The 72,089-nt window shown below is 42.3% G+C and overlaps 1 protein-coding gene across 1 annotated transcript; it reads left to right on the top strand.

Annotated features, from left to right (window-relative positions):
* Window positions 1-20,741: 20,741 nt before the first annotated feature.
* Window positions 20,742-59,906, top strand: LHFPL1 (LHFPL tetraspan subfamily member 1). The gene is made up of 3 exons (XM_047844666.1): window positions 20,742-21,123; window positions 31,192-31,290; window positions 59,725-59,906. The coding sequence occupies exons 1-3, from the start codon at window positions 20,742-20,744 to the stop codon at window positions 59,904-59,906; spliced, it is 663 nt and encodes a 220-aa protein (XP_047700622.1).
* Window positions 59,907-72,089: the final 12,183 nt, after the last annotated feature.

The raw sequence follows: 72,089 nt of genomic DNA, 5'->3' as shown, positions 1-72,089 counted from the left end.
TACAATTCACTGAAAAAACTTTATGGAGTTTCCTAAAAACATTAAAAATAGAACTACACGGGGTCCCTGTGTGGCTCAGTTGGTTAAGCCTCCGACTCTTGATTTTGGATGAGGTCATGATCTCATGGTTTGTGAGTTGGAGCCCCGTATCAGGTTCTGTGCTGACATTGTGAAGCCTGCTTGGGATTCTCTCCCTCTCTCTCTGCCCCTTCCCCCACTCACTTTCTCTATATTTCTCTCTCAAAATAAATAAACTTAAACAAAATAGAACTGCACATGATTTAACAATCTCATTTTTGGGTATATATACAAAAGAATTGAAAGCAGTCTTGAAGGGAGATTTTCACACCCAAGTTCATACCACAATTCATAGCCAGGAGGTATAAGCAACCCAAATATCTATAGAAAGATAAGTGGATAAACAAATGTGGTGTATACATTGCTATAGACTGAATGTTTCTGTCCCCTCAAAATTCATATATTGAATACTAACTCCCAATGTGATGGTATTTGGAGGTAGAACTTTGGGAGGTGATTAAGTCATGAGGGTGGAACCATTATAAATGGGATTAGTGCCTTTATAAAAGAGATCTTAAAGAACTTCCTTGCTCTTTTTTCTGTGTGAGGACACAGCAAGAAGATGGCCATCTGTGAACAAGGAAGAAGGCCCTAACCAGAGACTGAATCTGTTGGCACACTGATCTTGGACATTCTAGCCTCCAGTACTGTGAGAAATAAATTTCTATTGTTTCAGCCACCCAGTCTATGCTATTTTGTTATAGCAGCCTTAACAAACTTAGACATACATGCAAGTGGAATATTATTCAGCCATAAAAAAATAAGGAAATCCTGTCACATGCTAAAACATGGATGAACCTTGAAGACATTATGTCATGTGAAATAAGCCAGTCACAAAGGAAGACAAATACTGTATGATTCCACTTACACAAGGTATTTAAACTAATCAAATTCATAGGAAAAGGAAGTAGATTGATGGTTAATAGGGGCTACGTACAAGGGTTCAAAATTTTCCACTTCCTCTCCAACACTTGATATTTTCCATGGTTACTATTATCATTGTTAATATTATAGCCATTCTACTGAATGTAAAGTGGTATTGCATTATGGTTCCGATGAGCATTTTTTTTAACTACTAATGAGTTTGAGCATCTTTTCATGTGCTTATTGGCCATTTACGTATGTTCTTTGGGGAAATACTACTCAAGTCCTTTGCCCATTTTAAAATTGGGTTGCTTGTCTTTTTGTCGTTGAGTTGTAAGCGTTCTTTGCATATTCTGGATCTTAGGTCCATATGACATATACGACTTGTGAACATTTCCGCCTATTCTGTAGGTTGTTTTTCACTCTCCTGATAGTATTGATGCACAAGTGGTTTGAGTTCTAAAACGTCCAATTTATCGACTTTCATTTTGTTGCTTGTGCTTTTGGTGTTCTATCTAAAATATCTGGCCTAATCCAAGGTCATGAAGATTTATGCTTGGATATTTTCCCATGAGTTTTATCATTTTAGCTCTTATATTTAGGCATTTGATCCATGTGGGGGTTCATTTTTCTATATGGTGTGAGATGAAGTAGCTTCTCTCTTTTGCACGTGGACACCCAGTTGCCCTCAGTCAGCTTTTAGTTTCTTAACCACTTCATGCATTTTTATGATTTGAGGGCTCTTAATTTTGTTTCTTCTGTCTGGAAGTTTCTTATCTTGGTGCTTTGTATGCCTGGCTTCTGATATTTTATATCTCTTGTCAGATATCATCTCAGAGCCTCTCCCAACTCCTGCATCTAATCTAGAGTTGCCTTTATTCCTACCCTAACTTCTTATCTTATGACCAAATTTTATTTTGCTTTCGAACTTACCACTCGATTTTATTCATTGTTCACTTGTTTTATTGGCTTTATTCCTTACTAGGATGTGAGTTGTAGGAGAGCAGGGACCTTGTCTATCCTGTTTTATCACTGTATCTCGAGTGCCTGACACATAATAGGCAGTCAATGGACATTGTAGAATAAACACAGTGGTCCCATCAGTAGTGCGACACTGACAAAATGTCCTCCAGATCATTTTTCAACTTAACGTATGATATGTCTCTGCAGGATATGAGAACGGTTTTTAATTTTCTCACATTTTCCCCTTGATAGGAAAATTAAGTTCTGGGAAGGGTAAAAGTAACTCCCCCAAGGTCAAACAGAGAATCTTTGATTTGTGGAGTGATTCCCACAGCGTTAATTCAGCTTGTGGCATCCCACAAGGGTAAAGATGAAAGACACAGGAGATGGTTCAAGGCCAAATCCAAGGTGCTCGAACTTGCTTTCCGCCTCCCTGCCATTCCGCAGAATTTCTTTGAATTCCATGAAGAAAATCAGGTGGTACTAGTGTTGATGGTACTTTGCCAAGTACTGCAAATGTCAGTTACTGAGTGGACCCTTAAAAGGCATTAAAATCAAAAGCAACTTGTTAGACAAGCTGGAAGCACAATTGCATGTTTGAGTGAGACTGGTTTCTCACAGCTCATCCTTGGTTACCTCCGGACGACAGTTGGTCGATAAAGCACTTAACACTGAAGGATTTTTAAGCACTCTGTCCCCTTCAACCTCCATTGTCCCCACATCCTTCCTGAGACAGTTCTTCCTGAGCCAGCTCTTATTCTTGAGAGGCTGTGGTGTGTGGGAAACAGGATGGTAAGAGGAGGATTGAGCAATCTTTGTCTCCTTCACAGATCCTTGTGGATATTTATCAGGATTGTTTCTGTCCTTGGTCCACATATTTGATAAGAACCTTGGTCCCATCATCTACTCTTCGGGCTTATGTCTTTTACACTTGAACTTTCAGCCAGGATTTCCCCTGAGCTCCAGACCCATAGAGCCACCTGTGTACTATATGCTAGGGATGTTCCAGAGATGCTTCTGACCTAATAGCCAAGCTGAACACAATTACCTACTGTTCTTCACTGTCCTTCACCAAAGAGAAAGAGTGTGGGGAGATCAGACCGTAATCTGCCTTTATTCTTATCTTAAAGAAGGATCTCTCTGTGCGCCCAAGGTCTCAAAGCAGAAATGTAGGAGTCACCCGTCATCTCTCCCTTTCCCTCCTACTCCTTTTGGCGCCTTTCCTCTGTGCCCACCCAGCCTGTCTTCTGTCTTCAAGTCCTTATCTGAATCCGTCACTTAGTAGACCTAAGAACTCTCTGGCTTCGCGGACGCCATGTAACTTTTCTAAGTCTCAGTTTCCTGCCCTGGAAATGGAGATAATGCCTTCTTCATAAGGCTGTCGTGAGGATCAAATTTACTATTCAAATTTAAGGGACGGTTACGTGGGAAAAAGCAGGTCCTGCTAGCACAGATGACGCTCTCTTTGCTCTGCTCACAGTTCCCAGCAAATATCCGTGATGACAGCCTCCTGGGCAAGTCTTCCAGACAGAAGGCATTTTAGAATCACGGATGGGCCTATGATGACTCCCCAGAAAGGAGAATTATATCCCGGAGAGAGATAGAACACAGTTCTTTAGCTGCCAATTGTATTTTACTCACAGCTGTCAAGAAAACACGGTGCATACTATAGGTCATTAGGCAAATGTGCCCAAAGGTGCCATTAGGTGGTCTTACCCCAGCACCCAAACGCCTAGAGAACATAGCGGAGGTTCAATTTTTTTTTTCAACGTTTATTTATTTTTGGGACAGAGAGAGACAGAGCATGAACGGGGGAGGGGCAGAGAGAGAGGGAGACACAGAATCGGAAACAGGCTCCAGGCTCTGAGCCATCAGCCCAGAGCCTGATGCGGGGCTCGAACTCACGGACCGCGAGATCGTGACCTGGCTGAAGTCGGACGCTTAACCGACTGCGCCACCCAGGCGCCCCCATAGCGGAGGTTCATAGAGCAGAGACTTTCCCACTGTGTGCTCCTTGCTCCCTGCAGCTGTTGCTTCATGGGATTCCATTAGCAAGTAGTCTGGCTCATAGTGCCGTCTCTACTGGCCAGCCATAGCCCTATCAGATTGCTCCTGTGGAATATGCTGTTGTATGTTTCCTGAGCTCTGCATCTCATTTCCTGAGCATATTTTGGTTACCCAGTAACCCTCACTTTTCCTTCAGCTTCTTAGCCAATACCAAAATGGTAGGAGAACACACTCATCCTTTCAGCTCTTTTAATGTCCTTCTGTAGGGTGGTTGCCCAGGTCTTTTGAAGCAGCTTGACCGGTTACACCATTAAGCAAAGCTAGTAAAGTGTAGTAACGCTATAATAACCAACTGGATGCCTAGAAACCAGTCTTTGTTAATGAGGTCTCCAAATTGACAAAGCTCCGTGACTTGCTTCAGGAAGCAGAGGCAAGTATAATAAGGATTTCTTGGTTCTGGAATGCTGCTTCTCTTGTTTCATGGAAACTCTTATAAGCCAGTTAGATTATCCTCTGGAAAATGAATCAGGGTAGTTTAGAAAAACAGGCCACCAGTGGTCACTCCTCCAAATTGTTTGGCTGGCTATGAAGACAGGGGTGTTAGTGCTAGAAAGGCCTCAAAAGACACCGATGGCTTTGTGGTGGAAGAGGTGAAATGGGGAAGCATGGCAGAGGAAATACTGTTAAGAGACCTGGGAGGAGACCATTTGTTCTTTCAGCTATCTGGACCATCATTTAGGACACTGCCGTAGGAATAGAATTCTAGTCAAACCTCGAATAACTGGAGTGTGAGAGAGCGGATTTTCTGTTCCTAGGCAAATCAATCTCATAATTAGTTCAGCATCAGGTACCTTGAATGCAGGGCTCAAAAGGGAAGTGAAAAGTGAAGTTTGAAAGTTGTAAATGCAAGCTCATTACCAAGAGAAGAAGAGAACCTTGAGAATGACCTAGAAATGTTAAAAATTTCTATATTTGACAAGAAGACGGTTTTCACATATGAATCAGATAATGCTTTAACCCACATGGTGGCTTCCCGTTGCTCTGACTTAGGCCAGACCAGACCTCAAGCCTGGTCAAGGGTCAAAGACTGGTGAGGATAATGACTCAGAATAGGTCATGGTAGCCTAAGAAATAAAGTAGTAAACTTCAGGCCTAAGTAGTAAACCTCGGTTTACTACTAACAAATGTGTGAACAGTAGTACCTTGGAAGCCCTCAGATAAAAACAGGAGTTGGAGGCCACTTTCCTCTGTAGCTGCTCCTGCTTTCATAGAGGTACATCGAAAATTATGTGGTATTAGAGGCCTAGAGGCCTAGAGATCAGCCACATCAACAGCCTAGGGTTTATCCCATTTTTTCACAGTTACCAACGTTTACAACCTATTTTTGCATGTGCATGCCACACTGAGTTCATGGAAGGTCTACCCATCGTCTGTTGCTCTACTTAGAAGGAAATCCTACAAATCCCTACATGATCTACCCTCTGCTTACTTCTCCAGCCTTATAGGGTACCTCTCTTTGCTTGGTTCACCAGCCCTGCTGGCCTTTCAGTTTCTTACCATGCCATGGTCTTCCCCTCCTGAAAGCCTTTGAATTTACCATCTCCCAACTTTTCCAGCTCCTCTCCTGCTTCTCATCCTTCAGGTTTCTAGCTCCACGCTGTATCAGAGAAGCCTTCCCTGTTTCTTCTATTTAAGGTAAGCCTCCCTCACTCCCCCGCCCCAGCCATTGCTTCATTAATATCACTAATTTTTAATCACTCAGTATTCATCACTGTCCATTATTATCATGTTTGCTTGCCTGTTTAATCTTTTCCATTTCCTTGAATAGAATTTGTACTTCATAAGGGTAGGGACCTTGTCTATCTTCTTAACCCTTGTGCTTCCAGTACTGAACACAGTGCCCGGTGCATGTTGGTGATAGGAAACTGTTGGTAGGTTGCCTTTCTCCAAGAGGGGCAAGAATCAGCATGGGTGATGCATTCTCTTCATCTGGTATATCAGACTTCTTAAGAGTTTCATTAAATATCTGAATGAAAACTTTCTGTATTTTTCTTTTTAAAAGTTTATTCATATTCAATATACACTCACAGAACACTCAACAAACACTTACAGAAAGATACTCATAGTTGCTAATATAATGCAATTTACCTTAACTTACACCATACAATTTGGACTGAAAACACAGTATATAATTTAAGTTAAAAATGGGGGGGGGGTATTTACAACCTGGTTTATTTTTCATCTGTTACAAATATAATAAAGAGCCTCTCTCAAAAGTTGTTAAAGCTGGCAGCAACGAATCTTTTAGGACACTGCCTTAGGAATGCAATTCTATTCCTTCTATATTCACGAACAATTTATCTTTGGTTTGCTTCTGTATAATACACACATTGTACTCTAAAAGCTTACAAATTGATACAGGAGCATATTTGTTAAATGTTTTAGTGGCAGCTGACTGTGTGCAGTGGACAGCCATCTATGTGTAACATATAAAAATTATCCTATTTTGGTTTATGTTGTATATAGTTTATAAATCAACACAAACTAAGACTGAAATAATTCCTTAGATCAGAGTTCCAGTGGTGTGCTGGAACTGGCTTGTTCCAGCTTGTGACAGTAGATTGTGTATGTATCTTCCCAACTCTACTTTTATTGACTTCAAGTTGGTAGCTTGCAATTGGCCATGGTGGGAGTACTTACACCATAGGAATAAGCAAATGCCACAAATCAGGGCTCTCTTGCTCCCCTGCCACCCAAATCTAGTTATTAAATACTTATGAGCATATCACATCATTAGTTAACACTATCGGTTCATCCTTTGAGGACCAAAAAAAAAAAAAAAATCCACAAAATAGTTGTCAGTTCTGAGTTTTATAGAAAAGTAACTATAGGTTTCAACTCCAGGTTTTCAGTCTAGAACTGACACTATGGCATAGGCAAGGTGTACCTTCTATGTTCAACCTGCATGGTTGACAGGTCATGGAGTCTATGTGGCTTTAAATTTGCAAGCACTTAGATGTGAACTCTCCAAAGTTCAAGAGCAATGGTGGTCTAGAAATGCCTCTAGAAATAAATGGCTCTTTCTTTTTTTTTAAATCTAGATATATTTTTAATTTTAATGATCAACTCAGCTGGGGATTTATTTCCATAATACACTTAAAATTCCAGAGCCAAGAATTCTTTCTTTCTTTTTTTTTTTTAATTTAAATCTAAGTAAGTTAACATATAGTGTAATAATGATTTCAGGAATAGAACTTATTGATTCGTCACTTACATACAACACCCAGAACTCATCCCAACAAATGTCCTCCTTAATGCCTGTCACCCATTTAGCCCATCCCCCCACCCAACACTCGGCCATCAACCCTCGGTTTGTTCTCTGTATTTAAGAGTCTCTTACGGTTTGTCTCCTTCTCTGTTTTTATATTATTTTTGCTTCCCTTCCCTTATGTTCATCCGTTTTGTATCTTAAATTACACATATGAGTGAAATCATATGATACTTGTCTTTCACTGACTATTTTGCTTAGCATAATACACTAGTTCCATTCACGTTGTTGCAAAGGGCAAGACTACATTCTTTTTGATCACTGAGTAATACTCCATTGTATACATATATCACATCTTCTCTATCCATTCACCAGTTGATAACATTTGGGCTCTTTCCATACTTTGGCTATTGTCAATGGTGTTGCCTTAAACATTGGGGTGCATGTACCCCTTCGAATCAGCACTACTGTATCCTTGGGATAAATATCAAATAGTGCAATTGCTGGGTCATAGGGTAGTTCTATTTTTAATTTTTTGAGGAACCTCCATACTGTTTTCCAGAGTGGCTGCACCAATTTGCATTCCCACGAGCAATACAAAAGCATTCCTCTTTCTCTGCATCCTCGTCAACTTCTGTTGTTGCCTGAATTGTTAATTTTAGCTATTTGCGCAGGTATGAGGTGGTATCTCATCCTGATTTGATTTGTATTTCCCTGTTGATGAATGATGTTGATCACTTTTTCATGTCTGTTGGCCATCTGGGTGTCTTCTTCGGCAAAGTGTCTATTCATGTCTTTTGCCCATTTCTTCACTGGATTATTTGGTTTTTGGGTGTTGTGTTTGATAAGTTCTTTATAGATTTTGGATACTAACTCTTTATCTGATGTGTCATTTGCAAATATCTTCTCCCATTCCGTCGGTTGATTTTTAGTTTTGCTGATTGTTTCCTTCACTCTGCAGAAGCTTTTTACCTTGATGAGGTCCCAATAGTTCATTTTTTGCTTTCGTTTCCCTTGCTTCTAGAGATCTGTCAAGTAAGAAGTTGCTGTGGCTGAGATCAAAGAGGTCGTTGCCTGTTTTCTCCTCTAGGATTTTGATGGTCTCCAGTCTTATGTTTAGATCTTTCATCCAGTTTGAGTTTATTTTTGTGTATGGTGTAAGTGGTAAAATGGCCTTTTCTTGTAGACTAGAAAAGAACATGCACCCATAGTAACAAAAAACTTTATTTAAAATAAAAACAAGTAGCCCCAAATTAAGAAGCAGCTCTGACAAAAGAACAAAAAATAACTTAAAGTATATGCTAATGTGTATGAGGTTTAGTCTTGGGTTAATGAAAATGTTCTACAATTAGATAGTGGCGACGGGTTGCACAGTTTGGGGAAAACACCAAAAAAAAAAAACCACCTGAATTCTGCATTTTAAAAGGGTGAATCTTATGATATGTGACTTAAATCTCACTGAAGTTGTCAGTAAAAAAAAAAAAAAGCTAAGGTATATTGACAAACAACATAAACACAGGTTCAAAGGATAGTTAACAGAGAAATACATTTTAATGAACTTACTGAATATTTGACGTATACTGATCTCTAGTGTGTTGTTAACTTCACAGATTCTAAAATCTGGTGAGGGTTGACTCACACATTAAGAAAGATGAAAGCAAGCAGCATTTCTTTTTATTTCACTCCGCTGCCCTTCCTTTTCAATCAATCCCTTTCTCCTAATAATTAACATAATGTGTCTATTGGTGTGGGTTTAAATCAGGGGTCAGCATCTTTTTGTTTGTTTGTTTGTTTCTGTAAAGCGCCAGATAGTAAATATTTTAGGCTTTGTGGACCATAAGATCTTTGTCACAACTACTCAAATCTGCAATTGTAGCATGAAAACAGCCATAGATGATACATAAATGAATAAGTTGTGGCTGCATGCCAATAAAACTACAAAAACAGGCAGCCTACTAGAGTTGGCGCATAACACAGTCTCTGGCTTGCTGACCCTTTGTCTAGACTGCAAAATGTTGTGGGAGTGTTGATTTTGCTTGGGAAATTCTATTGCATAGAGTGATGTTTTGCAAACTAGGGATGGGGGTGGGATAGATATCAGAATCATCCATCACCATATCTTGTCTTTGCAGGATCTCTTATTCCAGACTGACCAAAGACAAAATTTAGGTATTCCCTGGGTCCCTGACCAATACCCATTTTAGCATTATTAAAAATACTATATATCATCTTATCCCCTAAATAAATGCAAGAAGTGTTCCCTTCTCAATCCTGCCCATGTGATCTTATGAAAGTAGGGCTGAAGAGCATTTTATTTTATTTTGTTTTATTTTATCTTATTTTATTTTATTTATTTTTATTTAATTTATTTTTAAATTTACATCCAAGTTAGTTAGCATTTAGTGCAACAATGATTTCAGGAGTAGATTCCTATTAAAGCCTCTTACCCATTTAGCCCATTCCCCCTCCCACAACTCTTCCAGTAAACCTCTGTTTGTTCTCCATATTTAAGAGTCTCTTCTGTTATGTCCCCCTTCCTGTTTTTATATTGTTTTTGTTTCCCTTCCCTTATGTTCATCTGTTTTGTATCTTAAAGTCCTCATATGAGTCAAGTCATATGATATTGTCTTTCTCTAAGTTCGCTTAGCATAATACCCTCTAGTTCCATCCATGTAGTTGCAAATGGCAAGATTTCAATCTTTTTGATTGCTGAGTAATACTCCATTGTATACATATAGCACATTCTCTTTATCCAGTCATCCATCGATGGACATTTGGGCTCTTTCCATACTTTGGCTGTTGTTGATAGTGCTGCTATAAACATGGGTGTGCATGTGCCCCTTCGAAACAGCACTCCTGTATCCCTTGGATAAATACCTAGTAGTGCAATTGCTGGGTCATAAGGTAGTACTATTTTTAATTGTTTGAGGAACCTCCATACTGTTTTCCAGAGTGGCTGCACCAGTTTGCATTCCCACCAACAATGCAAAAGAGATCCTCTTTCTCCGCATCCTTGCCAACATCTGTTGATGCCTGAGTTGTTAATGTTAGTCATTCTGACAGGTGTGAGGTGATATCTCATTGTGGTTTTGATTTGTATTTCCCTGATGGGTGATGTTGAGCATTTTTTCATGTGTCGGTTGGCCATCTGGATGTCTTCCTTGGAGAAGTGTCTATTCATGTAGGGCTGAAGAGCATTTTCAATGAAAAATTACCTACAGCCACAAGATGCGAGCAATTTTTTTTCGTAAGACAATTATCAACTGTTAAACTAAGAACAGGAAACAAAACTTTGCCCAATAAATTAGATAATTGTTTAGTAAACGTTTCAGTTTTCATATTATTCCACTTAAAGGAACTGGAAGAATAGGGAAAGAGAGGATAAAAAGTGATAAGTAAAAACGATCTCTACGTAGAGTTGCGAATGGTCATCAGTTCTCCAAATGACAGGTGTAGCCACTAAGCAAAGGGCCATATTTATTGGTGGAATCAATTATTTTTCCTATGTCAAAATTTTCAGCCATATCTTATACATAGTTATGATGTGGATGTTAATATTGAGTTATTTTTAGTGATAAAGGGTGTAACATTTCTCTTTATGCAGCCCTATATCTGAAGCAGTGATTCTTAAAGAGACAACAACTGGGAGATGATAAAACTTATCTCAGGAGCTCACGCTGCCAAAAATCTGACATTCTACCTAAGAGGTCATCTGTCCCTCCCCCAGAAACTGCCTTAGTAAGCCATTATTACAGATGGGAATGTGGTTTGTCACCGATAAAAGACAGAATGCCCACTTGTATCCACAGCAGGCAGGAAAAACTTTTAACTTCATTAAATAATTGTGGTACAAGTGTGTTGAACTGTTGGTTAATTTACTCTCCTCTTTTGAATGATTGCCACAGAGTGCTAGAAAACAGGCCTGAAAACCTTGATAGCATTCTAGGAAGGCAAGTAGGACATTATAGAAGTAAAGATACTTTGGACTAGTCTAGTATGCTCTATTAAGTTAAACTGGTTAGCATTCCTCCTTACAACTCATTTTGTTTAACAAATTTCCCTATTCACACAGCATCCGGGAGGGGAAATGAGACACATATGCAAAAAAACTAACACAAGGTAGAAGGTGATAAGTTTCCCAAAATAATATGGAGCGCCAGGGACATTCACAGGTGGGAGAGATGACATCAGGTTGGATCAGACCATCAGGCAGAACTCCAACAATCTCCAGACCTCTCAGCTACCTTCCCAAGCACAAAAGCAATTATTTAGACCCTGACTTTTGCTGGTGCTGTTATTTTTAGGAAGCATTATTTAGCTTTTTCAATGTGTGATTTTAAGTTTCTTAAATGTAAACTCGTTACATCTTGGAGTCATAGATTGCTCTGTTGGAACATCAGACAGTGGAAATTGGTTTGGGAAAAGAAGATTATTGTGTCTTACTCCATTCAGGCGTGTGTTTTCTGGCGTTTCTAGACATTTAGGTCTACTACCTGACATATATGGTGGGGACTATTTCGGGCTTTTGAGGAAAGTTGAGGAGAACCTTTATTCCTCGGCAGACACACACACACTCACACACACACACGCGCCCACACACACAGCTGACTTGGCAGCTGTGAGGATGGAGGTGGGGGAGTCTGTGCCAGCTAAGCTACTTCAAGTGCCTGCATGTCTGAGGCTGGATCTGAAACCTCCAGCGTGTGTGGAGTTAATTCCCATTAGGTTGGACTCCGCCCCTCTCTCCCAAAGGTAAAGCAAGATTTTCAGGCATCACTGCAAAGAGCAGCTGGGATTCCCATCCCCTTCTGACAAGCTGTGAGGAGAAGTTGTTTCTCAGATTTGAGTCTGAAGAGAGGGAACAAGTCAATCAGCTTTCGTGGTCAGAAGGTAAATTTGCAACTTGGGCCAAATGCAATTGAAACAGCTGGATAAGAAACTGCCTCGCTCTCCCCCTTGCTCAGCCCCTCTTCTCCCTTTTCTTTCTCAGGCTTCCTGTACTTTCATCTCACAGCTCAGAGAAGCTGTTTTCTTCCCAAAGAGGGCCTGGTGCATTTTTACTTCCTCAGAGCCTGTTGTTTGCACAGAGGGTAAGAGGAATCTGGGGCTGGATTCCTATTTCATATTGACATGGTTTGAGGACCTAAGGGTTAACTGCTAGCTGGATTCCCCAGGAGAGTTGGTAACTTGAGGAGAGGAAGTGCATGTCTCTGGGAGTGGAGGGAGGGATTTTGTTCTGACCTGTCTATAGAAGGGAGAGTGGATCCGCTTTGCTCGTGTGCTGGGTTGATCTCCTAGACTTGCCTAAATTGGGATTACAGGCCTGAAATGGGGTGATGGGGTTAAACTGAAGTGCAGATGTTGAAGTCAGTCAGGCTGCAAACAAAAGATTGCATTCACTCAGTAAATATTTATGAGTTCCTACTATGTGCCAAGCATGATGATTTACAGGAAAACCTGCAATAGTTTAAACTATAAATCCATTCTTGAAAAGAACACTGGGCCCAGTGGTTCCATTTTGTGATGGGAAACTGAATGCAGAAAGAAGCCGAGGGGTAAGAAGTCACTGGGAGAGGGGCTGGAGGAGAAAGAGTGGGGAAAGGAGGGATGTTCTACTTCTTGGGAGACTTCAAGTCTTCTCTCTTACTTATAGGGGAATGGAATCTCTTCCAGTAGAAGAGAGAATAATTGAGACCTGTCCTGTTGGGTATACCACAAATGTTATTTCTCTTGAACTATGTTTAATCACCTCCATTTTATATATTTTTAAGTTTATTTATTTATTATTGAAAGAGAGTGAGAGAGAGAGAGAGAGAGAGCGCACAAGCTGGGGAGAGGCAGAGAGAGGGAGACACAGAATTCGAAGCAGGCTCCAGGTTCTGAGCTGTCAGCACAGAGCCTGATGCGGGGGGCTCGACCCCATAGACTGTGAGATCATGACCTGAGCCAAAGTGAGACACTCAACTGACTGAGCCACCCAGGTGCCCCTAATCGTCTCCATTTTATAGATAAAACTGAAACTGTGAGGTCTTAAGTGATCCTCTGAAGTTCATATAACCTGTAAGGGGAAGACCTTGGGGCCCTATCTCAGATCTGATGCCAAAATCCAGACCCCTTTCCACTAAAATGGTATTTCTCAATCATTAGCTCCCATCAGAATCAATTCAGAATTTTTAAAAAATGCAAATCTCATAAGTTGTAATTCAGTGACTCTGAGAAGGAGTGTCACAGTCTGCATTGAAAAACAAGCATGGAGGGTGATTCTAATGCAGAGGCGTTGGGGCCCCCATTTTGAGAAACTCTTAATATGCCACACTGCCTCTTGTGTCTGCTGAAGTGATTGGAGAAGTATCCATCCCACCTTCTTCCTATACTGGCTAGTTTCACAGAGTAGAGGTGATCAGCTGTGGTGGCATTCTATTTCCCATTGAGGCCACAGGTAGAGGGTCTACTGGGCAACAGCAGCAAGGCTGGGACCTTGAACCTATTTGGGGGGAGGCAGTACCAGTTAGTCCACTTTGATAGAGCTTAACAGTGTCTTTCCAGAGCAGGCTGGTAGGAATCATTTCTAACTGGTGGAAGGTGTGAGATAGGACTCATAGCTAGCTGACCAACTGATCACTGAAGGTGGTGGCATCTGTCCAGCTGGAATAAGAACTGAGATGAAGAGCTCTAATTGATACCTCACTTTCCAAAGCAGAAGACAAATGGGGAGCTCAGTGAGCAGAATTTTTTTTAGGGAAGGGAGAAGTTCATATGAAATTTAGGGAAATCATTCCAATTCTTACCTTTCCAACCTCAAACTCTGGAGAAAGGGAATAGCCCAGGACCTTCCGTGGGGAGTCTTTGTAAGGGCTCTCTCTGTCTCTGCATGGCCAACTTGATTATTTAGAATTGGTCTTCCAGGCTGTCAGTGACTCAGTTGGTCTTCTGTCTCCACTTACCCTCTGACTTCCTGCCTTGAACTGCCTTACCTGCTTGTGAGCATCTCAGATGCAAATGAATGAATAAACAAAGCCAACACAGCTAGTTTTTGCTAATCTTTCTACTCCAGAATAAAAGAGGAGGGAAGGAGGGACAAGGCTTAGAAAGAGGGTCAGCAAACATCAGCTCAGGAATTTGAAAGATACAGCTTAGGTCAAAAGTGAGATATTAAGCAGAGACAAGAATGGTGGTGCTAGGGGCTGGAGGGGAGGGGGAAATGGCGACTTGTTACTCAATGGCTATACGGTTTCAGTCGTGCTAGATGAGTAAATTCTAGAGATCTTCCATACAATTTTGTGCCTATAGATAATGGGACAGTGCCATGCACTTTAAAATACATTAAGAGGATAGATCTTACATTGTATTCTTAACATACACATACACACACACACACAAAACCAATACAAGGAACTTTTTGAAGGTTACAAATATGTCCTAGTACCTTGATGGTGGTGATGGTAAAACAGATATAAGGAGATGTCAAAACTCACTGAGATGTGTACACATAAAGCTTAAAAATGTGAGGTCGTCTTTGAGTCACCTAGACACAAATGGGAAGCAAAGCCCTTGGAATAGCTACATCATGAGATGATTTCAGGCACAGAACTAGGAGTAACTCCCATTGTGGCGATATACAGAAGAGGAATAACGTCTGAAGGACTAAGGTGGTAGAAAATGAGAGAAATGTTTGGGAAGGGGTAGTAGATCCTTTTTGAGGCTGTGTCCAAAGCAGAAAGATCTAGAATGTTCAGGTTCAGGCCGCTTATATACCTAACTTGATCCAAGGCATCCCATTGGGCAAAGATATTTCTGGAGCATGGCTCTATTCACCACTGGAAACCTATGCCTGTGTCACTTTCTACAGAAGTCTCAGCACTGGGCATGATATATTTGTAACAGGGTTGGCAGGTAGGCGATGCACACCATCTGGGGGGCATGAGGAGAAAGGCCTGTTCATATTCCTTTGCCAACACCAGTGCCAACAAAGCTGCTCCTCACAGACCAGTAGTCTTACGGCCATGTTTTCCTTCGCAGCTGCAAATCAGGGACTCTCTGACCACTTTGCATTCTGGTCATTAACTCAATGGCTGCTTTTCCTGGACCCTGTTACATTTGTAATGCAGTGCTTTCCTTAACTCAGAAGATGTATGGCAAGCTTAACCGGGAACAAAAGTATTTGAGTCTTTTTCTGTGGGGACTGGAGAGAAAGTGAAGTAAAGGAAGGATTTGGTTTCTTTTCTTCCACCCGAAAGAAATAAGAGTGGTTTTTCCAGTTCCATTGATACCAAGTGCCCACATATGAGTAGAACACATGAGAATGAAAAGGTGAGAATGAATGATTAGAGACTTGGCAATAAGACACCAAAAGAGAGAGGTAGAACGCTCACTTGGGGTGGGGGAGGGCTAAAAGTAAGCCACCAGCAATCTGAGTTGATTAAGGACTGTCATCTGGAAGACCAGCCAAGCTCTTCTCCATTCCCTCTGAGGACACGCGACCAAAGGAATTGCCCTTATGTTGCAGCAGAAAAGGTTTAAAATGAGACATAATGAATGATTTATTGACAGGGAGAGTTGTTAAACTACTGAGAAAGTTGTGGATTCTCCTTCTATAGAGTTCTTTAAAAGCACTGTACATGACCATTGGACATGTACGGCTTAGGTGGGTTTCCTGCCTCAAAAGGTTGAAGTGATTCCTACCCACGAGTCTGCATTAGAATGACCACCATGTCTCTAGAGATTAGTGAACATCAGCCTTCCGTAAAGAACGGTAAATGCAGAAGACACTTCACGCTTCCACTCTGGTTGTTATAACTTTCTGGCTACACTCACTGCATCTTATATGACCACGACCACTCTCAGAAACAGGCATGTGACCCATTTAGGAGATGAAGAAACTAAGGGATGAGGGACCATAAGACACCTAAAGAGAGAGGGTCATTAACAATCCTATCAATGCCTGGTTACCGGGCCAGTTATCAGGAGCACCAGGGTGAGTTCTTGGTTTCTGAAATCCAGTGTAGCTATGTGGCTAGAATTCTAGGGCAGGGAAACAAAGCCATTGTGTACATGACATATACAAGAAGAATAAAGATAGAATGAAGTATAGCACTGTGTGTGTGACTTTTATTTATGTCATTGCAAAGAGACTTAGCTAGTTCCTGGGAATGAACTTGGATTCCTTTGGAGGAGTGTCACGAAGGGAAGCTACTCCACTGCAGGCAATACAGGGACTGAGAGCACTTGCTTGAATGCGCTTCCCCGCCTGGCGCATGTGACCATGTAGCAGTGTGCCTGCCTAGAGTCCACATGGCCCATGACCTCTCTGTCCAGCCACAGGAGAAATCGTTCTAATTCCTGAGCTGGGTTGGGGCTTATTCTATGCTCAGAAAATATGGGGCAATTGGATCTGTGAGACCTCTTCCTTGACTGCATGAGGTCTCATCTATGATCCAGAAAGGCTTACATTCAAAACACATAGGCTTCATCTCTCCCCTGTGTAATTTCATGGTCACTTCTGACTTTGTATTGTTCTCTCTGGAGAGAGAACATTAGAGAGTTATCTGTGGCAGTGATTCTGAACTTGCTGTCCACAGACGGTGCTGGCCCACCACACCTCTAGTACTAAATAGAATGACTAACTCTCCTAGTCTTATCACTGAGAGTCCCCGGAAATGCCTCAGTCCCAGGAGAACCAGCATAATTTGTCATCCCAGTCCTGAATGAAGTAAGGACAACGAGTCTTTTCTGAAGTTAGAAGTATTTAATTTAAGTTCTGAAAGCTGATGAGTTTCCCTAAAGCTAACCATGTGTAATTTAAACTGACTTTTGTGATTCTGCCATCTTACATCTCAGGTTCAAAATTCCACTTAAAAAATAAAATTGTGGTGACAGTGGTTGGTAGTATTGTAGTTTTTTTTTTTTTTTAATTTTTTTTTTCAACGTTTATTTATTTTTGGGACAGAGAGAGACAGAACATGAACGGGGGAGGGGCAGAGAGAGAGGGAGACACAGAATCGGAAACAGGCTCCAGGCTCCGAGCCATCAGCCCAGAGCCCGACGCGGGGCTCGAACTCACGGACCGCGAGATCGTGACCTGGCTGAAGTCGGACGCTTAACCGACTGCGCCACCCAGGCGCCCCCAGCTTCCTTTAGATAGTTGATATGTGATACCAATAGGGCAGGAATTGTGTTGAAGTAGAGAAGCTCTGTCTTCAGTTTAACCTATATTTGTCGTTCAGCTCCCAAAATGTGTTGCCATATAGAAAAATGGGCTCTGTACTATCATTTCTTCTAATTATTGAAGAGAAACTAGAAATCTAGACTTTATTTTATTTTATTTTTTTTTTCCAACGTTTATTTATTTTTGGGACAGAGAGAGACAGAGCATGAACGGGGGAGGGGCAGAGAGAGAGGGAGACACAGAATCGGAAACAGGCTCCAGGCTCCGAGCCATCAGCCCAGAGCCTGACTCGGGGCTCGAACTCACGGACCGCGAGATCGTGACCTGGCTGAAGTCGGACGCCTAACCGACTGCGCCACCCAGGCGCCCCATTGTAGTTTTTTAAACTGCTGGATTTGTCACAGATGATGATACTCTTATGTCAGAGCCCCACCTCTTATTTCGAGTATAGTCTAGGTACCACTCACTGATATAGTTTCTTTCTCTGCCTTCGATTCTCTGCCCTTCTACTGGTTGTCATACTGGAACCTTGGATCTCCAGGTGATCATGTTTTGGGGCAACCTATGGGGTTGGTTCTGACTACAATTGCTGAGCTTGGAAGAGCTAATGCTTTTGTTCTGCTGGTTTACACGCCGCTTAGAGGAAGTGGCCTTTCTCCCACCTTCCCAGTCTGCGCCTCTAATTCTTTCCCCATTCTTAAACATTTTGTTGAAATCCTGGGTGGGAAACCATGGAGGCTTTTTTTTTTTTTTAATTTTTTTTTTCAATGTTTATTTATTTTTGGGACAGAGAGAGACAGAGCATGAATGGGGGAGGGGCAGAGAGAGAGGGAGACACAGAATTGGAAACAGGCTCCAGGCTCCGAGCCATCAGCCCAGAGCCAGACGCGGGGCTCGAACTCCCGGACCGAGAGATCGTGACCTGGCTGAAGTCGGACGCTTAACCGACTGCGCCACCCAGGCGCCCCCCATGGAGGCTTTTAAGTGTAATACTACTGGGGCGATAAAGGAGAACAATGGGGGAAGGTTGTGGGTGAATGAGCAGTGGGAAATGATGGCTGTGCATTACATCACTGTGTCACCTTGGGCAAGCCACTTAGCTTTCTGATACTCAGTGGGCTAATTTGTAAATCGGGAGTGACGCCTTTCTTACGGAACACAGATCGTTGGGCAGAGGACGTGAAGTGAAGGCTTTGGAAGGGAATACGATGAAGCAGTCGGCAGTCTGCGTTGGTCAGTTTGTTTCCTTTCATCCTCCCGCCTGGGCTTCTTCACCAGGAAGTGAGCCCATAACAGAGCTCTGCTTGTACTTCTCATAGTCTTACAAACGCTAATATAACAAGCAGAGGCATTACCTCATTGCGGCCAAGCATACCTGTTTTCTAACAGCAATTACTTAAAACTAGTTCCACTTCTCCTGTTGGCTTTCAATCCCTCATCACATCTTCTTCTCACTGCCCACCCCCCCGCCCCCCAATCAGGCACAAAGCCTCCTTCCCAGGGGCTCAGCTCAGGGCACTTTCTTCCCAAGCCCTAACATTCCAACGTAAGCACCTACAATTTATGATCTCCTCTCCCTTCCTGCACAAAACACATAGCACACAATACATATGTTTCAGGAGGGGAATTGCGGTGGACTGAAAACAGAGCATTATGCTAAGAATCAAATAATTGGGCTCTGGTCTGGCCAGTGTACCTCACTAGCCCTTTTCCCTTGGGTAAATCACTTCCTCTCCGGATTCCCATCCGTAAAGTGATGGTGGGGGGAAGGGATGTTAGGACTGTGTGGTAGAAAAGTAATGGCCCAGGAATAGGCAGATCGGGTTTCTTATTTTCTTATTCTGGTGTTGCTGCTTGCTAATTTACTCTATGACTTAAGGGAAATCATTTCTCCCCTTACTGGGCCGTGCCCCCCCCCCCCATACATAAAACAAGAAGGTCGAATTAGGAGATTCATTAAGGTCCCTGCCAGCCTGGAAATTGGCTGCTTCTGTGAAATGGGTTTCATGAAACAAACATGAGTTGGAGCGCCTACTCTGTGCCGGGCACTCTGTAATGGTGCTTGTGAAAGGGCCCATGGCTGGGCACGGTCCCTGAGACCCTGAAAACAGCTGCTGCTAGCTCCTGACAATGTCTCCAATTAGCAGTATGGTAGCCCATACAGCCAGTGCCTGCGCAGTCCCCCTTACCTTGGGTCCCCACCCCTGAAACCCTCTCCCACCACCTGTAGCCTTAAGCAATGGTGATGAATCATGGAGACGTTTCTGAAACATCCTCCACCATCTGCCTGCTGGAGACATTCACAGTGCTGTCATCAAGCTGCAGTGTGGTCTCTGGCTGCCCTAATTGCGGCCAGAAAGCAATGGCAGATTAATGGAGTTGGGAGGGAAGTGGTCGATTTTCAACAGAGGGGTCTGTGAAAGCCATTTGTGAGCTGGGCCGAGGAGATGAGATCTGAAAAGGCTCTCGGGGTCTTGAATCTGAGATTGCTTGTTCCGGAAGCACCTTGAAAGGTCCTTACAGCTATATATATGTTCCTGCTGCCAGGCAGGGGGCACCTGATCCATGTCAGAGAGAAGAGAAGCTTTGGAGCAAAGGATGAGGCAGGTTTTCTTAATAGCCGGTCTAGAGTCAAACAACGCTTACTGGTTGGAAAGTTGCCTCGTATTGCTTTTGGAGAAAAAGTGACTGATCAGTGCTCACTCAGTGATAAGAATGGGGTGTGAGGGAGGAACCCCATATTTTATTCTGCACATTTTTCAACCCTGTGAACGGCTCATATTGATGCCCTATTAGACATCCTACATAGGTCGTAGGGGCACATCCTGTGACCCCCCCCCCCCAGTGAGCTCTCTTTCCTTCTTCTCCCTTGTAGGAGGGGCAGCCCCCTGAGTTGTCTTCCTTCTCCCTCACTCTCTGAAAACAACTTGCTTCCTGACCCTCTTGAGATACCATCTCCTTCCAGGCCTCTAGGCCAGTAAAGCCATTCCACCGGAAGCTGAGGATTCTCTGGGCAGCCTTGGTTTCATTCAGCCTTCCCTCCTGCCACTTGCTTCATGCTAGACGTCAAGAGTTGAAAGCTGTCTGATCAGGCTGCATTCGAGCTGCTGGAGCAGCCACCAGTTCATTTCTATGGCTCTTCCATTGCAGCCTAGAGACCATAGAAATCTGAATCAGGTGGAGGGAAGGGAAGATGGGGAAAATTCTGGAAAGCAGAATCCCAGAAGGACCTAAACGGTCCTGAGGAGAATAATGTTATCCAGAAGCAAAGGCCAAGTGGTACGTAAACGAGCCCTAGGACTGGCCAACCAGATGAAACTGGCCTACTTGCTAACTTTCTGCATTTGGTGCTATGACCCAACTCATCTCCCCATCCCTGCAGAGAAACCTGGGACCATGAGGAGCAGCCTGACCCTGGTGGGGACCCTCTGGGCCTTCCTGTCCCTTGGTACTGCTGTGGCCAGTTCTACCAGTTACTTCCTGCCTTACTGGCTCTTTGGATCCCAGCTGGGGAAGCCAGTGTCATTCAGCACATTCCGGAGGTGCAACTACCCCGTGCGGGGAGAGGGGCACAGTCTGATCATGGTGGAAGAGTGTGGGCGCTATGCCAGCTTCAGTGCCATCCCAAGCCTGGCCTGGCAGATGTGCACAGTGGTGACAGGTGCCGGCTGTGCTCTGCTGCTCCTCGTGGCACTGGCTGCTGTCCTGGGCTGCTGCATGGAGGGGCTCATCTCCAGAATGATGGGACGTTGCATGGGAGCAGCACAGTTCGTGGGAGGTAAGACTGTGTCACCGGGGCTGGGCAGGTTGTGGAGCTTGGCGGTGGGGGTGGGGGTGGGACGTGTTGCCTTACAGGGAAATCCACTCTCAGCCCCTCCTGTTTGTCCAACCCGAACGCTATGAACGTGGACTCCTTTGAAACACCCAGCCCAGGACTCCCCAGAGTGCAATCTATAGCAGGGTTTTACTCACAGCAAAACGGGCTAGTAGCAAAGTTGGTATCTGGGTTTTTTGTTTTTTGTTTTTTGTTTTTAGCCTCCATTTTCATCACCTTCTTCCGCCTGAGTAGTGCCCATTGAAGACTTTTATCCAGGTCCACTTTCCAGGGGCAGCAACATATACTCTAAATACACTTGATCTCCGAGAGCCTTGATCTCTGGTAGTGATCTCAAAGGGCAATGATCTGATAAACATGTACACACAAGTGCTAATTACTGACAAGTTTAATGTACAGCCTTCACCAAAAGAATATATCTCTAAAAGTGAAATGCTAAGTACCAGACAGACTGTAGGTCCCTGCTTATTTGCCCTATATCTAAGGCTAGCCCTATTTGGTAGCTGTTAACAGTCTATCCCAATTTCCTAAGGCCCTGACCCACCCTACTCATTTTTCCCCTCATTCAGTCTCCCTCTAAATTTAGTGCAGAAGACCTGGGGTGCTGGTAACGTGCAGATGGGCCAGGAAAGAGCAAAATGCAAATATGGCAGACTGCGGGAAGGCAATGGGGGCAGTTTAATTTGAACTATGCGAGAAGAAAAGGCAAGTGTAGACAGGCAAATGCATGTGTTATATTTTATACCTAAATGGGGCACTGGGAAAAAGTGCTGGTAGAACATCTTGCTGAAGTTTGTGGTTGTTGTTCATGAAGTTTTAGAATCATTATTCAAGTCATCATCATTATCACCTCCATTAGCAGCACAATGTGTGTGAATGGAGCCAAGAAACTTGGTTCCCACTTCTGGCTCTTACGCTAAGTTGCCCAGTGGCTGAGCAAGTGACAGTGACCTCTAGTATGCTCACCTCCCTTCCTTCCTTGAATTTGTTCGTTGGCAAGATGGCGCAGATGCTAAATTTCTTTATTCTCTCTAATGACTGTATTGAGATGGCCTTGGAGTAAGAGAATAGTGGTGAACAATGACACTGTTTCTCAACAGGAGCTATTCCCTCCTTGCCCTGGACGTTTGGTAATCTCTTTGAGACGCTTTTGATTATCACAACTTGGGGAGTGTGCTATTGACATCCAGTGGATAAAGATGTGGGATGATGTTAAATATCCCACAAGGCACAAAAACGCGACAGCTTCCAATTTCCAACAACAAAGAAGTATCCGGCACAAAATGACAATCATGCCAAGGTCGAGAAACCCTGAACTAACGCATCATGGTTTCCTGACCTGCTTATGAAAATTGCCAGTTTCTTTGTGTTGTTCCAGTTAAGGTGATATTTTCTGGTTCCCTCTTTCTTCAGACTCACTGTAAAAGTTTTAAATGTGAATTCACATTCTAGTCTCCCTTATTCCTGAAATTTTCCATTCTTTAGCTACTAATGGTTTTCTGGCCACATTGAAAGTCATTAGACTAGCTCCTTTCTTCCCCCTTGAAAACCATGGTACAGAACCAGTTACTAAGGCTGGTCTAAGCCAATGACTTTGTCTCCCTTTGGGGGCTCTATGGGTATCACAAGTAAACCTTAAATAGGCTCACTTTTCACCTGAATTCTTGGGCATGCTATAGATAGCTCAGCACTTTTATGGACACATTATTTCAGAAAATAACACTTAGCTGGCGGGAGAAAGGGACGGTCTTTACAACTTATATTTACATTCTCAGGGCCCAGTTCGGTGCCTGGCACAGACCAGGTCTTCAGTAACTGTAGAAGAATGAATACACAGCTATGGCAGTGTCTAGCATATCTTAGGATAAGTTGAACATGTGAGAGCTGGGTTCCTTCACATGCTATGCTTTTTGTTTCCCCCAGGGGACCTTAGCACCCTGAGTCCTTTTCTATTCTGATTTGAGAGTGACAGCTTAGCCTCACTTGAATTTCTAAGAGTTGCCAGCAGAGGGTGAGAGGGGCTAGTTGGTAGGAATCAGAAGGCAAGTAACAACAGCTTCCACCAGAGTCCAAGCATTATTAACAGTGGCTCCTACTCCCAGCTTACTTGGGCTTGACTGAGACTTTTACAAAAACCCTTATGTTTCTCCATATGATACATTTTAGTTGATCCCACTTCCGAGGTTTAGAAACTCAGAGGAAATTCTTGAGGAGGTATGTGGGTAGGTCATGGAATTTTATAACACACTCATGGACTGAGTGGGGAAGAACTTTGGCTGAGTGGCAGGTGTCATACATAAGAAGCAAAACATTAGTACTATTTTCCTCTTATGTGGTTCCTCATATAGAATGATTCCCCATTGACCCTTGCTCACAGGCATATGGTCACAGTATTTATACCTGGGTGAGGGTCTTTAAAGTTCAAAAATAAAATGCCATTTGACAGTAGTCATAGGAGTCAAGACCCAAGGCATGGTGGTTCAAGGTTTATCCTTGGTAAGTGAATGATACTGGACAGATGGCTAAATTTCCACAGCTCTCCCATCTGTAACACCAGCCAAATAAGGGTCATTTGTACCTCCTTTTTAAAATCCGGCACCTGTCAAGGTTACATCAGATGTGAGGGAATGGTGAAGACTGCTTGGATGCATCATATTTCCTAGGAGCCCCTTGGCACATGACCATCACCCAAGGGTCTCCAGAGATCTTGTATCTGACCCCTCGGAGATATGCTCTGTCAGTGTCAGGAAGCCAAGCCTGAACAGCATGTTTAGCACCACAGATAAAAGACACAAGAGAAAGAACTGTGGGGGTTAAGTTTAAGCTTGCTGTTCAGCTGAGGGGAATTGATTCTGTTGTTCCAGGCCTGCCTGCTTCTCGGCAGCTAGTGCATTAACCGAAATACAGCAGGGGGGTGGAGCCAATTTGTTTTAGGTCTGGTTGATCTCTGCCAGACCCCAAACCACTGAAGAGATGGAGTATCCATTAAGAACTACTCCCTCCCCCTGCCTGACTCTTGTTCCCCAGTTTGGCAGCTGCCCATGGAGATGAACAGTGGGAAGTGGGAGAGACAGGAAGAAATAAAGAGCTGCTGGCCTGAGTCAGACTTAGCAAGGTGACCTGATGGGGCCCTTGGGTCCCATTTGCTCCACCTGCAGCTGATCCAGCTGGACAAGCCTAGGGTCCAGGGAGCCTTCCACTGGGACCTCCATGCCCTGCTCCAACCGGTGAAGGAAACATCTGGCCAGGAGATTATTTCAACCCTGGGGATGCTGGGCTTTCCAAACAGCTGGCCCCCAGTCCCTGAGAACAAGGTCATTATTCACATTCCCCTGTGTATACATAGGCAAGATGCTTGTGAATTGTTCTCTATCTTCAGTGCGAGCTAAACAAAGAAGAAATAGTTGAGAAGTAAATATAAGGAACTTCTTGGCAGGGAAAAGTATAAGATCTTGGATCGGGTTACATGAGGGAGGCCAAGAATCTTTCTAGAGCAGGGAATGTATCAAGATCACCTGGAGGGCTTAAAAATATGTGGACTCCCCAACTCTCTCAACCTTCTTCCCATTCTGATTTACATAGCAACAGGTGGACGTCTGCGTGTTTTGAAAAATCTCCCCAGTGACTCTGATGTGTATGCTGTGTTCCTTTTTCCCAACGCAAGTGAGAACCACCACTCTGGACATTTTTTTTTTTTTTTTGGTTAAGGAGATATAATTCAACGTACCCAGATAGGCACCAGTGTTTCTTTCCACGTAAGGTCCTAATGTTACATGCTTCAAGCTCAGTGAAAACCGCCACTAGAGACAGATCACTGAGAACTTGAATCAAGGAAAGGGGGCTATTTTTCTAAAAATAAAACAAAACAAAAACAAAGTCAAAAACAAAACAAAAACAAAAACAAAACCCCATTATCTTCCCTGTAAACCATGCAATGCCTGGAAAAATCCCTCAAGTTTTACCAGGCATCATTTAATTTATCCTTACCATGATGAACGAGGATAAAAGTGGCTTTCTGCTTGGGAAAATAGTATTTAAAGAAGTTAACCTACTAGCAAATACTTAGGTACCCAATTGGAGCAGAGCAGAGAATATGGGTCAGGGCTCCTGACTCTCAGCCCTGGGCCTTATGCACTGGTGCTACTGATTTCTCCTTTTCCTCTTGAAGATGAAATGCTATCACAGTGTTTTTTTAGAGTGGCCCATGAACCGTTTGTTTAAGAATTACCTGGGGTGCTTGTTAGTGCCATTCTAAGCCTACTGAATCAGAACTGATGCCTTATACTCTGTGTTTTACACAGTCTCCTTAGGCTGATCTATTCTTGACAATATAGTATAAAATAGTTGAGATGTATGCACCGGTCAGCTTAAGAAATATGTTACCGATACAATTATAGTCTCCTTCATATCCGGATCATATTCCCTTGTTCCTACAGCAGAGGTAGCTATGATCTTTCATTTGTACACACCAAAATTTGAGAACCTCTGCTCAGGGTTGTTCATAATGTTTCTTTTTCCTAGAACTCCCTTTTCTTCCATCTCTGCCTGTAAACATCTGCCTCTTTCTCCAAGTTCAGGTCAGATGTAGCCTCTATGTGAAATCTCCCTTGATCTACCTTAAATATTTCTTGCAGAAGTAAACTTTCTTATAACTCCAAGAGAGAATATGGGGTCAAATGAATTAGAGAGTTGAGTGAGGAGCTCCCTGGGAAGGGAAAGCTAAGATTATAGCTAGAGGGCAGATTTATACATTTTCTAGTACGTTTGAGTTAAAGTTGCTACGAGAGCAATAAATTGAGCAAATTAATAACAAATTAACTCACACTGGACTTCTGCTCAGGTGGTAAATTCAAACTACCTAATAACCATATTTGGGTAGATATTTGGAGATGGGTGGAGAGTGCAACCAAATGGTTGCATCCTCAATATTTGCACTTGTGGATGGCGGAAGGGGTAGCAAAGGGGATTGGTAACACCCAGGGATGGGACTTTCTCTGCCCAGAGACGAAGGTTAGGCATCTGCCTAATGGAGAATGTGCAGTTAGAAGGAGGTTATATGACTATTGGGGTATGGGAAAGTAGTCATTCTGTCATCAAGGGAAGGTTGAGTGTAGCTGGGATGTAGCTGCAAGAAGGGTTCCACGTTCTGTCCGAGAAGGTGAGTGAGTCTGAGGGTTTGTATTGGTGTTGAGGTTGCCTGCCACAAGGGCTGAATAAAGTGTTCAACTCCAGGCCTCTGCTTGGTCAGAGAAGGGAATTCAGACTATAGCAACAAAGTTAGGAGAGGATATTTGGTATATTTTGGGATAGGGGATTCTTGTGGAAAGAACAGTCAAAGAAGGGAAACAAGATGGCAGCCCACTGGTCACTGTATAGTAGGGAAGTAAGGACGAGAACATACTCTCACATTCCCCTGTGTGTACATATGCAAGATGCCTGTGAATTGTTCTCTATTTTCAGTGAGAGCTAAACAAAGAAGAAATAGTTGAGAAGGAAATATAAGGAACTTCCTTCTTGGCAGGAAAAAGTATAAGATCCTTTCTAGAGACAGGTGAGAATAAGAAAGTACCCAGCTGAACAGAAGCAGTTGGGGCAGACTTTTCCAAGGGACGTATTTGGTTAGATAAAACCAGGAGTTAGCAATAACACATACAGAAGTGGGAGCCGGGGCTAGATCTCACACAGGGCTGGAGTTGGGATTTAAACTAGTTTTTTCTGGGGAGCCTGGGTGGCTCAGTCGGTTAAGCATCTGACTTCAGCCCAGGTCATGATCTCACAGTTTGTGAGTTCGAGCCCCGTGTTGGGCTGTGTGTTGACAGCTTAGAGCCTGGAGCCTGCTCTGGATTCTGTGTCTCCCTCCCTCTCTGACTCTACCCCACTCTCTCTCTCTCTCAAAGATAATTAAACATTAAACTAGTTTTTTCTGCCATCAGAGCAGCCCAGGAATATGCTGAATATGCTTTGTTCATCATTTAAAAGGCAGGAGGGAGGACAGAGGATAGGAAGAGTAGGAAGGCTGGTTGGGCAGAGTATGGGGCCACATGCACTGGGGCAGAACATATGTCTGGCCGAGATTTCTAGTCTCTGGCTTGGTGCCTGCAAAAAATTGCAGGATAACAACTCCAACCAGGCAGCTTTTGAATCGAGCCCTATTCAGTTTTTGACTTTTCAACTGGTTTTTCTTATGAGGACAAAGAGGTGAGAAAGAAATTAGCACAGAGAATATTATATGTGAGAAGTTGAGAGAGGAGTCATAGGGGGAGGCTGCTGTTTAATAATAATATTTTTTATTGAGCACTTTCTATATGCTAGATACTTTATGAGTATTACTTTTTGAAGCAGCCCTATAGGATAGAGTACTATTCTCATTTTAAAGATGAGATAACTGCACAGAGAGATTAAGTAACTTGCCGAAAGTCACACAGCCTCTAGGTGGCAGAGCTGAAATTTGAACGTAGATCTAGACTATAGAATCCATTCTCTCTCTCTCTCTTTTTTTTCCAGCTTCTTAAAATATAACGGACATAGGACACTGTAAGTTTGAGGTGTAAAATGTGATTTCATACACATACATATTGTGAAATGATTACCACAATAAGGTTAGATAACAATCTATCACCTCATTTCATTCCTTGTGTGTGTGTGTGTGGTGGAAACATCTAAGATCTAGTCTCTTAATAACTTTCAAGTATATATAATCCAGTATTGTTCTCTGAAGCCATTGTGTTGTACCATCTCTCTGGATCTAATGCCTATAAGATTCCTAGTGCTTGCTAGAGATATTGTTGTCAAAAGGCAGTCATTTCTGCATAGAAGGACAGAGCTTCTAAGGGTTGATGATCTCTCTGATTAGTGAGAAAAAGTGTTTCCAGTAACTGGCTATGTGACTATAGGTAAATCACTGTCCCTCTCTGAGTCTCAATATCCACATCTGTAATGGGGACGGATTGGAGTAGGTAATCTCCAGAGGCCTTTCCCTCTCTAGGATTCTATAGCTGTACCAGGTGTCTAGGATGATCTCCCATCCATGCTAAGAAGATCCCTTCAGAAGGCTTCCCCCTTGGGTAGTGTGGGCAAAGTAAGCTGTCTGTTAGGTACCCCGAGCATACTCTGAAACAGATGCATTTATTGGGCACTTATTATGTACCAGGTACCAAGGGTACATAGTCGAAGATAAATAAGGCCCCTCCCTTCAAGGAACACACACTTTTTTTTTTCTCAAAACATTTTATTAAGAATACATTCATTGGGAGTAGATTCCCATGGTTCATCACTTACACACAACACCCAGTGCTCATCCCAACAAGTGCCCTCCTCAATGCCCATCACCCATTTTCGCCTTCCCCTGCACCCCCAGCAACCCCCAGTTTGTTTTCTGTATTTAAGAGTCTCTTATGGTCTGACTCCCTCTCAGTTTGTAACTATTTTTCCTTTCCTTCCCTTCCCTCATGGTCTCCTGTTAAGTTTCTCAAATTCCACCTATGAGCAAGAACATATGATGCCTGTCTTTCTCTGACTGACTTATTTCACTTAGCATCATACCCTCCAGAAGGAACACACACTTTAGTGAGGGAAGCAGACCACAATCAGTTGTAAAAGATATGTATCACAGGATATTTCAGTCACGGGAGTAAGCACAAGGTGCTGTGGGAACAGAGGGGAGGAAAATGTTAACTTAGGCTGGGGGCGGGGCACCTGGGGGATTGTGAGAAAGGCTTCCTGGAGGAGATAGTTCCTGACCCAAGCTTCTCACCACGGTAAGGTCTGAGGAACAAGAGAGGGCTGAAGAAGTTCCACCCTCTTCAGCCATGGCAAGACAGACACTCGGCCAGCACTTGTTCTTGCTTGAGCACTCAGAGCTCATGCCAGTCCCAGGGCTTTGAAGGTGGAGGTTAGAAAGCTGAACTGCTGTTCTTTCATAAACGTGTGTTCTTTTCTTCCTAGTTTATGTGGAAAAGCTCACTTTTTAGTAACTCTTCTCTCAAAGGATAAGTACCAGGGGCAGGAAAAGGCTTAGGATCCGTTTCCCATTTTGTCTTTAACCCATTGTGCACACTCTGAGCTCCATATTCTGGCTGATACCTCTTCATATCACAGGGTTTCAGTTCATCTGTGGTAAAAACAAATGAACACGATGAAGGAATCCCTAAACAAATAGGAGTGTTGTTCCATTGCTACTGGATAAATTCCAGAGCTTAGGAAGACCTTTGAGTGACCAGTTTCGTTTCCTTTAAGACTACGAGACAGATAAGAATGCCTTCTAATTTTAAGCATTCCACTGAAGAGAATTTCTAACCTTAATTGGTCATTCTTTTAGTTTCTAAACCCTCTCTTACTGTTAGAAAGTTATCTCAGTTTTCCTATTTAAACTCTTCTTGCTACCTCATCTTTTTCTCTGGATTCATCTTAAGGCAGAGTGGACTTATTAGCTTCTCAGCGTGTACGTGGAATCTTCCTCAGCGGGGAAAGGGAGGTGCAGGGGAGGCCAGCAGTCCCTGGAGTAGCCTGCCTTTCACTGTCCAGCCGAGCCCTAGAGCTCTGGAACCTATAAATATGCCATTCATTCATCATTGATCAAAGCCCTGCTCCGTGGAGGTTCTGTGTTATTAGTTTCTGCATTTATATTTCTGGCACATGACCTTCCCATAACCTTTGGTATGGCACCCAGGTATAGTGTTCTTGTAATTAGGCTCTCTTGGTCGCAAGTAGAAGAGCCTCACTTGAGCTCTCTCACTAAAAAGGGAGTTGATTATAACACAAGGAAAGTGGAACTGGAAAGCCATTGGGAAGGACTGGATTTTTCTCTAGCTCTTTCAGGGGAAGTGTGGAGTTCTTCGCCATGGCGTGTCTGCTTCACGCTGCTGTATTCTCTCTCTCTCTAGGAATCAGTTTGCTCAGCCTACCCAGAGTTGATGTCTATTCATAACTCTGGATTAAACTTGGCTTCAGCTTGACACACACTTGGTTCTACGTCTTAGGGTGTTTCTTCCCTAACCTTTGCCCCATCTGCTAACTCCCTCAGCATCTCTGTTTCTGGATTAAAATGTCCAGAAGGAAGAATCAGGCCCAGCTTATGTCTTCATGCCAGAATATGAGGTCACCCGTCATTGAGCAGCCAATGAATTTGGTTGTTTTTGTGTTAGCCTTCATGTGTAGTCCACCGCAACGTCACCAAAGACATGAGGGAGGAAGAGGTCATAGGTTATAAAATGTAAACCTGGGCAGTAAGGAAGAGCTGAGGATCATGTAGTTTCCTTAGAAGGAAGTATCAGCAAGCAGACCCAGATTTGTATCTCTGGTCAGAAGAGTAAGGTTATTGCTAAGATCCCATAGTTTCTCTGTAGTGACCAAATAACCTAAACAAAATGGATGCGAAGATGGGGGGCACAGCGGAAGGTATCGGAAGCCAAATAAAGGAGAGATGCTTAGCATAAAGCTGGAACCATTTCTCAGAATGAGACAGTATTTCTGGAAGAAGGAGTGTGGTGCCCTCCTCACCAGGAGAAGCCTACCCAATGTGTATGCTTTCTGTAGATATCGGTCTGGCAGCTGAGTCTAAGTGATAGAAACCATGACCTACCTTTAACCATCAAGGACCCATCTGACTCTTAGAAAAGGCTGAGTTTTAGGAAAGAGTAACATTCTCTACATTGTTGTCTTTTGAAAATCAGACCAAGATAGAAGAAGAGTCCGACTGGAGAGGCCAAGTTAGCTTTGTGGGTCATCGTCAAAAACATTTTGCCTGTAAAAAGTACACCGGCCTGTCTTAATTCCTAATACTGCCTTTTCTTTAGAAGTTGTTCCCTCTACTATCTACTGCAGCTCACTACTTGTGGCATGGCCAAGAAATCCTGTTGAGTTGGTAGTGTCACAGACATTTAAGGTTAAAGGGGAAAGATAAACTCTGGGAACAAGAGGCAGAGTTGGAGCTGAGCTAATCCAGAGAGAAATTTGGGGTGAGAGAAGACTTGTTACATTTTTTTCTACCTATGTGTATGCTTTTCTTTCCAGGGTTGCTGATAAGCTCAGGCTGTGCATTATACCCCTTAGGATGGAATAGCCCGGAGATAATGCAAACATGTGGGAATGTCTCCAATCAATTTCAGTTAGGTAAGGTGGTCTGGGCAGGATGGCAGTGATGGTTCTTTTGGGAACCTGGTTTTCCAAGCGCTTTACTTCTTGGAGGGGAGTCTTCTTGCTAATGGTGCTTGCCTGAGTCTCTGTCATCATGTTAGCTTGTGGGGAGTGGTGGCTTGGCTAGATTCATTTGGCCTTGATAACTCACAAAGGTGGGACATAAATTTCTCTTTTTCGGTTATGTCTCTCTACATCCTTTATGCGCTTTTACCCAGAGTCCTGTGACCAGTTTGGGGAAGCCCTATCTACAGGGGGATTTCAAATGTTTAGAAACTGATGATCTGTCATTCTCTGAAAAAAATCCCAGTTTCTATTACTCTTTCCTTTCCAGGCACTGATTTCCAAATATAAATCAACACTATCTCTTCTCACTCTCTATGAAGGATATAACAAGAGGTAATCTGGTTTACATCAAGCATTAGGAGCCTAGATTAAATATTGGGAATTGTTACTCACATTGTTACATTGTTAGTGGTACGTTAATGGCAAGAGCTGTCAAATATTAGAATGGGTGGCAGAGTAATTCTGGACTCTTCTATGGCTGCCAATTCTCACTGAGAATGACAAGTTCACTAATGTGAATTGGGACTAGATTAGACTCTAATTGAAAGACGTCAAAGTATTTTCCCAATATACTATCGTGGAAGAGAGTAGAAGGGGAAATGTCTAGGGTTCTTTGAGTATTCTCAATTGTTTTTTGAGTCTCCTCTGATTCATTTTTGGAGAAAGGAGTTGTTCACTATAGAAGTATAGCATGAGGGAAGGGCTATATAGAAGATGTGACAAATGTGGGCCCTGGAATGTCTAGTGTTACTGGCTCAGGGATGAGCTGACTGGCAAATATAATAATTTTGCCATAGGTGAAGGAATGAGTACATATTTGGGGGTGGGTTCGGAAGAAAAACGAAGCAAGCCACTATTCCAGCTAGCTGGGATAGAGACAGTTAAAGATTTAGTACATTTCTCCCATTTGGTTGTTGGATATATAATTCTACTTTTTAAAATAATGGCTTTATTGATATACAACCCACATGCCATAAAGTCTGCCATTTTAAAGCGTACGATTAGTGGTTTTAAGTACATTCACAAATTTGTGCAATCATCACCACTATCTAATTCCAGAATATTTTCATAACCCCCCAAAGAAACCCCTTACCCATAAGTAGTCACTCCCCATTCCTCCCTGCATCGAGCGCCCCCCCCCCCCCCGCAACCACTTTCAATACAGATTTGCCTATTCTGGAAATTTCATATAAACGGAATCATATAATATGTGGTTTTTACGTCTAGCTTCTTTTACTTAGCATGTTCGTCCATGTTGTAACATGTATCAGTACTTCTGTTTTTCAATATGAAAGAGTTCCAATTTCCCAGCATCTTCACCAATACTTGTTTACTTGTTTTCCATTAATTGTTTAATGTTTATTTATTTTTGAGACAGAGACAGAGAGAGACAGAGCATGAGCAGGGGAGGGGCAGAGAGAGAGGGAGACACAGAATCTGAAGCAGGCTCCAGGCTCTGAGCCATCAGCACAGAGATCGACACAGGGCTAAAACTCATGAACTGCAAGATCATGACCTGAGACAAAGTCCAACGATTCACCAACTGAGACAACCAGGTGCCCCTGTTTTCCATTTTTAAAAGTCATAGCTATCCCAGGGGGTGTGAAGTGGTATCTCAATGTGATTTGAATTTGCATTTCCCTGATAACTGATGATGATGAGCTTCTTTTCACTTACTGATTGGACATATCCTTCCTATATCTTCCTTGGCGAAATGTCTATTCAAATTATTTGCCTATTTTTGACCGGGTCATTTGCCTTTTTTGTTATTGTTGTTGAGTTGTGAGAGTTCTTTATGTATTCTGGACACCAGACCCTTTTCAGGTATATGATTTGCAAGTTTCCCATTCTGTGCGTTATATTTTACTTTACTGATGATGTCCTTTGAAGTACAAAGTTATTTAATTTTGATGAAACCCACATTTATCTATTTTTCTTTTGTTTCTTGTGCTTTTGGTGTCATATCTAAGAATATATTGCCAAACCCAAGGTCATGAAGACTGTTTGGGCTATTCTGGATCTCTTGCATTTCTATGTAAATTTTAGATTCAGCTTGTCAGTTTCTGCACAACAGCCAGCTGGGATTTTGATAGAGATTGTGTTGAATCTGTACATCAGTTTGGAGAGTATTGCTACTTCCACAATGTTAAGTTTTCCAATCCAAGAACACACAAGATGATGTTCCACTGAGTTAGATCATCTTTAATTTTTTTCAGTGAAATTTTGTAGTTTTCAATATACAAGTCTCACTTCTTTTATTAAATATGTTCTGAAGTATTTTGTTGTTTTTGATAATATTATACATAGAATTGTCTTCTTAATTTTATATTTGGATTGTTCATTGTTAAAGTGTATAGAAATACAGATGGTTTTTCTATATTGACCTTGTATCCATCAAGCTTTCTGAACTCTTTTATTAACTCTAATGATTTTTTTTTGGTAGAGTTCTTAGGATTTTCTACATATACGATCCTGTCATCTGAGAATAGAGAGAGTTTTACTTCTTCTTTTCCAATCTGGGTGTCTTTTATTTCTTTTCATTATCTAATTGTCTTGCCTAGAACCTCCACAACAATGTTGAATAGAACTGGTGAGAGCAAACATTATTGGCTTACCCCTCACCTTAGGGGTAAAGGGTCCAGTTTTCCACCACTAAATATTGATGTTAACTATTGGTTTTTTTCATACGGCTTTTATTAGGTTGAGAAAGTTCTCTTTTATCTATTCCCAGTATGTTAAGTGGATTAATCATGCAAGTGTGATGGATTTTGTCAAATACTTTTTCTTCACTTACTGACATGATCACTTTTTTACTGATTGATTTTCATATGTTAAGCCAACCTCGCATTTCAGGGATAAATCACAGTTGGTCATGGTGTATATAATCCGTATTATATGTTGTTGGGTTTGTTTGTTAGTATTTTATTAAGGATTTTTGCCTCTATGTTCATTAGGAATATTGGTCTATTGGATTTCTTTCCTGTGATGTGTTTGTTGGATTTGGGTATGGAGGTAACATTGGCTCCATAGAATGAGTTGCTACTTTGATTAATGTAAAATGCCAAAGTAAAAGATTGCAGACATGATTTGCATATAGTCATCTGGAAGTTTTCTGCACTAATCACCACCCCAAGGGGCTAGTTCACAAATGGGCAATTTTGTGTGTGGCTGCCTTTGTTTCAAGTTGACGGCCATCAATTGTGTTTACCACAGGATCATTATTTTTCTCTTCATTTTTACTCAATATCTTATTATTGTTTCTCTCTCCATTACATTCTCCTCCTTTATTACCCTTCTCTCCTGCACCATATGTCTCCCCAGGGACTCTAGCTCCCCTGTCCACAGTGCACAGGATAGTGTAGTTCTGTAAATGCTTAGGGATAAAGGGATTGCTGAATCCTGCTTGAGTCAAGCCCTCCCAGTTCCTTTTTCAAATCACCCTTTCTAATTCTTCCAATCACCGAAGTGTCTCTCATCCATGAGCCACATTTCCTGCCCATATTCTTCAATTACAGGCCTCCATATTAGCACTTTTCTGGTTGAAAAATAAACCTGGTTAATGCTGAAAAGGAGAGACCATCTGTGCCACTCTTGACCCTTTTCTGGTCAGCTGCCAAAACATACATGACGGTGCCAGCTGTATTATCAGCTGTTCCCTTGTAATACAGAGGGTGCCAGGAGCAGCAGCAAAAGATGTAGTAGAATTTAAAAACATATATTTTATGATATGTTGGGAATACTGAGCTTGTGGATACCAAGGTTTGGAAAAGCCAATGCTAGAAGTACAGCTTTTCCCCTTAGACTTTTGTTTAAGACTCTGGAGATTCTGGGGTGTCTTGGTGGCTCAGTCGGTTGAGCATCCGACTTCGGCTCAGGTCATGATCTCCCGGCTCATGGGTTCGAGCCCCGCGTCGGGCTCTGTGCTGACAGCTCAGAGCCTGGAGCCTGCTTCAGCTTCTGTGTCTCCCTCTCTCTCTCTGCCCCTCCCCCTCTCACACCCTGTCTCTGTCTCTCTCTCAAAAAGGAAATAAACATTTAAAAAATAAAAGTGCTAATAATGCTCTGGACATTCTGGTAGTGGGGAAGCCCCTTCGGCATACCTTAAATACTGTGTGGCTAGATGAATGAAATACAAGAAAAGTACACTCAGTATCCAGTATACAGGCTTTCGTTTCTTTTTCCTTGAAAGGCAGCCTGGTATACTGAAAGATCATAAGCTTTGGAGTCAAAGATCTCAGTTGCTATCCAGGCTCTGCCCCCTATGTATTTGTATGGGGGTACAGTCACTTAAGTGTCTGTGTCTCACTTTCCTTCTCTGTAAAATGGGGGATAAAAATAATACCTATTCCAACGTTGTCACAATGACATAATAAAATATATATTGAAGTACCTAGCACAACATTTGACTTGAAGTAGATAGGGGCCTTCTTTAAAAGATAGCAGAGCAGAATGTGCTGGAGGGGAGACTATCGATTGGTGGCATTAGTTTGATTCTGCTGTAGGCTCTATTTTACGCACTCTGTATTTCGGAAAGGAAGCTTCACAGAGTCAAGAAAGACATGAGCCCTACCCGAGGAACAAAGCTTCTTACCTTGACTTGCTTGAGAGAGATGAAGGGAATGAGGAGGACAGTGGAAGCAGGCATTGTTAGTCTCCCAAGGCGATTGTGAGAATGAGTAAAATAGAATTCTACTCTGAGACTCTGGATAGCCTCCTTCATCTTCCAGTATGAAGAGGTCACACTTGTGTTTTTAGCTCCTCTTTCCCTGGGTTTCCATTCCAGTTATCCTGAACCATTCACTGTTACAATTTTTAGTCCTAACCTGAATTATCAAAGATATAACTTGTATTAAGGCAGCACTCTTGGGGTATGTATTGGATTAAAGATGAGCACAAATTCTTTGATGCCCTTCCCATAGAGAGGCTAGGTCTGTCCCTACTGCTTATGTTATAAATCTGGGCTGGCCTATAACTGCTTTAACCAATAGAGTATGGCAGAAGTGACATAAAGCTTATTCTAGGCCTAGCCTCTAAAGAACGTTCAGTTTCCATGTTGGTTTCTGGGATCTCTAAGCCATCATATAAAAACTTTGACTACTCTGTGGGAGTGACCAAATGGAAAGTCCCACAGATACTTGGAAACAGAGAGAGGCCCAGCTGAGTCCAAACTTCCAGCCATTCCTGCAAAGCACCAGACATGTGTGCAAAGCAGTCCTAGGCCCTCCATTCAAGCCATCTGAATACCACTGAATGACTCTAGTTAAAGCCAATTGCAGTAGAAAAATTGCTCAGGTGAGCTCTGACCAAATTATTACCTATAGATTCATGAGATATAATAAAATGGATTTTTTAGTTTATTTATTTATTTTTGAGGGGGGGCAGCGCGGGGGGGGTGGGGAGAGAAAGAATCCCAAGCAGGCTGCACGCTGAGACCTGATGCAAGGCTTGATCTCATGAACCGTGAGATCATGACCTGAGCCAAAACCAGGAGTTGGATGCTTAAACGACTGAGCCACCCAGGGACCCCAAAATGGATGTTGTTTTAATCTACTATATTCTAGAGGTAGTTTTTTATTTTTATTTTTTTAATGTTTATTTATTTTTGAGAGAGACAGAGTGCAAGCGGGGGAGGGACAGAAAGAGAAAGAGACACTCTCAGAGAATCCGAAGCAGTCTCCAGGCTCTGAGCTGTCAGCACGGAGCCCAACCAGGGGCTTGACCTGATGGACTGTGAGATCATGACCTGAGCCGAAGTTGGATGCTTAACTGACTGAGTCATCCAGGCGACTCTCTGGGGACAGTTTGTTATACAGCAATGGATAATAAGAAAAATTCCAAATCATATACATATAAATTTAGGATTCTGATTTTTAATCAAAAGCAATTTATGCATGTGATTAAACAGTACATAAACATATAAAATGCAAAGCCAAAGTCTTTTTCCTAACCCTGACTCCATTCCCCAAAGGGACCACTAAATTTTTTATATCTCTCCAGAATTGTAATAAATATAAAAATATGAATATAAAATATAAACATATATAATATATTATATATATTATATATATTTTATATATAATATATATAAATATATATTTAAATATAAATAAATAAATATATAAAATATATATATAAAATATAAAAATATAAAAAAAAATCTTTATTTTGTTCATCCAAGGTCATATTAGGTATCTAGTAGCTAACTGTACCATTCTGCACCTTGCATTTTTTTACTTACCAAAATCTTTTAGAGAGCTATCAATGTTCATAGATCTCCTTTCTACATTTCCAGCATGCCATATTTTTCCATTGTAGGGGTAGCATAAACTCTGTGAAGGCAGGGATTTTTTCTATGAGATTAAGTAACTTGCTCAGGGTCACTCAGCTGATAAACTGGTAGAGCTGGGATTCGAATTCTAGAGGTCTGGTTCTAGCTAGCACCATCCAAAGGAAGTTCCTGCAATGGTGGAAATGTTCTGTGTCTTTCTGTCCAATGTGTTTAGCCTTTAGCCGTATGTTATTGTTGAGCAATTGAAAGAGTAGGTTGGTGGGACTCAATTTTTAATTTAACCTAATAAATATTTAATCTTATTATTTTATTTAATTTTATTAACTTTATTTCTTTAATTTTATTAATTTAAATGCAATAGCCACAGTGTGACTAGTGGCTACCATATTGGAAAGCAGGGCTTGAGAGTCTGTGTTTTTAACCTCTATGCTCCTCTGTAGAGAAGGAAGAGCCTACTAAGGAGGCCCAGAAAGAATAGCCAGAGAGACATATAAAGAAAAATAGGGGGGCGCCTGGCTGGCTCAGTTGGTAGAGCATGTGACTCTTGATCTTGGGGTTGTAAGTTCAAGTCCCATGTTGGGTGTTTGAGAGTACTTAAAAATAAAATCTATTTTATTTTATTTTATTTTATTTTATTTTATTTTTTTATTGTTTTAATAGAGAAAGAGAGTGCATGTGTGCAAGTGGGGGAGGAGCAGAGGGAGAAGGAAAGAGAATCTCAAGCTGGCTCCACACCAAGTGCAGAGCCCAACTTGGGGTGTGATCTCATGACCGTGAGATCATGACCTGAACTGAAATCAAGAGTCGGATGCTTAACCAACTGAGCCACCCAGGTGCCCCTAAAAATAAAATCTTAAAAACAAAAAAAGAATGCAGGGTCACAAAAGCCAAGAGAAAGAGTATCCATCAAAGAAGGGGGTGTAGTCAATTGTGTGTAATACTGATTCAAGTTGCTAGATGAGGACAGAGAAGTGACCATTGGCATCAGCCAGCCAAAGTTGACCTAGAGAAGTTTTGCAATTACAGATATTGGAGTAGTTGTGAGATGAGGACAATGAAAGCAGCATGTGTAAACAATTCTTTCAAAAAGTTTTGCTATGAGGGAAAGCAGAGAAACTGAGCAGTAGCTGGAGGAGGGGAGGATGTAGGATTAAGAGAGGCTTTTTCTAAGATGGCCAAATACTTGAGTAATGATGATAATCATCCTGTAGTGGAGACAGATTGATGCAGAAAAGCAAGGTCCTTGAGAATGCGAAGGTACAAGAAGACCCTTGAACAGAGACTTCATTTCAGCGGGTTTCACATATTTCAGCTTCACTGTGGTTTTCAAAATCCTCTTAGATCCACAAAACTACTAGGGAGTTCCTTCATACCCGATGGCCTATACAGACAGTGGACACCCAACTGAGCCCCACTGAGAATTTTGAGAAGCTGAATACTTCTAATGGGACAGAGCAGTTTTCAAGCTAGCTTATAAAACCACTGTGTTACCAACAGCACTTAAATGCAAGGTAAGGTCTATCAATAGATCACATTTGCAAAATGTTCTCATGAATATTATCTAATCTGATTTTCAAAAGTGCATGGATAACGGATGGTAATATGCCCATTTTATAATGAGGAAAGCCTGAGGTAGGAATAGGTAAAGTGATTTGTGTAAGGTCATACAGCAAGTTAAAGGCACAACTGTGAATGGAGCTTATCTCCAGACTCACCTTCCCATGTGCGCGCAATGACTTTTCCCCTCTCCACTGGTGAGGGTGTGTCTTGAGTCATTTGAGAATTTTTCCTTAAGATCTGCTTTAGCTCTATTGTTTCCAGAAACAAATGTCTGAAACATCATGGAAAGTACCTAGTTTTACATCTTGTCTTTCTCACTTCCACCCTCAGTCTGAGTCCCCTGTCGATCTTTTAGTGTAGTCAGGGTACAAATACATCAGGCAGCAGCGGCACCTGACGGGATTCTGGAAGAGGTCGTAAGTGGAATGGATATGTGTGGGAGATTTTAAAGTGCCTCTAGATTTGACTTGCATTAATACAGACACCTAAGTTGTCTTGCTAAACTTGACCATAGAAGAAAGATATACAAAACTTTTTGTTTCATATGTTCTAAGATCACATACAGTCTATCTAGGGCCTCTCTCTAGTCTTCTAGCATATCTACTCTTTAGGTACTACCCATCTTGGTCTCTCTTCTTTTTTTTTAAATTTTTTTAATGTTTATTTATTTTTGAGACAGAGAGAGACAGAGCATGAATGGGGGAGGGGCAGAGAGAGAGGGAGACACAGAATCAGAAACGGGTTCCGGGCTCTGAGCTGTCAGCACAGAGCCCGACGAGGGGCTCGAACTCACGGACCGCGAGATCATGGCCTGAGCCGAAGTCGGCTGCTCAACCGACTGAGCCACCCAGGCGCCCCTTGGTCTCTCTTCTTGAAAGGAAGAGATTGAGTAGAGCAGGGAAGGGAAAATAAAACATCAGAGGGTCTGGAGAAGACACAGCTCCTAAGACAAAAACACGGTTGTATAAGGAATTCCCAAACTCTTTCACCCCAAAAGTTTGGTTATCACCAGTTAGACCCCCAAGACCTGACCTTTACTGTCCTCCAGCTTGTGCTCACCGACCCTTGTCCCACATTTTTTAAGCTCTTTTTTTCCAGCTTATCTATGAACTTAGGCAAAGGGAAAGTGAAACTGCCCCTGGAGCAAGTGACTGCCCTGACAAGACCTCCAGCCAGCCCAGACCATCCAGACTAATTTTAACTTAACCCCTGACCCGCACCTGCACAGATGGACCTTGGAGTGACCTCTAGAATGACTCATGACTACCTTTATTATAATACTAAAATCTCCACCCAAGGTGGACCCTCAGCCTCATTACATAACACACAATGTATGTATGGGCATGTTTCCTTAAGGTGCATGTGTGAACTTATGCCTGCCTCTACATACAATGACAAGGCTTCCCTATCTAAATATTTATCCTAAACCTAAATAAAAGGGGGAGTCATGGCTTTGGAAGCTATTCCTTCGTGATCTCCTTATTTGCTGCAAATAAAGTTTACTTTGTGAGACAACTCAACCTGGTCCAGTTTCTGACTCACCGAGGAGCTAACTCACATCGATTCCATTACGTGACCACCTCCCTTCCATTGCCTCCCTTATTTCTAGGATCTTCTCTCATGTCTCCAAACCTATCTTCCAGGTCCCCTGCTGTCCCAATCCTCCCTCAGTGCCTGCTCTAACCCCCTGGAACATACCTTATCTGGCTGTCACCCACCAGGGTCATCAATTGAGCAGTTTAAGTAATTGACTCCTTTTCTTCTTTTTCTCCCTTCAAAGAGGAAATTAACTTGTATGAAAGTGTTGTAGGATTTTTTTTACCTCAATACCCAGGGTTCATTGTCTTGCCACTTCCAAGAATGAAGATGTGGACACAAAATGAGCAGCAGGCAGAATTTTATTAGCATATAAGATCAGAAAGGAAGAATAGTAGGAAACCTCTCCTTACAGAGAGGGGACATTTGAAAGTGAATGCCCAAGGACTATAGGCGAGGGTCCTTATTTTATAAGGTTCCGGTCACCACCCCTCTTCCCTTCCCCCTCGTTCCTTCTCATGTTCTACCCTTATTGGCTGGATAACTCTGGGTGCTGGGTTGAACATTCCTGATTGGCTCGACTCCATTGCATGAGGGGTGGACTATGGCCATACCATTCCTTGTGGGTCATGTGTTTTATGCTCTACTACTTATTTTTAATTAGGTCTTTTGTCAAATTCCTGAAGGGAACCTGAGGGGGAGTAGGTGGTGTCTGTTATATTCTTAAGAGGAACCTTACGCCTGAGGGGCTTTGCTGTGTTCAGACACTCCCAGCATTGTTCCAAAATATGTGTTTTTCCCCACCCAGGGACCTCAGGTCCTAACCTTTCACTCTCTGCTTACTGAATCCTATCTTTTCTTATCATAAAATCACAAGAGACCCCCCCCCCCCAAATAGCCAAGAGAGTCTTGAGAAAGGAGAACAAAGTTGGAGGGATCATATTCCCTGATTTCAAACTATATTACAAATCTATACTAGTCAAAACAGTATGGTATTGACATAAGAACAGATGTATAGATTAACGGAACAGACTAGAGAGCTCAGAAATAAACCCACACAAATTAATTTGCAACAAAGGAACCAAGAGTATACAATGAGAAAAGGGAAGTGTCTTTAACAAATGGTATTCAGAAAACTGAACCACTATATGCAAAAGAATGAAGCTGGACCACTATCTTATACTGTACACAAAAATTAACTCAAAATGGATTAAAGACTTAAACATAAGACCTGAAACCAAAAAGCTCCTAGAAGAAAACATAGGAAGTAAGCTCCTTGACATGGGTCTTGCCGATTTTTTTTTTTTTTGGATTTGACACAAAAAGCAAAGGCAACAAAAGCAAAAATAAACAAGTGGGTCTATATTAAACTAAGAAGCTTCTGCACAGCAAAGGAAACCATCAGCAAAATGCAAAGGCAACCTATCAAATGGGAGAAAGTATATGCAAATCATGTATCTGATGATAAGGGGTTAATGTCCAAAATATATAAAGAACACATACAACTCAATAGCAGAAAAACCTCAAACAATCCAATTTAAAAAATGGGCAGAGGATCTGAATAGACATTTTTTTTTCAAAGAAGGCATACAGATGGCCAACAGGTACATGAAAAATTTCTCAACACCCCTAATTATCATGAAATGCAGATCCAAATCACAATGAGATATCACCTCACACTTGTTACAGTGGCTATTATCAAAAAGACAAAAAATGGCAAGTGTTGGTGAGGATGTGGAAAAAAGGGAACCCTCGTGCATTGTTGGTGGGCATGTAAATTGGTGCAGCGACTGTGGAAAACTGGAAATTCCTCAAAAAATTAAAAAAATAGAACTACCATATGATCCAGGAGTTTCATTTCTTGATATTTATCTGAAGGAAATGAAAACACTATCTCAAAAAGATATAGGCACTCCCCTGTTCATTGCAGCATTATTTACAATAACCAAAATATGGAAGCAAACTACATATCCATTGATGGATGAATGGATAAAGAAAATATGGGATATGTATACAGTGGAATATTATTCAAGCATAAAAAAGAAGGAAATCTTGACATTTGCAACAACATAGATTAAACTCGAGGGCATTATGCTTTGTGAAATAAGACAGTGAAAGGTAAATACTGTATGATCTATAAAACCAACCAATCCAACAACTAACCAACAAACCAAACTCATGGATACAGTGAAATGATTGGTTATTGCCAGAGGCAGACGGTAGGAGGTAGGTGAAATAGGTGAAGGGGGTCAAAAGGTTCAAATTCCCAATTATAAAATAAATAAGTCTTGGGGCCGTAATGTACAGCATGGTGACTATAGTTAGTAATACTTATCGTATATTTGAAAGTTGCTAAGAGAGTAGATTTTAAAAGTTATCACAAGAAAAATATTGTAATCATGTATAGTGATGGATGTTAAGTAGACTTACGTGATGTTAATTTCATAACATTTACAAATATTGAATCGTTTGTACATCTGAAATGAATATAATGTCATACATCAATTATAGCTCAATAAAAATAAATGAGAAGTTAGCAATCAAATATTTAATACAGGAAAACAAAACAAACGCTGATCAGGAGCTTGCACTGAAACCTACAGTGGGAGGGACCTTACAGATCAATCAGCGGGTTTATTTATATCTAGTGAGACCCAATGGGGGCAGGTGGCTTTCTCAAAGCCCCACAACTAGAGACCTGGGACTAGCTTCCTGACTCTCAGGCGTACTACCCGTGCTGCCCAATAGCAATCCAATCAATACCTGTTTGTTGAATGAATCACTCATTCAGTACGAAGGGGAAAGTCAGACAAAGGCTCCCAGCAACAGCCTGTTAAGGGCAAACTTTCCCACACTTTAATTTGATTAACTAAATGAGAGATTTAAGCTGAGAAAGGTGTTTGGATGGTTCTTAATTAAACTCCGGCCATCAAATAGAGATTTCAACAATTTGATCCCACACAAGTGAATCCTCAGTCCAACGTCAAGTTGATGCATTTAACTCTACCACCTATTTGTCCTTCACCGAGTCTCTAATTGGCATCAACAGCGTGAGTCAGGGAAGAACCCAAGGGAAGATTGACTAGTGGTAAGAGTGGGCTTTAGCACAGCTACATCCTGAGCTCTGTGACCTGGGGCCAGTTTTTCAGCATTTGGGAGCTTATTGCTACCTCGTGGGGTTGGCGTGAGGATTAAATGAGCTCACACAGGCAAAACACACAGTGCAGTCGTCGAGCGCCGGGGTGGTTCAGTCGGTTGAGCGTCCGACTTCAGCTCAGTGAGAACCTATGATCTCATGGCTCATGGGTTCGATCCCCACATCGGGCTCTGTGCTGACAGCTCAGAGCCTGGAGCCTGCTTCGGCTTCTGTGTCTCCCTCTCTCTACTCCTCCCCTGCTCATGCGCGCTCTCTCTCAAAAATAAAGATTAAAAAGAAATTTTTTTTTTAAAACACAACAGGTTAATAGTAGAAAGAACTGCATTCAAATTTGAGTCTTGCCACTTCCTAGTTGTGAATCTGGGGGCATGCTGGTTAACCTCACTGTGTCTCCATTAATGGGGATCGATAAAAATATTTTTCTCCAAAAGGATATTGAGAAGATTAAGTGAAGTGATACACACATACAAAGCATTTCACACAACAGGCTGCACTAAATGTAACTTGTGTTTGTAGGTAGTCGGCACAGTTCTCCAGAGCCTCTTTAGGGAGGACACCCCAGGCTTGACTTCCGGGAGGGAGGGAGAGACCCATTCAACTTGACAAAGGCCTGCAACAGAGGCTACCCAAAGGCCTCATGTGTGCTCCCTGTGTTTCCTCTCTCTGAGGCCCATTTCCTTTGTTCTCTCATAATTTCCTCTCATTCTTGCCAGTTCAAAGCCTTTTACGGCGACTTGGGGTTTAGACTTTATGGGTTCAGTTTCCAGGCATTTCCTGTTACCTTTCCTCTTTATCAGTTTCCTTCTTTATGGACAGTCTGTTTTCTTGTGCTCACCGCAGCACAATGAGGCAGCTTAATACATTCTCACGTCCACAGAGGGGCAGCAGAGTGTGGTAGAAACAGTCCTGGCCTGGGTATCAGGACAGCTGTGTTTTGATTTTCCTAAATTTGCTCGAGCACGTTACGCCCCCACCCCGAGCCTCAGTTTCTCTGTTTTTATAGAGAGAGCATTGAATTAGACTGAGGAGCAACCAGAGGCCCCAGACACCTACCTAGACCTCTGCTGTGACCCACCTACGTTTGTGGTGAAGCCTTTGATCCAATTTCATGTTTATCTATTGTGTTCTTAAAAAACCAGAAGGATAAACCAGTCTACTTAAGGCAGCCTTCCTAGAGGAGAGGAGCCTTTAATTATCACTCCCCCAGGGGAGTGAGGGCCAGGGATTGGCCCAGGGGATTGAGAAAAGCAACTCATCTATGGGGCAGCATCGGCTAGAATGCCCTGGGCAGCCTGTCCTTCTGGAAAACTCCCGGCTCAGGTGTTGCTTAAGCTTTTCCAGTTGCCCTCCTAACTCACATAAAGAGGAGTCTCCATCCAGAAGAGCTGGGCTAAGCTGGAACAGACAGGAGGAAACGGGTGAGTCAGGGAGCAACTTCATTCAGCCGTATATCCCTGGTGCCTGGAACATGCTTGGCACTCTCTAAATGTTGCACTGAGTGGAATGAACCGATTGTAAGGTGGCTCTGTTGTCATCTTACTATGGGACCATAGCTGAGTCATCTCAGCTCCTTATTTTTTGCGTTTTTTTTTATTGAAATATATTTGACCTATAACATTGTATAAATTTAAGGTGTACAACAGGTTAATATGATACATTTAATAAACTGTAAAATGACTGCCATTGTAGTGATAATTAGCACCCCTATCATATTACATAATTATTTCTTTTTAGTGGCTGGAATAATTAAGGTCTAGTCTCTTAGCAAGTTTGATGATTATAATACATTATTATTGTTTATATTCACTATACTGTGCATTAGACCCCTAGGGTTTATTTACTCCTTGTTGCAAATTTGTACCCTTAAACGACATCTGTCCTATCTCCCCACCCCCAGCCCCTGGTAACCACCATTTTACTCTCTGTTTTGGATGACTTTGGCTTTTTTAGATTCCTCATATACATTTCACTTCTTTCTTTGTCATCATTTTAAAAAATTGTTTTAATGTTTATTTGCTTTTGAGAGACACACAGACAGAGATAGAGAGAGCCAGGGCGGGGGGGGGGGGGCGGGCAGAGAGAGAGGGAGACACAGAATCCGAGGCAGGCTCCAGGCTCTAAGCTGTCAGCACAGAGCCAGACACAGGGCTCAAACCCACCAACCGAGAGATCATGACCTGAGCCGAAGCTGGATGCTTAACTGACTGAGCCACCCAGGCGCCCCTGTATTTCACTTCTTTAACCCTAGCTCCCCATGACTAAAGTGAGGATGACTTTTTTTATCTACTTTCAGGGATTGTTTTGGCCATGAAATGACAAAGTGCACATAAATGTACTTTATGAAAACGATGCCCTACAGGCGTCGGGCGTCGAAGATGAGAAAGCTTATCTACTGTTAGATTCCTCCCCCCAGAATGTATCATTTTAGTGACTAAACTCCAGTGCCAGGTTTCTCACTGACCGTCATCTCTTAAAAATAGTGAAGAACTTTAATGAGATTCTATACATCCCATGGGATGCTAAGCTATTTTCATTTTGAATAGGAAAAAAAAAAAAATGACGGTGCTTATAAACATTTCTGCCTTTCCTGAAATAGCCAGCATGAGAAAGGTGTGCTTACCCCTGGAAGAATCGATCCCTAAGGTGACTTCCAGCTTGACGACTCCAGAGGGAGACAAGACTCTAAAAAGACCCCAGAGGGCAGGTTCTCAATTTACTTGGCCTTATTTCCCCACTTAGCGCTTCGCAGAGGGTCTAGCGGGCTCATTGACTGAAACAGTGAAGGCAGACTTGTGAACTGCTTGTCTGTACATCAGACCACCACGAGATGGCAGTAAAGTCAGGCGAATTCATTCTGTTCTCTGCTTCTTCGTTCAGCCTCTGGTCCTCAGGTCAAAGAATACGATTCACGTTTAATTTCCTTGCTTCCGTTTCCTCCATTCAACTATCCTTCTACAAACCTCAATATCATAGTTTTTTGTCCCCCTCAGTTTTAGTCTGTGTCTTTCCCTGGCTACGGGGGAATGAAACAGTATTGTAAGCCTTTGTTTAGAAACAGAAACCGTTTGTAAATAGGGGTGTTAGTACCGTAACGCCCATTTTCACAGGGCTCTCGCAGAGATGAAATGAACTGATGTACCTAAAATTTCGTATAGGGCCCGAACTCAATAAATGTGAACAATGACTGCCATTATTCTTATGGGTTAGACTGACCCAGGTTATTTGATAAGTGAAACAGATTTCAAAGGTAGGAACCAGAAGGAAAACGGGGAACAATTCTTGCACACACATCCCAGGGGCAGTTCTCTGGCAAGGTTAGAGTTACAGGGGTGGAAATATATGTCTTTCTGCTGTGTTGTATGACTTTTTCAAACCGTCTTCACCAAGCCCCCCCCCCCACCCGGGTGAATTTTGGGAGAAATTGCACGCAAATACATCTTTCAAGAGAAAGCCCCTAGCATTGCATCGAGCGCTGTAGGTTCTCAGTGAAAGTCGGACTTTTCATCTGAAAGCTAGACCAGTTTGAGCTAATGATATGGTCTCATTCAGGTGGTTCCCCACTGGACTGTGTGTTGCAATCATCTGGGCCCTCTTCCCAGAGATAATAATTCTATGTATCTGGAGCCGGGCCTAGAAATCTGTATTTTAAAGCTCTCTCCAGACATTTGTGGGAAGGAATAGACTAGTTGAAAAGTGTTTAGCAGGAAGAAAAAGGAGCCAAGATGCGTTGATCATTCTAGGTGTTGTGCTGAGTGCTTTATATGTGTCATATCATTTGACCTTCACAGCGGCTCTGTGAGGTGGGTGGCGTTACTTCCATTTTACTCACAGGAGGGCTGACACTCCAAAGTGTTAAATCACTTGCCTACTGGTTCAGTTTGTAAATGACATGTCATGGCTGCAGACACCGTTCTCTGTAATTCTCATCCAGGATCTTGTTCGTGCACCACTTGACTTCCGAGCACATATGGTCCTGGCCCAGTCTCTACTCTCTGGCTAAGTGTCACTTTTGGTCAAATGCTTACCTGTCTACTCAATGGCTTTCTCTATAACAACATTCCTGCCTCTAGCTGGGGCTTGATGAATGAATACAACAAATAAAAGAGGATTAAATGAAATAATGGATAGAAAAAGCGCCTCGTAAATTGTAAAGTTCTATACACATATTGGGTGGTATTGCCACACATTATTTAACATATTTGTGGCATTGGTTGTTACCTAGAGGTTCCAGGCCCGATGAGAGCCTTCAGGGTCTATATCTATTGGCCAATGGAGCATGGATGGAAATAGCTGAATGCTCAAAGCTGGCCTCACAGGTATGGGGCTAAATCAATGGCTGGAATGAAGGTGCACTTGCTCCTGAGTCGTGAGGTGTGTCAGCTTGCCAGAAGAGCAGTGACATGGCACATAGCAGGTGGTGAGCACGTGTGCACCCTTGCTCCTTCCTCTTTCTTGACTCTATCTTTGCAGTAGAGGCTGCGGTGGCCGTGGTTCAGTCTCACGGGAGGGGATCACTCAATAAGGCCAAGTCTTCCTCTTGGCAGGCAATCACCTAGAGGATGAGGCCATTCCTGGCCAGTGTGGAGTTGAGGCTCTGATCACCCTGGAAGCAGCTGGCCCCATGCTTGGAAGAAAAGTCCGTGGTTCCCTGGCCTGTGCTGGGAACATAAGAGGGCGGACTCCCAAGGTGGCCAAACAGGATAAATGGAAGAAGAAAGGCCAAGTCATATGGTTGTACTGGTTGCAGTACAACCAGCCATTTGTCAATGCTGTGCCCACCTTTGGCAGGAAGAAGGGACCCAGTTGCAACTCTTAAGTCTGTTGTGATCCTGGATTTCCCCAATAAAGCCATTTAGTCCAATGAGAAAAAAAAAAGTATGTAACAGTCACTCAATAAGCATATTATGGACACTTACTGTACATAAAATACTGAATGAGACACTGTACATAATTTTAAGAATTCAAGAATATAGTATTCAAGAAGCTTTGAGGAGATGTTATATATATAATATACGATATATGATATATATATATCTATATATATCATCCATATAGCCATTATATATATATATTATATAAACATGCATCTATTATGTCTATATATATACATATATAGACATCTAACAAATTCAACCATAATAATATCAATTACAAACCATAATGACATGAATCATCAAAAAGGATAAACTGCTAAGGCTCATGAGAACTTTAGAATCTATCTTCTTTTAGTGTAAGTTGCCATCTATATTACAGAAAACAACTCTTGACTCTCTCTTCATATTTCTCACACTACTCCCTTGATCAGTCTCACCTCCTGTGGCCAAAGTGATTTTGAAAAATGCAAATCTGATGTCATTCCCATTCTTTAGCAATGGTCCCCATTGTCTACAGGATAAAGACTCCTTAAGAATGGCCTATATGGACCTTGGCCGTCACGTCCATTAACACTCAAGATCTTCCTCTTGCCCGGCCACCCTCAAAATACCATGTTCTTTCAAACCTTTGCAACCTTGCATGTGCTGTGTCCATTGTTAGGAACACCCTTCTCCCCCTTCCTCAGCTAGTTAACTTCCTACTTTTTCTTGAAAACTCCTTGCCCTCTTTGAGCTGGATTTGATGCCCTACATCTATATCTTTGTTTCATCTATATAATAGCACTCGTCACACTAATATTCTCTTCACTTGTTCCACTTCTCTCTCTGGCTCCCTTTCCCTCAATCTAGTTTGTTGATCTTACCTATGTGAGAACAACATATTTAAAGTGCTCACCACAGTGACTATGAGCTGAAAAAGTTCAAGTGGATACAATCAGAAATCTATTGAGCAGATGCTAGATGAGAGAGGCCAATTTCTTAGAGAGCTCATGTTGAATCGAACAGGTACAAACACTTGGTTGGCTGGTTTTTGACCAGTCTCTTTGGGGGGGAAAGTACCTGTCTTAGTCCATTTGGACTGCTGTGAGAGATGCCAAAAACTAGGTGGCTTATAAACAACAGAAATGCTTTTCTCACAGTTCTGGAGGCTAAGAAGTCCAAGATCAAGGTGCCAGCAGATTTAGTGTCTGGTGAATTCTTTCTTTCTGCTTCACATGTGGCAATCTTCTCGCTGTGTCCTCACATGGCAGGAGGGGGCATGGGAGCTCATTGGGGGGTCTCTTTCATAAGGGCACTAATCCCATTTATTAAAGCTCCACCCTCATGACCTAGTCAATTCCCAAAGGCTCCACCTCCAAATACCATCACGTTGGGCATTAAGATTTAACATATAAATTTGGGGGTTCACAAACATACAGTCTACGGCAATTCCCAAAGCTCTTCTGAAAAGCTGCTTCAAGTGTCGTTTGATGGTCTATATAAAGAATAACAGAGTGACACGAAGGTTTCTTCAGGGGCTGGTGGGGGTCAATCTTAAGAAAGATCCAGAAGCACAATTTAAGTTGGCCTAAGACATGATTCCTCTCATTTATCCCCTAATGAGGAAAAAGATGAGCAGATTAGCTAAAACTTGGGATAGCTATGCAGGAAATAATATAAATAGGAAAGACTGGTTGGCAACATATGTGGATGGGTCAGAAGCAGATGTTTAAGGGTGCTGTGGAAGATTTCAATGGAAGGGCTCTTTTTTTTTTTTTTGGCAGAACTATAAGGGAAAGAAAATCAACCATATCAGGGCATCTCTGTCACCATGAGGATTTGAGTCTTTACTGAGTGCTACACTGACTTTCTGGAAGTGGTTAGAAATAGTGACTACTAACAAAAACATGTTTTCCTGAACTACTGAAGTTTTTTCAAAGGATTTTTTTTTTTTTGCCTTTGTCTCTGGCAAGAGAGCCTGACAGACTTCTGGAATCTTTAGTAGGTTCTTGGCCTCCAATCTAGAGTCTGGTTGATAGTTATGCCCAACCTGGAGAGTAAGAAGAAAGCTGTCCTCATGGCTTTGGCTATCTTTTTACTGGGGGCTGTGGTAGGGTGTTGGGGGGTAGGGTGTTTGGCAATTGCCCTTGAATTCATTGGTTTTGCTTTATATTTTACAATTATTCATCTATGCTGAACCTAGCAGAGAAAGTTCTCTCCTCATTTAGCTTGGCTGCATTGAAAATATTTTTATGCTGCTACCTATGGAGACCCTATAGTTAGCAGTGTCTCTCCGAACAGATGGGACCACCAACTTCTTCCAAACCCTTGCTGCCTGCTTAACACGAAATGCAAGTTCCTATGGCAAAAAATATGTTGAATAAGCAAATAGCAACCCTAGCCCTCCCCACCCCCAACCATGAACCCAACCAGGTGGGTTGCAGCCCTCGTTTCATAAGTTGAGATGGTGAGTGAAGGGAGGAGCAGCTGATTTTCCTGAGCTGGGTATGCTTTGGGGAAAACTCCACTTTTATTAGGAAGAGGTCTGTTGAAGAGCTCAACCTCTCCACTCGGTCCCTATGTTCTCTAGTGTTCTAATTTTATACTAATGTTTTCTAAACTCCCCCCATCCTTCTTTTCTTCCTCTTCTACCTATCTATCCCATTGACTCTCCTTTAGACTCTTTCCTTTCTTTAATCTCTCTCTAATTCTTTCCGTTTCCCTCCACAGACTTCCAAAGGAATCTCTTTTTTTAATTTTTTTAACATTTGTGCATATTTTGAGAGACAGAGACAGAGCACGACTGGGGAAGGGGCAGAGACAGAGGGAGACACAGAATCCGAAGCAGGCTCTAGGCTCTGAGCTATCAGCACAGGGCCCGATGCGGGGCTCTGAACTCATGAACCGTGAGATCATGACCTGAACTGAAGTCAGACGTGTAACCGACTGAGCCACCCAGGCGCCCCAGAATGCCAACGGAATCTTAAATATCTCTCTGTCGCTGAGGTGATTGTTCTCAGGGCCAGTGCAGGCAGCCTGGTTTGCTATGAAGGCTGCGATGGCCCCACAGGTGGCTCCTAGACAGACATGCTGCATATCTGTTCTGTCTTTCTGCTCTGGATGGTGAGGTTGAGGGCAATATGCTTGTTCCCATTGCAGGTCCCCCTCTACCTTGGGGTCACTTCTTCCATCATTTTGCCTATAAGGCTCAAGCAGTGTCTCTCAAGTTCCCTGGTTATGGGAGTAGATTTGATGATAAAAAAAGATGTCAATATTGTTCTCATTGCATTCTACCTGAACCCCCTCCCTGAATCCTGACTTCATGAGTTCCTAGAATTTGGATGTCATCTTTGTATAGGACTATAGTCCCCCGTCCATACCCCTAAGCTGCTTACATTGGTAAACAGCTCTATACCTTCTTGCCCTACCCCAAAGCTCCAAGCTACTTCATAGATCTTCTCCCTTCCATTAGTCCCTTCCTCACCACATATCTGGGGCGCCTTACCTCTGATCCTGGGTCATAAGCATGCCTTTTTCTGGAGTGTTAGCTCCCAGAACTAGGCTTTTGGCAACACTTGCATCAAATCAAAACTTCATATATCTGAAAGTTCCGTTTCATTTCGTCTAGCCCTTCATCAGTGTTGGAAGTGTCAGTGGTCATTAGGTACTTGCTATATTCTTGCTTCCCTGTCTTTTCCTCCAAACTTTCAGGGGCCAAGACTTCCATCAGATGATTTTGTAAAAGAGAAGGCTTGAGAAACCCAAAAGACAGACTTAGCTCACTCTTTTTAAATGAAGACTTCGATAATGCAGTTTAAGATTCACAGCAAAATTGAAGGGAATGTGCAAAGATTTTCCTATATTCCCCCATGCATGCATAGCCTCTACCATTATCAACATCCCCCCCCCCCCCGGAGTGGTATACTTATTACAACTGATAAGCCTACATTGACACACCATAGTCACCTGAAGTCCATAGTTTACATTACGGTTCACTCTTGGTGGTATACATTCTATGCATTTGCACAAATGTATATTGATGTGTATCCACCATTATACTATCAAACCGAGTGTTTTCACTGCTCTACCAACACTCCATGACCTGCCTATTCATCCCTCCCCAAGCCTACCAACTCATGGCAACCTTTGACCATTTTACCATCTCCATAGTTGGAATACTAGAGTAAGTAGCCTTTTCAGATTGACCTTCCACTTAGTAATATATATTTAAGTTTACTCCATGTTTTTCATAGCTTGGTAGCTCACTTCTTTTTAGTGTTGAATCATATTCCATTGTCTGGATGGACCCCAGTTACTCTATCCATTCACCTACTGAAGGACTTCTTGCTTCCAAGAATGGGCAATTATGAATAAAGTTGCTATAAAAATCCTTGTGCAGGTTTTTGTGTGGACATAAGTTTTAAACTTCTTTGGGTAAATACAAAGGAGCATGATTTCTTAATCATATGGTATAAGTATCTTTAGTTTTTTTTTTTTTTTTTTTTTTTTTTAAATTTTTTTTTTAAACTTTTATTTATTTTTGGGACAGAGAGAGAGAGAGAGAGAGACCATGAACGGGGGAGGGGCAGAGAGAGAGGGAGACACAGAATCGGAAGCAGCCTCCAGGCTCCGAGCCATCAGCCCAGAGCCTGACGCGGGGCTCGAACTCACGGAGCGCGAGATCGTGACCTGGCTGAAGTCGGACGCTTAACCGACTGCGCCACCCAGGCGCCCCTAAGTATCTTTAGTTTTATAAGAAATTGTCAAACTGTCTTCCGAGGTGGGTTCACTCTCTTTTATGCCTTTTCCCTCTTTCTCCAAGCAGGACTCTTTTCTTCGGATTAGTTCTCTAGCATCCTTGGCTTCTAAGCTGGCATTCTGAGCATGTTAGCTGCAGAGAGAGCCTCCCTGTTACTCTTTCCTACTCTGATTCCCAATCCTGACGCCCACACCAATGCTGGCCCTACCAAAAGCATCAGCGTGTGGCTAACACCTCCCAGTAGTTCATAATGACCCATTTGTAGTTGGCCAGACACCATGTCCCTTAAGTACATAGGACTGGGGTTCTATGGAGGGCAGTCAGTTTAAGTAGCAGCCAGTGACAGTTTGTTCTCTAAACAGCAGAGATGTAATAATATAACTTAATGCTGAATCAAAGAAAATAGCGTCAAACTCCAAACCAATTTGATTTGCAACTTGGAATAAAAGCAACGTGTCTTGATTTAAATGTCAGGCCCACTGCTGAGTGATGATTTAATAACTTTTATGAGGGATCTTGTCATAGCAAATTCAACATTGGAATAGAATGACTCACAGATAGAGTGTTAGAAATTGTACAGAAGAGCACAAAAAGGAACAGACTTATCTCAGGGCCCCTCTAGAAACTTTGCATGCAGCGAATTTGCAGTTAGGACCTCTTTTCTCCCTCTCTCCTGCCACCTAATCTTTCTTTTCACAGATACATATGCATGTGTGTAGAGACAATCCCCCAGTGTGATCCCAGATTACTGCATTATTTTCTGAGCACACAGGTCCCTGAACAATTGTAGCATGGAGGCTCAGAATTGGTGCAATCTGAGAGGTGAGGCAGCAGCGATCCTGGCTACTTCTGAAAAAGACCTCACGAACTCATCTGGTCTTTTTTGCTCTGTCTTTAGACGGGTACTTAATTGCTTTCTCCCATTTTAGGAGTGAGATAGCTGAATTCCAGTGGAGTTAAGAGGTTCCTTCAAAGACTCCAGTCTCCTGACTCCCAGGGTATTCCTCCTGAATACCTTGTGAGATCTCTCTCCTTGGCCTTCCCCAGCTTCCCTGAGCTAGCATACTAGAATACTCAAAGCTGACCATGCTGCAGTTCCAGCCAGCTCCCCAGGTCAATAGGGAACCATGCACAGATGTTCTTAAGGGACAAGCTTCCATTCTGTTGGGCTAATTGTTCGATCATCAAGATTCATTTTGGAGGTCATTCAAAGTGTAAATATCTGGTGTTTTGCCTAGATGAGGGTTGCTTAACATCAAAAATATTGACATTTTTGGCCAGATAATTTTTTGTTGTGGGAGGCTGCTTTATGTATTGTTGGATGTGTACCAGCATCCCTGTCCTCTGGTTAACCGGTCTCTTCCTACAGTGTACAACTGCCTCCAGTCTCTTTTATACAGAGATTTTAGGTTAATCTTCCCAAACTATACCTCTAACTCAGTCGTTCTTAACGGAAAGCAATCCACCACGCCCCCACTCCCAAGGATGCTTGACAATGTTTGTGGATATTTTTGGTTTCCACCACTCAGGGGGGAGGGATAAGTTGCAGACATCTAGTCGGTAGAGGCCAGGGTGCAATAATACACAAGACAACCCTCCCCACCCCACCCCACTTCACCCCCGTACAACAAAGATTTGTTTGGCCCAAAATATCAATAGTGCCAAGGCTGAGACACTGTTTTCTATCCTGCCATCCTCTGGTCAGAAAATTTCCATTGCTCCCCATTGCTTGTGGGAAAGATGCCACATTCCATGGTTCCTCCTGGTCTCGATTCAGCTTATTATTTGCCAACTACATCTTCTTTCCCGAAGCAATTCTGAATAGAGTACTGTTTCTGGAGCGTGTGGTCAACCTTCTCGCTTACGTACTTTGCTCACACCAACCATTCCCACTTCCTAGAATGCCCACTTCCCGCTACTGAAGTCAAGTTGCAATGCTATGTTCTTTATAAAGCATTACCTGAGCACTTGTTGCGAGGAGCACTGGGTGTCATTTGTAAGTGATGAATCACTGAATTTTGAATTCTACTCCTGAAACCAATCTTGCACTGTATATTAACTAACTAAAATTTAAGTAAACACACACACACACACACACACACACACACACACACACACCATACACACACAAACATTTCCTGAGCCTGAATTCTCCCAGATAGAAATAATTCTTTTTTTTCCCTAGATTTTCCTGTAGAATTTCCTGCATGTCTCTTAAAACATTGATCACATTCAGAGTAGAATGGACATTCTGAGTTGGAAGGGGATTTTTAAAATCTCTCCAGCAAAAATTCCCTTCACTTAAAAAAAAAAAAAGGAAATTGAGATCCAGAAAGTTGAAGTGATTAGTTGAAGGCATTATACTTTGGATTATAGTACCTTGTATCCTTGGCTCCGTTCTTCTGGCATGGAAATAGATGACCATGGATGTTCCGTGCTGGCACTCACGTCTGAACACTTGTAAGTTGGTAAAGTAATTTATCTTTCTGAGACTCCATTTTCTCAGCTGTTAAGGAAAAGAATCATGGCTGTTGTGAGAGTCAAATGAGATGGTATATTCAAAATGTATGGCACATAGTAGGAACTTAATATGTATTTGTCAGATGAATAGAAGAATCAACAGTGCTTCAAGGAGTAGGATTTAGGGATTGGTGATGGTTCATGGGACTTCACTAAAAGGCGATTGGAGGAAAAAGGCAGTAGCTCATCGTCACTGCTCCCTATTTTGCACCCTTTCATAGAAAGCACAAGTTCCTCTCTAGGGCATCAGACCAGTGTCCAAGGTTTCTGTGGAGTAGGTGAATATTGACGTCAGCTCTCAACCTGAAGCTGTGCTCCTTTAAAGGTTTGCTTCCCCTGCCTCCCCTTTGCAATGCTAGTGATGTCACCTCTTTATTTCCTCAAGCAGATAACAGGGAGATTTGTGGGGAGAGGTTTGGATAGAAGGTGTATTTCCTCTATTTCTCCTTGGCTCCCTGTGTGGCAGCAGCCTGTAGCTTAGGTGCTGTTCAGTTACCTAATAGGAGTGTCTGTGCCTCAGTGACGCTGTGACTCCATGACTCTATGACTCTGTGAATGGAAACTCTGAGTGCATTTGGTGTGGCAATGGGAGCGCTTTGGTGCTGAATCCTCGCCCGGTGGTACCGGTTCTGACTGACTTCAGTAAGGTTTATTGAAGTCCTTCTAGCCAGGTCTTCACTCCGGAGTTGCCCACTCTGTCAACTTTCTTCCTGCCTAGAGCTTAGAGGTAATGGCATGCTATGTATCTATTCCTTTCATTTACAGAAACAAGTCTTTCCCTGGTCCCTGGGTGCATATACCTAATAAAAATGTCCCTGCTACTCTAATGGGAGGATGAGCTGACAAGCAACTGAAGAAACAGAATGAGACTTCGGATGCCTTGTCTGGACTAGATTGGGAGCATTCCAGAGAGGAGGAAGTTGCCTGACAGTTAGTCCACCTCAGAGCTGGCGCCTGTCTACCCTACCATGTGAGCACAGGAGATTTCGGTTAGAGGGGTCACAGGGGAAGCTCAGGTGGATCTATTACAAATTAAGTTAGGAGCCCCTCTTTAGGGCTTATAGGTCAAGGGTCCTATAAGAGGAAAATGGCTTTTGAGAAGATGAAAAAAAAAAAAAAACAGTAGAAGACAGAGTACCAGATTGAAAGTAGAGAGACTTGGTCTGGATCCTTGCCTCTACCTCTCTGTTTCAGAGAGAGTTCCTAAGGCTATCAACTGAGCCTCACGATTCCTGTCTGTGAACTGGGTACAATAAAACCTGCAGCCTTCTTCCTAGGGATGGCAGAAGTTGAAGGTTTGCCCGTCTCTACAGTTTTCACCTTGTGAAACCCAAAGCATTATATAAAACCTCCTACTTTTAGTAAGAGAGGGAGTATGTATGTATGTCTAAGGGGAGGCGTGACAAGGTGGTTAAGGAACAAATTTATTGTTTGCTTGCCTCAATGTGGTATTCTTCAGTTTACTCTTCCCAGAGTCCTACCCATCATTGTTCATGTTGAGGCCAGTTAGATTATTTTCCCTAAGAATGGTTCTCTTTCAAATTCACTCCATCTATCTAAGGATTGCATTGTTTCCATTATCTACTGTAGTCTGGCTTTCGCTATAATTCTCAGTGGGGCCATGTGACTTCAGGGAGTTATATGACTGCCTCCGTCTATGGTAAAGCAGTATCTCTGCTGAAGAACTGAAGTTTGACATTTGCCATGGGAAGGGATAAGGGATCCATTCATTCATTCAAGTATAGAAGGCAATATACACAGTACTCATGAGGGCCTCTGATGAAGGAATTTGACTTAGGGAGGTCAGGGAGGGCTTCACTAAGGAATTAATGATTGGGTTGAGCTTTGAAGAATGATTGAAAATTCACTAGGCAAAAAGAGTGGTGGGAAGTATATGTGCACATGCCTACATGTAGTAAGCATTTTAGGGAGTAGAATATGCATAGGCCTTATGGTGACAAGGATCGTAGCACATTCCAGAAACAAACAGAACAATACTGTGGCCGGTTTTGTAACTTTAATAAAAAAATTAAGTCATAAGTTTGGCTGTTGAGGGTTAAAAAAAGTAAGTGTACCCACCTTTGGAGTATTGTCAGGCTAAATCATGCACACTGAGCACCCACTGTTGACACAATGTGGGAGCTATTATCAAGAAAGAAGCTAATGCATCTGCACTGTTGAGCCAATCTAGAAGGGGGTAAAGGGTAGATGAAAACTATTTGATATGCAAATTTTCCTCCCAAAATTTTGACCAACAGGTACACCCATGTAAGGGATGTATGGACAAACTCCTGGTAGGATACTTGTTGAGGTGACTTGAGCCGATAGGGGTTAATCTAGGAAAGTTTCTTGGAAGTCCTGGATAGAGTTCCAAGGTAGATATGAGTTGGTGAATAAGAGGAAAGAAGCTGTTTCTGGCAGGAGAGACAGCATGAGTGATAATTTGGTGGTAGAAGGAACACTATTTCTGAGGTGAGAATTTCGGGATATATAAGGCTGTCCCGAATAGAGGAGCAAAGCAGCCTAACTTGGGACCATCTTAGACTCTTTATATGACATGCCAACTAGTCAATTAGAAGAAGTAAAATTAACATTCCCTGGGCACCATGTGAACAGAAGAAATTGGTTATTAAAAAGTAAATTGTCATGAAGATCAGTCTTGACATCTCCAACTGACTGTAGTTAGACCTAGCTTTCTGCAAGACTGTGAGGTAGGTGAAGGTCACTACCTATGTCTTTTCTCAGGATCCCTCTGCAGTTTCTTATCACTGGCATCCATTCCAATTGCTGGAGTCTTGTTTGCTTAGGCACTTGATTTTTAGTAATTAGTTGTTAGTCTGTTCCCTTATAAATTAATAGCTCTCTTTTCTTTGGGCACTGACATTTTCTGAGGGAAAATTCTCAGAGAAAGCACAAATACTTCAAAGGACAGTATTTACTTCTGATAGGATGGCAGGTGGTAGAGTGGATGTTTTTGAACAGGTGACCTCTCCTATTACCCTTCAAACTTAAACTGCTGCCTCACAAGCTTGGCCTTCATTCCAACGCATGTTTCTTCCCTCGATGATGCAAGGGTAGGTTAAGACAAAGACATGTCGTAAACAGCAAGGGATTTTTATTGATGTTTTGCCTGTCAAATCTCCTGATGATGCAGAATATGATTCTTTGGAAATAGTCTATGCACATCAGTGTGGTGAAAAACGTAGAGCTTTAGAGTCAAGATTAGCCAGTGTTTATACCCTGACTCTATCGCTGTTCATCTGTGTGATTTTTCACAATTAACTGAACCTGTGCCTCAGTTACCTCATCTAATATAAAACGGGGACAATAAGAGCGTCTATCTCATATAGTTACTGTAATGGTCAATGAGATATATGTCCAAGGAGTTTAGCATAGTTCTTGACACGTGATTAAGTGGCTCTTGTCATCATTCTCATTAGCATCACCACCACCATTACCACCCACACCACCCCCAGGTTCCTACTGTAACAGAATAAAATTCTGTAACTTCTTTCTAAAGCAAATACCAGCCATAAGCCCAAGAGGAAAAGGAGGAAACAGGAAGCCAAGTTGTATTTGCTGTTTCATATTATCACAATAACCCTAACACCCCAAAGAGAATGTATGAGAAGACAACCCAACCTTTATATCTCTGTCTCTATTTCTACAGGTACCTGTCGGCTTGGCTGGGCCTATTACTGTGCTGGAGGTGCAGCAGCTGCAGCCATGTTGATCTGCACCTGGCTCTCTTGTTTTGCTGGAAGAAACCCCAAGCCTGTCATGTTGGCGGAGAGCATCATGAGGAACACCAATTCTTATGCCATGGAGCTTGACCACTGCCTCAAACCTTGAGTTTTGGCAGAAGATTGGAAAGGGTGGGAAAGAGAAGGGAAGGGAGCCTTGAAAAGAGACACTAAGGGGCGCCTGGGTGGCTCAGTCGGTGAGGCGTCCGACTTCGGCTCAGGTCATGATCCCGCAGATAATGAGTTCGAGCCCCGCGTCAAGCTCTGTGCTGACATCTCAGAGCCTGGAGCCTGCTTTGGATTCTGTGTCTCCCTCTCTCTCTCTGTCCTGTCCCCACTCATACTGTTTCTCAAAAAAGGAATAAGTGATAAACGTCCAAAAACTTAAAAAAAAAAAAGAGAGAGACACTAAGACAAGGCCACTTGCTACCCACCTGCTAGGAGTATAGCCTAGTGTTTGCATGCTTTTTAACTTACCAGTCATTCGTTTTCTCTTTTGTTTAAGCCAGCGGGTCAGCGGCTATTTACAGAATTCGTCAAGAACTATGATTCTCTCAAATGTTTACCTAGCTGGTGAGTACCCACTAGCCCTCAAGTCCCAAAGTGCTCCTTTATGCAAAATAAGGAGAAGATCCTCACCTGAAAAGTAACTTCACAATCAAGCAGCTCTTCAGAGTCCTACAGCTCCTCTCTATCACTTAAAGGCTAAGAACCTGTGTGCAGGGAAGGACTAGGAGACAGACAGGGTTGGTTCCCACCACTCCACGCATACGGCCCTCCCCCTGGGACTTATTGCTATCTCCGAACATCTATGGAGTGCCACTGCTCAAATTTTTGTCCCCTTCTCAGGACTATACCTTGACTCTTCCTATTTTCTCCTGCCTCTCTTCCTTTCCAGTCGCGGGGAAGCTTACGGGCGGGTGACTCCCAGTGGGGAAAACACGAATCAAGTATGTTTGCATATAGTCTAAGACCCCTTCCTTATTATGCTTTACAATATTCATAACATTTCATTTTGTGTTTTGCCTGGGTGACTGGCATCAAAATAGTGGCACGAATTCTCTAGTCCCTTATAAGTTCAGAAATTGTGGTCCATCCAATGTTCTGAGCAGAGACTATAGGATTTGTTGTACCCTCAATAAACATGGATTCACAATGATGATGACAAGGATGTTTCTGCTGGCTCCTTATTGAAACTTCTATTAGAGTTCATTTTTATCAACCAGGAAATCCACGGTGGCCTTTTGCCCCTATAGTCATTCGGAACATGATATAAGTTTCTCTGCCTGTTTCAAAGACTGCTCATCAAATGCTTCCTCTCCATCTGGGATGAATTAGACATGAAAGAACATAGCTCTGCTGTCACCTACGGCTGATGTATTTTTAGGGTTGGCCTCCATCCCATCTGTGCTCAAGGTTGACGGATGGTGTAGAAGAACTTGGTGTCTCCCAAGGACAGAATTTGTCTACCGCTCCCCCCACCCCCACCAACGGCCATTAATTCAGGCCAGCTCTATTGTTCCCTAACTGTAGCTTTAGGGATTAGGGAGAGCCCGTGACCTAAAAGGCCAGCTCATCTGTTTCTATTGTTAATCACTCCGGAGTGGTTTGGGTACGGCCTTACCTGGAAGGAGAGAAATGGCAAAGATTGGCTGATTAGTTATATGCCATTTCAAGAAGGTTAGGTCCTGATATTGATCTTACGGGGGTGAGTGAATTCAAGCATATTCTTCCCTCATGGGCTCATTCACTCATTTATTCACTCATTCAGGACACATCTCTTGAGCATCCTACTACATGCCACATTCTGTGCTAAGTGCTGAGGATAAGAGGAAGAAGAAACAGTTTCACATCTTAAGAGTTAGTTGTGGGCTCTGACAGACATGAAGATAAATAATTGGCAGTGTGTTGAGTGCTAGTAAGTGAACAAGAGGGGGCTAAAGGATCATGCAGAGAAGCTATTAAAACAACTTGGGGTAAAGAGGTTCATGAGAAATCTTCGTAGGAAAGATGATGCCTATGATAAATCTGAGAGATGAGTAGGAAGAGTTAGTCAGCAAAGGCAAGAGTGAATGAGACAAAAGAGCGGGGAACCAAGAGGCATGGAGACATGAAAAGAATATGGCACCATCATGAAAGCAATGAATAGGTCTGTAAAAATGGAAGTGGCAACAACAAGAAAAATGAAGCTGACAAGGGAAATACTACCCAGAATCCATGGGGCTTTCTACACCAAGATAAGTAGTTTGGATTTTATCCTAAAGGAGCACCATTAAAAGGGAAGTGACATAAACCTGTTTGTGTTTTTTTCAAAGGTCAGTTTGACAAAAGTGAGGACAATCGGGAGAAACTAGAAATATTTCCATAATCTAGGTGTAAAAGGATCCAGTCCTGACTAAGATAGTTAACTGTGGGGCTTGAGCAGATGGGTGAATCTGAAAGAAGATATTTAGGAATTAGATCCCACAGCACTTAGCCTAATGGATAATGTATAGGTGAGGGCAAGTGAGAATTTGGGGATGACCACTTTGAGATATGAGTGGTCTCTATCACCGAGATGGGGATACTGGAGGAATCACATAGTGAGGAACTGGTGATTGAATCCGTGTCAAGAACTATCTTCCTCATGGAGCTGGATTAAGTGTTTAAGGTAAGGCAAGCTGAAAATAGCTCAATGGGAGGGAAGCAGTGTAAGTGAGTTTGCAATTACAGGAACGATGACTAATAAGAGGCAAAACAAAATGGAACCAGCTCAAACCTCCGTTTTATTATATAGACAAAATAATGCAACTTTAATTTAGGAAACTCCAAGATATGAAGAGTATGTGAGGCATTTGAGAAAAGGCAGGCCACTCCCCTTAAAAAAGATCAGGGGATCTCTCTTCTCAGGATAGGGAACATTCATGAATTCTGTAGCATGGAATTTACGGAAGGGGCAGAAGTCTTTAAGTCAAGGTCTTGGCAGGAAACAGATGGCATACTCAGTAAGGTATACTTAGCTGAGATGAGCTTAATGCAGGGACCATTTATGGTGGTATGGGTAGGATTAAAGGGACCTACAATACTGGTGAGGCATACAGACACTATGAACAGTGGGGAGCCGTCAACACCCCTACGACTGAAAGGGCAAAGGGAAGAAACTGTGTTATTGGAACCCATCGAGAGCTACACCAGTGCACGCTGGGGGCTGCTGTGTAACAGCTGTGGCTTTAGGTTGCACAATGTGGGCTCTGCTTAAATGCCGCACAGCTGGGAGGGATACAGGGGCATAAAATCTATATATCTCACTCTCTTACCACTCTGATCTCCTGCCAGTGCCCACCATTAGCCAGACCCAGCCAGATGCCAGCTGGCAAGGAAGCCTATTGCTACAGTCCATTGAGGTCAGCTTTGGCACAGAACGTGGCAGAGAAGGGCAGAGAGTGGACCTTGGGGGAGCAAGGGGCAAATGGAAAATCACAGCTCAGTGGTGAGTATACTTAGACCTGACACTGTCATCTTCTTACACATGGCTCTCCAGGAAGCCTACGCTTTGCTGCCCTACATGGCCCAGACACCCAAAGACACTGGGAAGCAGTCACACCCTAAACAGGAGACTGAGCAGGAAGGAGTTAATTTGAAAGAACTGTTTTACATGACTGTTGCCTTGTATAAGGTACTAGTTAGTTGGAATGTTTCCTCTCCTTTTCCAGGGAAAGGGGATAGGATTTAAAAGGGATTTTTTTTTTGTTCTTTAAGGAAATCAGGCCTTCAGGGAGCTTATACTGAATAAAGGATCCAGCCCCTTGTTCAATTTGAATTTAAATTCCTTTCTGCCTGTGTCTGGTTTCTTTGCTGCCAAGCCTTGTTTTTGCAGAGATGTCTGAGTAGCCTGGGTTTTTTTTTTTTCCCTGTGGTCTGGAGCAGGCTCTTGAAAGCTAAGCCTGCCTTCTCTGGCTGCTGTTGAGCAGAGAGGAAGGAGAGCCATTCTGTCAGGAGGAGGACCAAATGAGTCAGGTGAGGACCTTAGAGACTATGGTTTGTTCCGTGCCTGGCTGGCTGTCATGCTCCCCACCTGTGTACACAGATGGAGTGGCAAACCATGGGTCCTTTACGAATCCTGGAAACAGATCTTCTGGGGGGGGGGTGACAGGTGGGAGGGTATTCACCTGGACAAGCTCGCAATCCACTGACTGTTTCATAAGAGCCCATTTAGCAGGACATTCTTTCAGGAGAGAATGCCAGATTGGGAGTAACTGCCCCATGAACATGCCTTCATGTCTGTAGGGTTATAGTTTCTACACCTGGAGTGGTCTTTGGTTTCCTGCAAGTGTTTAGTCACCCAGGTGTGTCTTAGGCAATGTCCTGTCCCGAATGTTGTTCCTCGTTATCCCTGTTCCCAGAGGAATAGCTGCCTCTGTTCGCTTCCAGACACTGGGATCCTGCCTTGCCAAGATGGAAAGGAAACGAAGATGGAAAGGCTCTGGCCTCTGGGAAAGGGGTTTCTGGCTTCTGCAAGAATAGGTGGCAATGAAAGGTTTTTGCTGGATGAGGGGAAACCCTGGGAAGATGTGGGGATGAGGAAGCTACTGAGACGCACATGCTTTATAAACTGTTAAACAACTTGCACTAAGAGGGAGGGCCTGGCCCCTTCAAAATGTGATAAGAGACGCTCTCCAGTCTGGCAGTCACTCTTGGTAGAAGTACTAATGTGGAGAAACTTCAGGATTGTATCTGGTCCCAAGGCAGCCTGTTGGTGGTGGTGGTGGGGGGGGGGGGGTTGGGGGTAAAAAAGGAAGTTTCAAGAAAACTAATAGTGAACGCATTTTGTAAAATATGGAAGGCATCCCACTTGGTGGCTTGAGGGGAAAGGTATGCTATTTCTAGAACTGACAACGATCTCTCACCAGGCCCAGGAAAACTTTCCTAGCAGACAGGAGGCGGGACCCTTTCAAGGAGTCATCTCCCCTCCATGTCCTTGGTCGAAAAGCATTTCCTGAGCTGGAGAGAGTGCTGAAGTTGAAAGATATTTTTACTGGCCTCCCTTTCAGATATAGAGATAATGTATTTTCAGCTTGAATTTTCATTTTGTCTACTTATGAGATTAGGCTTTCCCAGTGTTGATCTCTTCTCTAAATGCATCGAACCCCCACTGAGTCCTCAAAGCTAACAGCAAAATAAACAGTTGCTATGTATGCACACAAATGATTTAGATTTTCATTATACAGAGCTGCTGACATGTCAGGAGGCAGAAGTAGGGGGAGACAAAATGCTTGGTTTTGGCTGCAGCGCTGCATCCTATTTCTTCCTCTCTGTGTAGAAAGGAGGCCCTAGAGAACAGTACTTGGGGAAAGGGGGCATTGAGGCCAGCTGGCATCCATGAGGGCAGCCCACAAAGCTGGCTCCCTTTCCCTCTACCTCCTGGGAAGATGGTTGCAAATCCAGAAAGGAAACAAAGCTGGTAGAAAGGTCAAGCAGGATAAAAAGGGGTAAAGACATAAATACTTGAATCATTCCAGAGACACGTTGTCTCTTCCCACTGTGGCCTATTAGAATCTCATTTGTGGAATTTTGGACTGCTTTCCAAGACATCTCTTTGTATCTTGTGAGCTAAAATATTGACCCCCTAGACAACATGGTAAAGTGAAGGCCTCTAGGCTGTGGAATCAGGCTGATCAAGTTTTGAATCCAAGCCCAAACATTTCCAAGCTGTGTCTCTCTGGGCAAGTTACTTAACTTCTCTTTGTTTACTAAACTTTCTAAGACAGCATCTCCTATTTGCTGTTGGCCTTCACATTCCCCCGGAGCTATGGTAGGTATTTACCATTCAGCAGCTCCATACCTTTCACTTCACAATAATTATTCTAACACAGTGATTTGTATTTCTGGGTCGGTCACATTAGAATCCTCTGAGAAGCTTTGAAAAATGTTGGATGCCTATGTTCCACCCCAGTTTAACTGAGTCAGAATCTCTGGGGGCCAGTAGACCATACCATTCCATTTTCATTGTTGATATCATCTGCTGGCCTCTTACTCATCTGTCATTCATTGAGGACTTCAGCACATGGCTTGCTTCTTGACTGCCATACTTTTGTAAATTTCAACATCCGTGTGAACTTCTGTGCCGACTTCTTGCCCTCCAAGTTCTTTGGCTTCCTTACCTCCAATTATATTTTCTTTCACTTAATCTCAGCCACTCCCACTCTTGAAATCAACAGTAAATGCTCCATCACCAAAATCTTGATTTTAAGCCTTCTATTCCTGACCAACACCTCTTATCCTTTCAGTTCGTGGTCTTAATATCTCCAGTCTACCAATCCTTTTTTTTTTAATTTTTAATGTTTATTTAGTTTTGAGAGAGAGAGACAGAGCATGAGCGGGGGAGGGGCAGAGAGAGAGGGAGACACAGAATCTGAAGAAGGCTCCAGGCTTCAACACACCTCCAGGCTCTGTGTTGTGAGCTTTCAACACAGAGCTGGACACGGAGCTCAAACCCATGAACTGTGAGATCATGATCTGAGCCGAAGCTGGAGGCTCAAGCAACTGAGCCACCCAGGCTCCTTTGGTCTACCAACTCTTTGATCTCATCCTACTTACCCAATCTAGAGTCCCATAGTTCATCAATGTAATCACCTCTTGAATAAACGTTCCTCTCTTTTGCCCCTCACTCAACCTGTTATATATTTGTCACACAAAGCTTTAATCCTGTTTAAATTTAATAGTCTGCCTGGTCTGTGCATGGATCAATTTCCGTACCTTTGAGGAAAAAAACCAATAACTATTCTTGTACCTTTTCTCTGTCTACACCCACTCCCCTGATGAGTTAATCTAATCTCATGGCTTTATTTTTTTTTTAATTTTATTTATTTATTTTTATTTTTTAATTTAATTTAATTTAATTTAATTTTATTATTTTTATTATTTTTATTTTTTTAATGAAATTTATTGTCAAATTGGTTTCCATACAACACCCAGTGCTCATCCCAAAAGATGCCCTCTTCAATACCCATCACCTACCCTCCCCTCCCTCCCAACCCCCATCAACACTCAGTTTGTTCTCAGTTTTTAAGAGTCTCTTATGCTTTGGCTCTCTCCCACTCTAACCTCTTTTTTTTTTTCCTTCCCCTCCCCCATGGGTTTCTGTTAAGTTGCTCAGGATCCACATAAGAGTGAAAACATATGGTATCTGTCTTTCTCTGTATGGCTTATTTCTCTTAGCATCACAGTCTCCAGTTCCATCCACATTGCTACAAAGGACCATATTTCATTCTTTCTCATTGCCATGTAGTACTCCATTGTGTATATAAACCACAATTTCTTTATCCATTCATCAGTTGATGGACATTTTGGCTCTTTCCACAATTTGGCTATTGTTGAAAGTGCTGCTATAAACATTGGGGTACAAGTGCCCCTATGCATCAGCACTCCTGTATCCCTTGGGTAAATTCCTAGCAGTGCTACTGCTGGGTCATAGGGTAGGTCTATTTTTAATTTTTTGAGGAAGCTCCACACCAGTTTGCATTCCCACCAACAGTGCAAGAGGGTTCCCGTTTCTCCACATCCTCTCCAGCATCTACAGTCTCCTGATTTGTTCATTCTGGCCACTCTGACTGGCACGAGGTGATATCTGAGTGTGGTTTTGATTTGTATTTCCCTGATGAGGAGCGATGTTGAGCATCCTTTCATGTGCCTGTTGGCCATCTGGATGCCTTCTTTAGAGAAGTGTCTATTCATGTTTTCTTCCCATTTCTTCACGGGATTATTTGTTTTTCGGGTGTGGAGTTTGGTGAGCTCTTTATAGATTTTGGATACTAGTCTAATCTCATGGCTTTAAATATTATCCCTATCCTTGCTACTCAAAGTTTGAGGCATAGTCCCAAAACATAGGAGTTCGTTAGAAATTTAGAATCTTGGTTTTCACCCCAGACCCACTGAATCATAATCTGCATTTTAGCTAGATTCCCAAGTGCATTAACGTTTGAAAGGCAAAGATCTATAAGAGTGGTCCTCAGCTCTGATTTGAAACTGGAATCAGGGGGCGCCTGGGTGGCATAGTCGGTTAAGCGTCTGACTTCAGCCAGGTCACAATCGCGCGGTCCGTGGGTTCGAGCCCCGCATCAGGCTCTGGGCTGATGGCTCAGAGCCTGGAGCCTGTTTCTGATTCTGTGTCTCCCTCTCTCTCTGCCTCTCCCCCGTTCATGCTCTGTCTCTCTCTGTCCCCCCAAAAAATAAATAAACGTTGAAAAAAAAAATTAAAAAAAAAAAAAAGAAACTGGAATCAGGTGGAAAGTTAAAACTCTGCTAATGCCCAGGACCACTTTCAGAGGTTCTAATTTAATGGTCTAGGGTAGGGCCTGCACACACATAAATTTTATAAATCACTATGTGATTTTAATGTATAGCCATGATTGAGAACCACCGGCTTAAATATTGATGGCTCTCAAATTATTATCTCTAGGCCAAATTTCTCCCATGAATTCCAGGCTCATAAGTCTAACTACATACTCTACATATCTACTTGGGTGTCTAATGGGCTTTACAAATTGTACATATCCACACCCAAGATCCAAATCTTCCTCCCTAAACCTGCTTTATCTTAGTAAGTAAATGGAACCGTACTTATTTGGTTATCTGCCTACCACCTTTGGTGACCCTTCTCATCCTTTTCTGGCTCTTCTGCCCCTGTTCTACCTTTTAATGTTGAAATATTCCAGAACACATTGCTCCTTTCAAGATGCAGAATCTCTCCAGGTGATCGCATCTATATGATGATGATTTAAACATGATTAGGTTGTTCAAATCTAACCTACACAAAATAAAATTACTAGTTTTCTTCATCCTCCGTAACCATTGTTTCTGCCAAAAATTTGGAAGTAATCTCTGATTCTTTTTCTTTCTTTGGTCCCTACCTCCAATCCATGTGCAAGTTCTATCAATTCTACCTACAAACTATATTCTTTATCTGCTTACTTCTCTTATCTTTATTGGTACTATCCTAAGACATTAATGATAAAAAAAGTATTAGAAAACCAATGATAAAAAAGTATTAGAAAACTGGGACTAAAAGAGGGATACCCTAATCTGATAACAGATACCAAGCCTTCAGCAAAAATCATACTAAATAATAAATTTTAGAAACATTCTAATTTAAGTCAGAAAAAAGGCAATGAAAAGTATTTTAGTCTACAAGAGCAACCAAAAATATAAGGTACTTAACACTAAATCTAACAAAAGAAGCAGAGGGGGCATGGGACAAGACTAAAAAAAGAGGTAAATATGTTTCACAAATTAAAAAAAAACTTGATATCTCAGTGTGTCAGTTCTCTCTAAATGAATCTGTAAATTCCACGAAGTTCCAATCAATATTCCATCTGTTTTTTAAAATACAACTTTACTTGCTGATTTTATGTATTTATGTATTTATTTATTTATTTAATATAATTTATTGTCGAATTGGCTAACATACAGTGTGTAAAGTACGCTCTTGGTTTTTGTGGTAAATTTGCATGGTTCATCGCTTACATACAACACCCAGTGCTCATCCCAACAAGTGCCCTCAATGCCCATCACCTATTTTCCCGTCCCCCCCATCCACCCACAGGTTGTTCTCTGTATTTAAGAGTCTCTTATGGTTTGTCTTCCTCCCTCTCTGTTTGTAACTATTTTTTCCCCTTCCTTTCCCCCATGGTCTTCTGTCAAGTTTCTCAAGATCCACATTTGAGTGAAAACATATGTCTGTCTTTCATATTTGGATTCAGATATCAGGACTTCACACAAAGATATAATGATTGAGAAGTGTAATATTAACACAGGGATCAACACATAGACCGATGGAATAGAATAGAGGATTGCTATAGACTGAATTGTGTGCCCCCAAAATTCACATGTTGGAGCTCTGACAATGTGATAGTATTTAGAAATGGACCTTTGGGAGGTAATTAGGTTTGATGAGGTCATCAGGGTGGGGCCCTCATGACAGGATTAGTGCCCTTCCAAGAAGAGATACCAGAGAATTTGTTTTCTCTCTCTCAACCATGTGGGAACACATCATGTTCCCTGAAACTACCCTTCCAGTATCAGCCTCAGAGTGAAAACACATGGAGAAAAGCTGCCCCAACTGATACACAAACCAGGGGAGTAAAGGAAGCAAGCTTGTTGTTACATGACACTAGATTTGATATACAGTAAAAACTGAAAGGTCTAGGGGCGCCTGGGTGGCTCAGTCGGTTAAGCGGCCGACTTCGGCTCAGGTCATGATCTCGCGGTCCGTGAGCTCGAGCCCCGCGTCAGGCTCTGCGCTGAAAGCTCAGAGCCTGGAGCCTGTTTCAGATTCTGTGTCTCCCTCTCTCTGACCCTCCCCTGTTCATGCTCTGTCTCTCTCTGTCTCAAAAATAAATAAACGTTAAAAAAAAAACCCGGAAGGTCTAATGTTGTTTTATATATATGTATATACACACACATATAAATATACACATAAATATATATACATAAATATATGTATAAAACATAACATAACATATATGTAACATAACATATATACACACACATACATTGCATAAATACATATATACATATCACCAAGTCCATGTATATATATAATATTGTGCATGTGTAATAAAAACAGGAATAATAAGCACTAAATTTAAGAGAGTGGTATTTTTCAGGATGGGAACGAGGAATCCTTATTATTTTTTATTCTGCTTCTTTTCCCTCATAGCATGTGTTTACCTATTTTTTTCCCCTTTCCCTCCCACTAAAATGTAAATTCCACAAAAGCAAACAACTTCTCTTATTTGCTGGCTGCCATGGTCCAAGCGTCCAGTACATTGCCTAGCACACAATAGAAACTCAATAAACACTTGTTGAAAAAACAGAATTGCTTCCACATCTGTAAGTAGGGATAATACTACTGGCCTTGCATGGCTATACTGAGGGTTAAAGGAGCATAGGTCTGTGAGCATGCATAGGTGTTGAGCCTATCATCTAGGTTCTCAGTTATGTCAGTCTCCTTGCTTGCTCCAGTCTGGATCTGCAGTTTCTCTGTTGTACTATCTCAGTAATGTATAGACACTCAAGGTGTAGATTCCACTACTTCTTAATAATACCCACTTCTTATAATACCCATAGATAATAATACCCACTTCATAGGTTGGTTGAAAGTGTTAAATGTTATAATGACGTTAAGCACTTAGCACAGGGGGTGACACATATTAAATCGTTCAGTAAATATTAGCTGTTTTCCTACTGCTGCTACGACCACCACCGCCTCTACTACAAAACAGGCCGTTGCTTGTGGAGTGTAAGTTCAAGATTATTTGGAAGTTTTCTTTAGTAAAATAATATCTTCTACACCAATCTGCCATTTATATTTTATATTTCACCATACAGAATTAGTCTTTTGTTTTATGTCTGGTCCATTCCAGCTGCCTCTTATAAACTTCATTGGAAATATGCTGCCAACAGTTTTGCATCATCAGTTTTATGCGATAACTTATTTTCCTCCGGTCCTGGGAATAGGGGGAACCTGAGGGCCTTGGGTACAAATTTGGGAAGATAAGTGAAGGGAAAAGTTCCAGAGACAACCTTGGGTTATTTACCCCTCCTTTTTAGGATGGTTCTGTTCAAAAATGCTCCTGGTCATCATTTTCTTTCTCAGCAGGAACCAACTCTCTAGCGTCTGTTACTTATCATGTGGGTGAGAAGTTCGAAGTCTGTGAGACATGTTTCTTCTGTCAAAGTTCCCAAGTGTTCCATGTTCTGAGAATGATTTCTGGATGTTTTATGTCTCATCGTCTCTTTACTCATTGTAGATCTGCCAAGAGAAACCAATGCCAAACTCACTACACAGGTGCTATTGGCCTGACTTCTTCCTGGGCCTGGGAATATTGTCCTTAGCTCTCCTGATTATAAGGCTGCATTATTTAGCTCCTATCTTATTGTATGGACATATCCTTAGGACTCTTTGAAGTGAATTCTGGAATGATTATAATTGGTGTGCAAATATGTGCAAAGGTTTTTGATAATATCTGTACTTAGTTGACCTCTTTTTGAAACAACCTTGTTAAAGTATCATTTAAACATCACAAAATTCACCTGTTTGCGTGTATGATTCATCTATTCTTAGTACATTTATAGAGTTCTGCAACCATCACCACAATCCAGTTTTAGAACGGTTATCATTGCCTCCTTATGCCATTACTTAGTATTCTTGATGGGAACCCCAGAAAATATCTAAAGTTTAGCTACATAGCTTTATGGAATAGATGGCTTCCAACAAAGTGGTACAAAACAAATTTCTGTAGAATTAATACAA

This window comes from Prionailurus viverrinus, chromosome X (genome assembly GCF_022837055.1).
Source record: "Prionailurus viverrinus isolate Anna chromosome X, UM_Priviv_1.0, whole genome shotgun sequence".
Lineage (NCBI taxonomy): Eukaryota > Metazoa > Chordata > Mammalia > Carnivora > Felidae > Prionailurus > Prionailurus viverrinus.
The sequence above is the reverse complement of the archived record's forward strand: the minus strand, read 5'-3'. Positions and strand labels throughout refer to the sequence as shown.

Excerpts from the sequence above, each read along its gene's own strand:
- LHFPL1 (XM_047844666.1), top strand. The coding sequence starts at position 20,742 with ATGAGGAGCAGCCTGACCCTGGTGGGGACCCTCTGGGCCTTCCTGTCC. Across the intron at positions 21,124-31,191 it reads AGCAGCACAGTTCGTGGGAG|GGTTGCTGATAAGCTCAGGC; the intron begins GTAAGACTGTGT and ends TTTTCTTTCCAG. Across the intron at positions 31,291-59,724 it reads CTCCAATCAATTTCAGTTAG|GTACCTGTCGGCTTGGCTGG; the intron begins GTAAGGTGGTCT and ends CTATTTCTACAG.